Source organism: Megalobrama amblycephala, linkage group LG14 (genome assembly GCF_018812025.1).
Source record: "Megalobrama amblycephala isolate DHTTF-2021 linkage group LG14, ASM1881202v1, whole genome shotgun sequence".
Lineage (NCBI taxonomy): Eukaryota > Metazoa > Chordata > Actinopteri > Cypriniformes > Xenocyprididae > Megalobrama > Megalobrama amblycephala.
Window position 1 is genome coordinate 23,768,930 of NC_063057.1, and position 72,089 is coordinate 23,841,018.

The 72,089-nt window shown below is 39.3% G+C and overlaps 2 protein-coding genes across 2 annotated transcripts; one reads left to right on the top strand and one right to left on the bottom strand.

Moving 5' to 3' along the window:
• Positions 1-10,979: 10,979 nt before the first annotated feature.
• Positions 10,980-30,007, top strand: LOC125245097 (tripartite motif-containing protein 16-like). The gene is made up of 6 exons (XM_048155548.1): positions 10,980-11,793; positions 12,929-13,024; positions 13,111-13,344; positions 21,152-21,311; positions 26,488-26,535; positions 28,558-30,007. The coding sequence occupies exons 1-6, from the start codon at positions 11,215-11,217 to the stop codon at positions 29,100-29,102; spliced, it is 1,662 nt and encodes a 553-aa protein (XP_048011505.1). The 5' UTR covers positions 10,980-11,214; the 3' UTR covers positions 29,103-30,007.
• A 9,447-nt stretch (positions 30,008-39,454) lies between these two features.
• Positions 39,455-51,790, bottom strand: LOC125244587 (tripartite motif-containing protein 16-like). Its single transcript, XM_048154686.1, has 6 exons — positions 51,141-51,790; positions 48,933-49,028; positions 48,613-48,846; positions 43,820-43,979; positions 43,081-43,128; positions 39,455-42,259 (listed from the first exon to the last, which is right to left on the bottom strand). Exons 1-6 carry the CDS (start codon positions 51,699-51,701, stop codon positions 41,727-41,729), a joined length of 1,632 nt encoding a protein of 543 aa, XP_048010643.1. The 5' UTR covers positions 51,702-51,790; the 3' UTR covers positions 39,455-41,726.
• Between the last annotated feature and the right edge of the window lie 20,299 nt (positions 51,791-72,089).

Below are 72,089 nucleotides of genomic sequence, written 5' to 3' on the forward strand. Positions count from 1 at the left end.
CGACTGAAATGTTCCAGGAATTGATGTGCGCCAGGCAATCAGACCAAGAATCACCACAGCAGTTTCTCTACCGCATGATTGGGGTCAAGCAGAAAATCCTTTTCCAGTCCCGACAGGCCAGTGCAGACATTTCATATGATCCCCAGACCATCCAGGAGGTGTTCCTCCATACTATCTATCAGGGTTTGGGATCAAAACATGCTGACCTCCGACAGAGACTGAGGCCTCTAATCTCAAACAGTCAAGTCATAGATGAGGAAATCCTTTGCCAGGTCATGAAAATAATAAGTGATGAGAACGAGCACCAACGCAGGTTGGGCCAACTCCTCCGACAAAAGGTAACACAAGCACACAGCGCCAAGGTTGAGACGGGAGATCGTAATAACAATAACAAGTCACGAGATACACCATCAGACAATGAAAATCTCCAGACAATACAACAGCTCACTTCTCAGGTAGAGACCCTGACACACATGGTGGCTTCTTTGATTGAGCAGCGGACAGAAAATACTTGGGTGTCTTACTCTCCTTCTCAGACAACCTCTAGTAGACCTGTCCAACCACAACAGGGACAAACGGCAGTACATGTGAGAGGAAGACAGCTCGTTGCCCGAAATGTACCGAACAGAATGCACAGGAGTGTAACCATTGCTTCGTGTGTGGAGAGGCGGGACACAGAGCAATCGGATGTCTGCAACGAGTCAGGGGGCAGGGAAACGGGGCTCGGTCTTTGTGGATGGACGTCCAGAGACCGGTGAGCAGCTTCAGTCCCAAAAAGTAACAAATAACAAACAAATAACAAAACACCCCAAGCAAAACAAACAGCAAAATCCACATGTATTGACCAGCCAGAGTAACATCGCCTGCAAGGCTCCCCTAATTGGGAAGAAAAGTCTGCTGAAATGTTTGATTGGCGGGTACCCAACTACAGTCCTGTTTGATTCAGGCTCACAGGTGAGCATAATTGACCAACAATGGACTGACACTCACATTCCTAATCATATCTTGAGACCTCTTTCTGAGCTTTTAGAGGAAGAACTTGGCGTCTATGCAGTCACTGGCCATGGTGTCCCCTACAGTGGGTGGGTTGAGCTCACTGTTAATCTTGCAGGGAATGAAGACCCGAATCTCACCATACAGGCTCCTTTCCTAGTCAGCCCGCTGCCACTGCCCCAGCCCCTTCTTGGAGCCAATGTACTCCAGGAGATCATCAGAAGGAAAGAGTCCTCGGGGGATGCAGTTGCCACGATTGTCAGTCTTCTCCGCAGTGCCTTTGGAATAGAGGAGGAACAGGTGGAGGCCATTGTGAATATCATCCAGTTGCCTCCTAGGACATACTGTGATCCAGTCACCATAAGAGTGGGCCAAGACCATACCATCATTCCCCCTTGCAGGACAACCCATGTATGGTGTAGGGTACCCCCAAACTTTGATGTCTCGAACCCCATTGTTTTATACGAACCGATGGAGGAAAGTGTTGTCTTAGGGCAGTTGAGTGTAGGTGAAGGCCTCTTGGAAATCAATAACACCCGACGGCCTTATGTTAAGGTGCCCATCTCCAATCACTCAAAGCATGAGGTCACCCTGCCGAGGAGAACCTCTCTGGGAACCATCCAACATGTTATCAAGGTCATTGAGACTGATGCACCAGAGTCACATCAGGCTGATCCCACACCAAGAAAGATGACATCAGTCAAGGTTAAAGCCTTCGCTTCTCCCAGCACCTCCCCACCAGAGTCCTGGCTTCCCCCTGTTGATATCAGTCCCCTCAACCCTGAACAACAACAGGATGTAAGGGAAGTGCTCTACGAGGAATGTGGGGCATTCGCCCGTGACAGCGACAACATAGGATGCATCCCCTCCATACAGATGGAAATCAGGACTAAGGATGACATCCCAGTTCAGAGGGCCTACGCATCCATCCCAAAACCACTCTACAGGGAAGTTAAGGAGTACATCCAGGAGCTGTTGGTTAAAGGGTGGATTGTGAAGTCCCAGTCGCCCTATTCAGCTCCTGTTATCTGTGTAAGAAAGAAAGATGGGTCCTTGCGCCTGTGTGTCGATTATCGGCTCCTCAACAACAAAACCGTGCCAGACCGCCATCCCCTCCCCAGGATTCAGGACCTCAATGACTCCCTGGGAGGATATGCCTGGTTTTCGATCCTCGATCAGGGGAAAGCCTACCATCAAGGTTTTACTGCCGAAGGATCGAGGTACCTGACCGCATTCATAACCCCATGGGGGCTCTACAAGTGGGTCAGGATACCCTTTGGGCTATCAAATGCCCCAGCGGCCTTACAAAGGAGCATGGAAAGTATGCTTGACACGCTGAGAGACGAATGCTGCATCCCTTACCTCGATGACGTGTTGTGCTTCTCCAGGTCCTTTGACGAGCATGTGCAGGTGCTACGCAGAGTCCTCCAAGCCTTGCAACACCACGGGGTAAAGCTGAAGCCGGAGAAATGTGGGCTCTTCCGCAAGGAGGTCCGATATGTCGGCCGGTTGGTGTCAGCGGAAGGAGTAAAAATGAACCCCAAAGACCTTGAAGCAGTGCGGGCATTGAAAGACAAGACGCCACAGACAGTTGGGGATGTCAGGCAGTTGCTTGGGTTCCTAAGCTATTATCGAACATACATGCAGGATTTCTCACGTATAGCCAAACCCTTATACGACCTTCCCCCTCCGGCCAAACCGCCATGAGGAAAAACAAAATGCATTCAGCAATCCTCCCGTACTCCGGTAGAATGGTACATACAACACCAACAGATCCTTGAACAGCTTGTGGACCGGCTGACCAAACCCCCAGTGCTGGCGTATCCCGATTTCAACCGCCCCTTCACACTCCACACAGATGCCTCCCAAAAAGGTCCTGGTGCAGTTCTTTATCAGAACCAGGATGGGAAGATGAGAGTGATTGGGTACGGGTCACGCACTCTAACACCAGCAGAACAAAATTATCACCTACACAGCGGAAAGCTGGAATTTCTCGCGTTGAAGTGGGCGATATGTGAGAAGTTTCGTGACTACTTATTCTACACCCCACATTTCACAGTCTTCACAGACAATAATCCCCTCACATATATTCTGAGTACTGCCAAACTTAACGCAGTGGGTCACCGGTGAGTGGGGCAACTGGCCGATTTCAACTTTGACATCAAATACCAGCCAGGCAAGACCAACATTGATGCCGACACCTTATCACGCTGCCCCCTGGACATTGACATCTTCATGGCTGGGTGTTCGGAAGAGATATCGGAGGAGGCAGTATGTGCTGTATGGGAAGGAAGCCGGAGAGCACAACAATGATATGTGGCCTGGGTGGCAGCCCTCAACTTAACATCCCACCACCAACCTCAAGTTGAGCCTCTGCCAGAAGTCAGTCATGATGAGCTTGTGAGGGAACAAAGAAAAGACCCCGCTATTGGGAAAGTGATGGCGCTGAAGGAAAGCGACACACCCCTAACAGAGGATGAAAAAGAGAGAATGGACATATATGCAAGAAGGCTGTCAAGAGAGTGAAGCAGATTGCACATAGAGAATGACCTTCTCTACAGGAAGAGTGCAGGTCGAAAACAAATGGTCCTGCCCGCCACCTATAAACAAACAGTACTCACCCAGCTGCATAACAACATGTGCCATGTTGGTGTTGAAAAAGTTCTGAGCATAGCGAGGGAGCGATTCTACTGGCCTTTCATGAAAAGAGAGATAGAGGAGTATGTGACCAGGAAGTGCTCTTGCATTAAACAAAAGAAGCCAGCCACACATGAAAGAGCACCAATGGGAAGTATTACATCAAATTCGCCCCTTGAGTTGGTGTGCATCGATTTCCTTCACCAGGAAGCCTGCAGAGGGGAATATGAGTATATATTGGTAGTGGTTGATCACTTCACCAGATTTGCGCAAGCCTACCCCACCAGAAACAAGGCTGGTAAGACGGCTGCTGACAGGCTGTTCAATGATTTCATTCCAAGATTTGGATACCCGGCCAAACTACACCATGACCAGGGTAGAGAGTTTGAGAATGAACTCTTCAGAACTCTCAGGCAATTAGCTGGTGTTGCCCACTCGAGAACCTCCCCATATCACCACCAGGGCAATCCTGCGGAAAGATTCAACCGCACGCTATTGCAGATGCTCCGCACCTTGGGAGAGAAAGAGAAATAGAGTTGGAAAGACCACCTACCCCATGTATTCCAGGCATATAATTGTACACGACACGAGGCCACAGGTTTCTCACCATACTATTTGTTGTACGGCCGTCATCCTCGCCTACCAGTGGACATCCTCTTCGGCCTCCTAACAGATGAGGAAGCTGAAACGAAGGGGCAAAAGGGATATGCTGAGAAATGGGCAGGAAAAATGGTGGAGGCATACAGAATAGCAGACGCAAACAGCCGACAGTCCAGCTCCAAAGGGAAGACATACTACGATAAACGGAGCAGAGGTGTGGTTCTTCAGCCTGGAGACAGAGTCCTTGTACGCAATCTCAGTGAATGAGGGGGCCCTGGAAAGCTTAGACCGTACTGGGAGCAGCTTATCTACATTTTGAGAGAACAGGTTGGAGATAATACTGTCTACAAAGTAAGCCCGGAGGCGGGAGGCCGACCAGTTCGCACTTTACACAGGAACCTCCTTTTGCAAGTCAACGACCTACCTGTAGAGCCTCTTCAGAACCCGACTTCCAACACAGCTGAGTCGCAAAAGAGAAAGAAGAGAGCTTCAGAGATCCTGCACCCATGCACGAGACACAGGACCCAGATATAAGCGACTCTGAGGAAGAGGAAGGCGTACCTCATTACTGGTTGCGAATACCGATGGAGAAACAAAGAGCTGGAAGTTACTCACCTGTGCCGCATGTTACTCCTGACTTCCAAAACAGATCTGAACAGAATGAGACCCACCTGGGTGAAACGATTCAGGCAGAACCTGAACAGGACAGGGAGAGTGTTAGAGACGAGGAACAGGGGGCATCCAGTGAGGACGAACATGGCATGGAGCAGCTGCAACCTGCAACCGTTCAAGAGGAACTGCATGCTGTCCATCAAAAGAACAATGTCCCCACACCACAACCTGAACCTCAGATCACACTGAGACAGTCCACGAGAGAAAGACGACCAAGTTATGTGTTTACTTACCCGTCCCTGGGTCAACCCGCTTATCACCCACGGCCCACTGTGAGTGCAGTTGGAATCCAGCCATTACAGTATACTTACCAGTGTCCCGGTACACCATACCTACAGTGTCCCGGTACACCACCACTTCCAACCCCCGCCCATTGCCCCATGCCCTTACCTACCTGTTGTGTACCCAGCTTACTGTGGATGAGACGCCATGAAAGACAATTACATACATTCTATACTCACCAGATGAGATCTGGCACACACACTTTACAGGACATATAGTATACACTAATTGAGAGTTGGAATGTGTTATGAAAAAAAAAATGTGAATGTTCAGAGTGAAATTGTTCAGAGTCTCTTGTGTCAGGAGCCACTTTTATTTGTTGGGGAGTGTGTGATACACCTTTATGTGATAACACAATGTGTTTTAGTGTTTATATGTGAAATGCAGCGTTTATTAAAATTGCAACTTTCATGGTGTAGGACAATATTAATGTAGGGGGGAACCAAAGAAAGTGGAACCAAAGTGCGGGCATCGTTGCACTGCGGTGCCTAGGTGACGGACGTTTTCATCTTCTCTCATACAGAGATTTGTATATGAAGATGGCGGTTCGCTCTTTCACTCACTGAGTATATGATTCTGTTTTCCAGGTTCATACTCTGTAAAAACAATGACAAGAACTGTTTCCTCTTGAAGTGTATGTGATATAGTGAAACTGTGATGAGATGGTTATTGAATTTTTGATGTGAGTTAAAGAGCCGCGTCTATAATGGCGGGAAAAAGGTTTTGTAACAATGGCGTTAGCGGCTGTATAGCCAATGTGTATTGTGGCTGAATGTGTAAATCGGTGTACTGATGTCCTCTCTCCCTGGTAATGCTTTATTTCGTGTTTTAAGGGCATCCTGACAGGTTATAAATTATAGTAAATGTTAAATGAAGAGTGGTATGTTGTTTAAAACTTAAAAGGGAGTTATTACTAAAGTTATACAGAAGCAGTTAGGTGTCTGGTCTGAGTTTAACAATGTGTTATAAGTTGAACAGTTTTCCCTATGAGCATGATTCATGTTAAATATTCATTTACGACCAAAGAAGGGTTATACTCATTACATAAGTATTATGGTGGATTTCTGGAGTTAAAAAGAAAAAAACAAATAATTATATATATAAATATATATAGCTATATAGCTTAAAACGTAATTTATCAGTATTAGATTACTGCACTTTAAAGAAAGAATTATGTTGATTGCAAAGACATGATTATTTTGTGAATGTGAGTGTGAAAGATGTCACCCACTGATATGTGGAGAGTAAAGAAAAGAAAAACTGTATTGAGGTGTTTAACTTGAAATTAACAAACGGACTCTGAAAATGAAACATGTTTACACTAAGGGAATGTTCTTGTTTTATACCTTGACTTGAGAAATTTGTAATAAAGATACAGAGATTTGTATATGAATTCGCTCTTTCACTCGCTGAGTATATGATTCTGTTTTCCAGGGCTGTCATTTAGGAGAGCTGAGAGTAGTGAACCCCAGTCAAAATCATTTGTTACTCCAGTTGCACTATTTGAAACTCATAACATAAGCTGTGATTTTCCCAGTTTCCAAGATCATTCTCAAGGCCTAGCAGGTGTAAGCTGTATGCAACATGTCCATTAACCCTGTACTATTCAGTATTCATACTCAGACCACCTTGCTCCATATGTAGATGTATTGTTAACAAAAATAGATAAATAAAATAATAATAATATAGCCAGAAATATATACCCCTAGTATATATGCACAAACATAATATACATGTTAACTGCACAGAGAAAACAGAACCATAAAGGGGAGACCATAAATGTTTTTTAATAAATGGACCTTTATTGTTAAACAGAACTATAAAGGGGAGAAAAATAAAATAAAATTACGCAAAATTATGCAATACAAACCTTGAACAAGCGAACCATCTTATGGCAAGGTATAATTACATGGAAGAGAGTTACTGCCCAGTACCTGTCTACCAAAACGCATTTATCAGCCTACACTGGTTACATAACAGAAGTCTTACAAAGTAACCTTACCATCTCCCAATCTTCAGACTTTATCGCGAGTCAGAGTTGGTGAGATCTTTTCATGGTAGAAGCCCATCGCTTCTCCCAGAGAGTCAAAAGTAAAGTGCTGGTCCTGAAATGTCACCTGCAGTTGTGCCGGAAACAGCAGCCCATATTTGATAGCTGCATTGCAAAGCAGCTTCTTCACATCAGTAAAAGCCATCCTTCTTTTGACAACCTCTCGAGTGAAGTCCGGGAAAATGTAAACTTTGTTTCCGCGAAACAGAAGGGGTTTATCTCTGGTGAGCTGAAGAATCCGTTGTTTAATCTGGAAATGGTGTACTCGAACTATCATTGGCCTCGGACATGATGAAGCTGAAGCCGCCTCTATCCAGCAAGGGTGAGTTCTCCGATGCTGTAATACCAACCGTTTGATTCCGATGACTCGTAAATTCTGACAGCGACTTCAGCCTTCAAGATCATCCAACTTCGTCATTAGGGACTTGTTCTCTTGACAGTTGAGTGCAAATACTCTCCAGTGTCTGTATCCACATCTTGCAGTGAGGTTTCCACCGCTTGTATTCGAGAGGTAAATGATTCAACAGTAGTCCTCAGCCCGTCAATTGAAGTCCGCGTCCACTCTCTGAATTTCTCAATCAAGTCAATTACAGATGACAGTCAAGGACCGTCGCCATGTTGCATAGTGTTCGCAGAGCATTCGAGATCTCTCTCTACCAATTTGCGCGTGTGAGTACGCTGATTGGCTTGCCTTGACATGTTAGAGAGCACTATAAACTTATATTTACAACAAATATAGGTGCATAAAGCAGATTGTGCAGTTATTTATGAATTAACTGCAGGAGCAGATGAGGAACGTGTCTATTCACTATCCATGCTTCACAGCGCCCCCTACCTATTGAACATCTCTGTCAATACAGTATAAGGCATTTCTTAGAAACAAACAAAAATAAATAACATTGTAAGCAATGCATTATAACCAATACATTGGCTAAATATGTGTAGTAAAAAGACTTCTGCAATAAACAAGGAGGCAGGGTAATTGCATTTCATTGATATTATACAACAACATCAAAATACAGTGGGTACGGAAAGTAATCAGACCCCCTTAAATTTTTCACTCTTTGTTATATTACAGCCATTTGCTAAAATCATTTAAGTTCATTTTTTTCCTCATTAATGTACACACAGCACCCCATACTGACAGAAAAACACAGAATTGTTGACATTTTTGCAGATTTATTAAAAAAGAAAAACTGAAATATCAAATGGTCCTAAGTATTCAGACCCTTTGCTGTGACACTCATATATTTAACTCAGGTGCTGTCCATTTCTTCTGATCATCCTTGAGATGGTTCTACACCTTCATTTGAGTCCAGCTGTGTTTGATTATACTGATTGGACTTGATTAGGAAAGCCACACACCTGTCTATATAAGACCTTACAGCTCACAGTGCATGTCAGAGCAAATGAGAATCATGAGGTCAAAGGAACTGCCTGAAGAGCTCAGAGACAGAATTGTGGCAAGGCACAGATCTGGCCAAGGTTACAAAAAAATTTCTGCTGTACGTAAGGTTCCTAAGAGCACAGTGGCCTCCATAATCCTTAAATGGAAGACGTTTGGGATGACCAGAACCCTTCCTAGAGCTGGCCGTTCGGCCAAACTGAGCTATCGGGGAGAAGAGCCTTGGTGAGAGAGGTAAAGAAGAACCCAAAGAGCACTGTGGCTGAGCTCCAGAGATGCAGTCGGGAGATGGGAGAAAGTTGTAGTAAGTCAACCATCACTGCAGCCCTCCACCAGTCGGGGCTTTATGGCAGAGTGGCCCGACGGAAGCCTCTCCTCAGTGCAAGACACATGAAAGCCCGCATGGAGTTTGCCAAGATGGTGAGAAATAAGATTCTCTGGTCTGATGAGACCAAGATAGAACTTTTTGGCCTTAATTTTTAGCGGTATGTGTGGTGAAAACCAGGCACTGCTCATCACCTGTCCAATACAGTCCCAACAGTGAAGCATGGTGGTGGCAGCCTCATGCTGTGGGGGTGTTTTTCAGCTGCAGGGACAGGACGACTGGTTGCAATCGAGGGAAAGATGAATGCGGCCAAGTACAGGGATATCCTGGACGAAAACCTTCTCCAGAGTGCTCAGGACCTCAGACTGGGCCGAAGGTTTACCTTCCAACAAGACAATGACCCTAAGCACACAGCTAAAATAACGAAGGAGTGGCTTCACAACAACTCCGTGACTGTTCTTGAATGGCCCAGCCAGAGCCCTGACTTAAACCCAATTGAGCATTTCTGGAGAGATCTAAAAATGGCTGTCCACCAACGTTTACCATCCAACCTGACAGAACTGGAGAGGATCTGCAAGGAGGAATGGCAGAGGATCCCCAAATCCAGGTGTGAAAAACTTGTTGCATCTTTCCCAAAAAGACTCATGGCTGTATTAGATCAAAAGGGTGCTTCTACTAAATACTATTCTGTGTTTTTCCGTCAATTTGGGGTGCTGTGTGTACATTAATGAGGAAAAAAAATGAACTTAAATGATTTTAGCAAATGGCTGCAATATAACAAAAAGTGAAAAATTTCCAAAATGCAATAAATCCATGACACGTTTTTATTAAATTAAAATGCATTTAATCCACTAGATAAATATAAAAGTTATTTTTCATATTGAAACTGTTGAAAATACACAAAGTAAGTTTATCCACATATATGACAGCCTCTGAACTTGGTCAATACTAATCTAATATACAGACACTGGACTAAAAATACATTCAGTCATCGCTCCCAAAATGAATTCAACGAGTCATATTGATAATGCTATAAATGAATTATATCTCCGTTTGTCATTACCGATTAAAGAGTATCTGGCATCACCGCACTGTTAAAATAAGAACAACACATTTGCTGAGTACATTGAAATTGACTGCAACTACCCAGGCGTGTCGCTATACTGCAAACATTCAAATAGCAATCATGTTATGTTATTTTTCCTCCTCCGACTCGAGTGCCTCATCTTCTTAATCTCCTCGCGTAAATGATTACATTTCGACGACTTACGTTTCTTCCCCACCGCAGAAACCACCACAGGTTCATCAATGGCGTCAAAATGATTAATTTTTCTGTTTTTGTTGATCACAAATTACAAAGTAGATAAGGAAAACTAGGATGCCGGGTGTATTCAGAGTGCCGCCATTATTGTTTATCGTGTGTGGAATGGTGCTCTGTGATTGGTTGAGCGGATATATCGCATTCTGCAGAGAAAGGAGACTGGCGTTTGTCATGGTTTGGAAAAATAGGGAGAAAACATGACAGAATAACATGGCGGATATCGCATTTTGAGTAAAATTACAAATTGACTTTTCATTATCAACCAGATACAATACTGATTTTGGCTTTAACTAATTTTTGCGTTTTGGAACCAAAATAAGTGATCGATCACATTAGATCATCAAATATTACAACAGAAAACAGATTCCTACATTTATGGTGGTGGTGAGCAAAAATTTCAACCCCACAAGGGGTTTTGATGACACCACAAGACCACCGTTTAAACCAGGGAAATAACATTTCTTACAACACTGTGTACAAGTTTTAGAAATTAAGGTAATGAAGGAACTGGATAAACTTTTCTGCCCTGCAGTACAAGTGTAGTAATTAGGATGCAGTATTGCTGCAGATAGTAAAAGTCCTGATTCTCAATAACTTGTGTTCTTTGAGTTGATATCTAGTGGACGATTTATGATCTGTGACTTTACAGCAGGGTTTCTCTTTCTATTCCTGGAGAGACATAACAGAGTTTAGTTCCAGCTGTTACTGAACACACCTGGATCAAATAAGAAAGGTTTTTGCCTTTAAAAAAAATATCCAGGTATGTGGGAGTATGGCTGAACTTGGAACCTGCTTTACAGACTTGCAGATAAACCTGTTTTGCACACGTCACTCAAACACAGAACTAGGAATCACATGAGTTCAAGGAAAGAGAAACTGAAGTGTAGTTGAGCTGTTGCGTGCTTGTGTCTCTGTATTCATGCATTAAAATGGCAGAAGCCAGAATTTCAGTGTATCAGAATGAGTTCATGTGTCCAGTGTGTCTGGATCTCCTGAAGGATCCAGTGACCACTTCCTGCGGACACAGTTACTGTAAGAGCTGTATTACAGGCTTCTGGGATCAGGAGGATCAGAAGAGAGTCTACAGCTGCCCTCAGTGCAGACAGACCTTCTGTCCAAGACCTGCTTTAGCTAAAAACACCATGCTGGCTGAAGTGGTGGAGAAACTGAAGAAGACTAAACTTCCTGCTGACTGTTATGCTGGAGCTCGAGATGTGCAGTGTGACGTCTGTACTGAAAGAAAACACAAAGCCATCAAGTCATGTCTGGTGTGTCTGGAGTCTTACTGCCAAACTCATTTTGACCGTCATGAGGAATTTCACTCACATAAGCCACATAAAGTGACTGAAGCCACTGGACGACTGCTGGAGATGATCTGCCGTCAACATAATAAAGTCCTTGAGGTTTTCTGTCACACTGATCAGAAGTTGATATGTCTGCTGTGTACGATGGATGAACATAAAAACCATGACACTGTATCAGCTGCAGCACAGAGAACAGAGAAACAGGTATGAAGTATAATCTAGACACTGCTGAAATAATACTGACTATTATTATTGGCACCCATGTGATCAGGTAACATCATTCACACTGCAGATGTCAGCAGAAGTGAACAGTAGCTGCTGGACTTTCACTGCCTGAGTGTATTTGTGCTCCATTGATCTTAACAGAAAATATATGGTTAAAGGAACCATAAACATTGATCAACACATACTTTTGAAAAATAGGCATTGATAAAGTAACATAAAATAATGGAAAATATTCACACATTGTTTGACAAAATATATATTTGTTAAACGCAGTGAAAGACACACAAACACTTTCTGTTCAGTAAATCTGTCTCATTCCATACGAACTCAGTCTTTATAGCTTCACTTCAAGATGGGCTTCTGTTCTGTGTAGACATCAGTTTTTGATGGAAATGTGATGCCCCATAAAGATTTTACAATGAATGGCATTTATTAATTCACGAGTTCACACTTACAAATAATCAGATAGAAAAACGTATGCGTAGTAGTATGCGTATTTGGCGTGCTGTCCGAGGAGAGGGCTCCGAGCTCGGTATTTTGGCCCGAACCCAGATTACTCCCCCCCATTCTGGTTAGTATTCTGGAAAGTAACCAGTGCAGGTGTGAGGAGATGGGGTGGTGGAGGGATGCTGTCAAACTGTCGAGGAATATGGGTGAGACGACCGTGTCTTACATATATGCTTTCACTCGTGCTGATTGGGTAGATATGTTGATTACTGATTGCTGACAGCTGGCCGAGATGACGTGATGATTAGTCAGTTTATTTGAACATTGCTCCTCCCGAATCTTGTTAATAAAACATCATTAGAAATACTCAATGTAGTTATGAAGTAATCACATTTTTTATTAAGTCTGCAGGTATGTTATGCTACAGAAACACTGTCAGTATGAAGCTCTACATCTGTGTCAGATTAACTTTTATGATACTTATGCTTGCAGTGTGAAACTTATGCTTCTTTTAATTCATGTACAAAGGTGGAAACTGATCAATCATCCCTTCAGGAGTTTGAACCTACAGCCATTGGTTATCATTCTACTTTTACTAGATTCAGCTTTTCACACAATGATATAGTGAAAGTATTATTGACATCTCTGTTATTTGTTTGTGCTGCAGGAGCAGCTGAAGGAGACGCAGAAGTCGTTCCAGCAGAGGATCCAGCAGAGAGAGAAAGATCTTCAGCAGCTGAGAGAGGCTGTGGAGTCTCATAAGGTGAGTCTGGAGAAGAAGAGAAGTTTGAGAAGTCTCAGTCAGGACTCACTGAAGCCACTGTGTGATTGTGATGTGTGTCCAAACAGCTCTCTGCACAGACAGCAGTGGAGGACAGTGAGAGGATCTTCACTGAGCTCATCCGCTCCATTGAGAGAAGCCGCTCTGAGGCCACACAGCGGATCAGAGATCAGGAAAAGACTGCAGTGAGTCGAGCTGAAGGACAACTGGAGCGACTGGAGCAGGAGATCAATGATCTGAGGAGGAGAGACGCTGAGCTGGAGCAACTTTTACACACACAGGATCATATCCATTTTCTGCAGGTAACAGAGATCTAGAAGAATATCTTGGGTTACTCGACTGTAACTCTGTTACTTGATTTAAGTGCTATGGGAAGGCATGTTTTCCTGACCGGTTGTGAAGCATGTGTGGCAAACATGCCAAAAATGTGGCTTATATAACCTTTGACTGTGACGTCATGGGAATGCGCATGTGAGAGGCTATAAATAGTTGTGATGCAGGTGAGCATTCAGGCCACTTTGTCTGAAGAGACGTTCCGGCCACTCCACAGTGCGGCAATGAAGCTTGGCATCTTGTTCCGGCTTTTTCAGGGATCAGGGTTATAACCCGAGTCAAGTAACCTGAGACGTTCCCTATCAAAAGCTACTCTCAATGCTGCACTTGATTTAAGCGCTATGGGAATGAGAATACCAATGCCGCCACAATCGAAGTGTCAGGACCCTTCAAGGTTGTGTAGTGTGTGCGCACAGACATGAGAAAGGCCTCAGACATGAGCTTGGCATGTTGACTCATGGACATGTGAACCCGGAGTAACATGAACATCCAAGTCATAAAATATAATGCATCACATATTTGCTGCAAGGGGGCACCTCTTGTCAAGGACTTAGAGGATGCAGCCCCCCTGGTAGAATGAGCCCTAACACAGATGTGAAGCTTGCCTGTGTGCCTCGTAGGCTCGTAGGCTTGTGAAGGGAGCCCTGGCACTCAGAATGGTCACTACTACATCTGCTGGAAGCCTAGAATCTCTTAGCCGGTCCACCTCAGGGCCCAAACATGCAGGTTCCAAAGCTCTGGCCAGGGATGGGATATCATACCCTGCACCTGAGACAGAAGGTCTCTCCTGATTGGAATCGCCCAAGGTGAGCCACCAAGGAGGGATATCAGATCCGAGAACCAAACTCTGTTTGGCCAATGAGGCACTATCAGCAAGAGGCAGGAACTTTGTTGGCAGACCTTGGCCAGCACTCCTGGGAACAGAGTGATTGGTATAAAGATGCATAAAGATGCATTCAGACCCAAGGGGCTGGATGAGTCAGCAAGAGGTAGAGGGGACATTGCGATCTTACTTGTGAAACGAAGAGGTGCACCTCTACTTCGTAAAATCTTTCCCAGATTTGACTATGTTTGAGGTGGAGAATCCAATCACCATGTGTCACAGCCTGTCTGGTCAGTAAATCTGCACACACATTTATGCATTCAAGACTATAATTTGCCCTGAGGGACAGGAACTTGTCCTGAGCCCAAAGCTGAACATGCTGTGCTGTTTTGTTCAAATGGCGCAAATGCAGTCCGCCCTGGAGATTTATTTAAGCAACTACCGCAGTGTAGGACATAGTAGCCCCTCAACTGCCAGAGGAAGTATTTCAGGGCCAGAAATACAGCCATGAATTGATGTGCCAATTGAGATGATTGCCTCTTCACATCCCTTGGGCTAGACGGCCACCTAAGACAACACCCCAGCTTGTCCGGAAAGCGTCTGTCATTTGCATCTTGCAATGACAGCACGCACCTAGAGTGGGACCCAAGGTGAGGAACCTGGGTCTGAGCCACATAGAAAGGGTGGAAAGCCCATGGAGTGTAACCCTTATTTGTCTTTGGGGACTAGCCCTTGGGTGAAATTCTGTGCAAAATACCCATAGGGATCACCGTTGATGCAGCTACCATGAGATCTAGAATTCTTTGAAAATAATAAAGTGTAACTTCCTGACCTAACCTGACATTTTTCAGGGTGTTTAAGATAGACTTGACATGCGTGGGAGACAGCTGCAAATGCTCTGGAGTCGCAATGGAGCCAGCACTGCATCCATACACATTGTATATATTGTATGTGGCATGTGACAAGGCTAGACCAAATAAAAGAGCTCGATATTGGTAAGCTTCACCCATGAAAGCTAACCTCAGGATCTTTCTGTGGCAGAATTTCTACATGAAAATATACGCCCTTGAGGACGATCTTTAAAACAAATCTTTGTGTTGGATTTGAGACATAATTTTGATTGTCAACATTTTGAACTTGAAAGTTCTGAGAGCAGTTAAGACCATGCAGGTCTAGAACCAGACGCAACACCTTATATTTTTTTAGGAACTAGAAAATACTGGCTGTAATGGCCTGAGTCTCTTTCTGGGAGGGGAACATTTTCTATGGCAATTCTTGTAATTCTTGTACCAGAAACACAGAGCGGCATGCAAACTGTATTCTGTAGCCCCTTACTGCGGTTTTCAAAATCCAATGTTTGGCAGTAGTTTACATGCTGCCAACTTCTCTGAAAGGGACACTAATTATTATGTATGGTCATGATGGATGTTATATTTAACATTTCGCTGGACACCGCTGCCCCGGAAACACCAGAGGTGGCAGGAATAAACCAGTAATGTCCTGTCTGAAAGGATCACATTTTGATAATTGTTTTATTTTTACACACCACATCCCTGGATGGGCACACCCCCTCGGTCCAGAAGCAAAAGCATCAAGACATCTTTTTTGCTAAGATCAGTGATCTGAGGTCCAGCTTCTTTTTGGATGTAGAGGCACGGCAAGCAAGTCCCCGGGTCCTGGGATGAGGAGTACGGCTCGCCACCATCCTTCCCCTCTGAACTTTTCTCCACGGTAGGACCGGACCTGGTTGGGGCTGGGTGGCTGGCAGCCCCAAACCTTGAACACGAGGGGGAGGAACTTATCAAATGCCTCATGCAACATGGGCACATCAAGGAGGAAAACCTTGTCCTTCTCTTTAACCCTCTGGAGTCTGAGGCTGATTTGGGGCCTGGAGAAGTTTTGACATGCCCTGACATTTGTGCTTTTTTCAGTTGTTCATAACCATATTAACCCTCTGGAGGCTGAGGCTGATTTGGGGCCTGGAGAAGTTTTGACATGCCCTGACATTTGTGCTTTTTTCAGTTGTTCATAAACATATAAATGACAAAAGTGTCATTACACTGTATTCAGCACAAACTAGGCTACAATAATATGTGAGGAACATGTATGTACATGTTTGTGTTTTTGAAGGAATAATGTTTATGCGTGGTTACTGAAAAAACAAAAAACTTAAGTCACTGAAATAAGGCCAAAAAAACTATAGTAAATCTGTGTTTACAATACTTTAGGGTATTGGAGGTTGTAAACTAGAGTTTTTGCTTCAAAATTATGTAAAAATTATGCTGCCTACTCCTTCATATAAAACAATATATTGATTTAGTTTTTGTAAGACACTTTTTGCCAAGAAACACAGTATGCATGGAGGCATGAATCACCACTGAAAAATGGGCCATTCTCACCTGAGAAAACAAAAGAATTGGATAGTAATGAGCTGAAATGACTTGCATATTAATGAGGCATTTCAGTCAGGTAGGCTGTGAAAAAAACCTTCTGTGATGTCTCAAGCTCATCATGATATATGAAACATACAGAAAAATATTATTACAATATAAAGTAATGGTTTTATATTATACTTTAAAATATAATGTATTTCTGTGATGCAAAGAGTCTGAATATAGGCTTTTAGTTTAAAAGCATGCACATTTGGAGAAATATTGGATTCTCATATGCTTATGTCAATTTTCTATACAGAGAAGTTATATTTATTTAATATTCATTGTCATTACTATGAGCGCTGGTGTTTTCAATTCATCCTTGAAGTCGGAGGGCGCTCTCTGTGCATTTTTAGTCCACAAATTCATCTAAAAGAAGAAGAGGCTATTCCATGAATGGAGTTTCCAATTCATATTGCAGCCGGAGGGCGCTAAAGAAACAAAAACTCATCTAAAATTCATCTATAGAAGAAAAGAAAACAGGAACTAACTGCATGTCTTCTAGAGCTCCCTAACCATGACTTTTACATCCAGATAAACACTTTTCAAGACAATAAATACACGATTGAGACGATGAACGCATGTATTGCCTCTGAATTTGCGTCTGAATAGCGCTGGCTCTGTGGGCGTGGCCGCATTAGCAGATAATGAGCTGAATCACGGACTTCTGACATGGCTCTCTTTTCATACAGATTACATAAACACAGAAGGTTTGTTTTCGATTTGACTTACATGATTTAAAACCTGACATCTTAACGTTTTTTTAGACATAAGTTTAATTTTTCTGTGATTAGTATTCACTAAGTTACAGTTCATTTTCTGAGAACTATCAGATTGGACTTCGTTCAGAGGGAGAGGAGAAATCACGCATCATGTTAGTTTTCTTTATTTTACAAAAAGCACAACATTTTGTTTTTACTCTGAGTGTATACAAATAAAAGAAGATATTCTATAGTTTCAATTGATATATTACTTATGTCTCTATGACAAAAAATGACGGAGTATTTTAAGTCTGTTTTGCTGCAATGTGAAAAAAAACCTGCAAAACGCGCCGGCGCGTTTTCAGACCTCAGAGTGTTAATGGAAAAAGTGTATTTGTGAAGGAATAACGTTTATGCGTGGTTATTGAAAAAACAAAAAACTTAAGTTACTGAAATGAGGCCAAAAAAATAATATTATATATGTGATCACAAGACTTCCAGGTATTGGAGGTTGTAGACTAGAGTTTTTGCTTCAGAATGATGTAAAAATTATCCTTCCTACTCCTTCATATAAAACAATAGAGAGATTTAAATTTTCTAAAACATCTTTGGTCAAGAAACAGTATGCGTGGAGGCGTGAATCATAATGAATAATGGATCATTTACACCTGAGAAGACAAAAGAATCGCATAAAGAGCTCTAATGAGCTCTTTCAGTCAGGTAGGCTGTGAAAAAACCCTCTGTGATCATGTCTCAAAGCTCATCATGGTGTAAATCAAATATACAGAAAAAACAGCAACACTGTGAAATATTATTACAATTTAAAATAATGGTATTCTATTATATACTTTAAAATATAATGTATTTCTGTGATGCAAAGTGTCTGAAAAATTATGTTACCTCTATGGCATTTCATATAGGCTTTTATCTTAAAAGCATGCACATTTGGAGAAATATTGATGGATTCTCATATGTTTATGTCAATTTTCTATACAGAGGAGTAATATTTATTCAGGATTTATTGTCATTACTATTAGCGCTGGATACTGTGTTTTCAATTCATAGCCTACTTGCAGCCAGTGTTCCCTCTAATTTTTTTTCTCGCTGAGCAAATCTTTTCTCTGTTGAGCGCACATTTTGGCCACCTGAGCAAAAACATACTTTATATCAGACCTGTACAATGAACGTAAACCCACACAAAAAAAATGGTTTTATCATACAACTGTAACATTTAACTTTAATGTGCCGTTTCTATTTTATTTGACCCTTGATGTAACTTAGTGATATATTAAATAATATGTTTGAAAACAAGCAGTTCAGTCACTAAATTAAGCACATTTTAGGTTACTTGAGATTTTTCACATTGCTGTATTAACTATACCAGTCTTTACCAAGAAATTCTATTAAAAAATCATTTCTGTCCTCCTGCAGGACAGTTCAATTCTTTATAATAATATAATATGAGCAGTTACAATGATGGTTTGGGACAACCATAATGTGTTTTTGTACAGTCAATTATTAGCATCAGACAGTGTTAAACCATCAAAATTACGTTTATTGCTTATGAAATTCCGAGATTTTATATACCAGGAGGTTCAGATTTTTCGTGGCAAGGATCCCTAAACAATCCCCTTGTGAGATCAATTTATTATTAGGCTTACATTATATTATAATAAAATATAATTATATAATATAATATTTAAGTATTTAAACTGATATACAGTATTATATCCGTTTAAATGCTTCCATTTGTTTTAATATATTATATAGTGAAAACAAACTGAAGCATTTAATCTGATAGCTAAATATTTTAAAGAAAAGTGAACATGTTAACTCTTTTATAGTTATCTAAACATCCCTGAAACCCACACCACCACCACACACAATAACCTATTTAAACGGAGGTATATAACTGATGTATTTTGAGTTTGCAAGCTACACCTGTGGTGGGTGTGTAATTGTAAATGTCTCAGAGTTTTGTTACATTCTGTGCCCATCATCCGTTATTTCCACCACTTTTCATTAAAACATGGCGTTTTATTTCACATTTCTTCTCGTTTCGCGTTGCCTCTCGTGTTGATGTATTTAGTCCGCAAACATGACAGTATTCTTACCGCGACTGATTTGGCTCTCCGTGGTCACCATAGCACCCATGGAATGACCGATGACATGGGCTGTTTGCTTGGTCGCATGAAGAGACAGATCTGTGACTCGATGCAGCTCAGAGAACACATCCTTTTGCTCAGTTCTTTTAGCAGGTCAGCCTGGTACGCCTGCAACACCGCCAAGGTGTACAGGGCAGCATCAGCCTGACCCTCCACCTGAAACGATTTCCCGACCAGCATGGAGGTCGCCCTGCACAGAGGGAGCGTGGGCTTCTTTAGTGATCAAAGCATTCCTAAACTCAGCCCAGTTTGAAGAAGCACCGGAACGCACTCCAAAAGCGGACTGAAGGATGTCATGATCTGGTGAGAGAACAAGAGAAAGGGAAGGACCCATCACTTGTCCTTTAGCTAGATCAACACGTGAGCCCCACGATCTCATAAAGGACACGCTGACTCGCTTTTCTTAGAGTGGAGCACTTTGATGGGAAACAAATAACAGTGCTAACATTGCTGTGAACAGGGCAACACCCATCACAGAGATACTTACAAATGCAGTTCAGCTCCCGAGAATCTCTTAGGAAACAGTTTTCAGAGCTGCCAAACTCCACTAATGCCACCAACAGTTCAAAACTTCCATAACATTTAAACCTTTTTTAACAAAAAATTTTCATTCTGATTTCTTACATCATTGTAAAATTGATGGTACCAGTTTTGAGTAATGTTCACTAAAGTTGCTTCAGGTGAACTTCAAACATGATGAAATGCATTTGCATTTTCTTAATTGTTTGACCGTTACCTTGAGGATCACACCCATGAGTATCTCCATCTAGATCGCATAGTGCACTACACAGATGACTCCCTGTGTGACTTATATCAAAGAATAAATGAAGGTGTGCCTGCCCTCAAGGGACATTCTGAGAGTATGTGGAGTCGGTAGTTGTCGGTCCAGTTGTGGTTCCCCCTTCACAGTGGGTGAGGAAGAGGAGGATCACAAACACTGTGGTCCTGGAGCTAGCACTCACTGACCTACATATTCTGGAATGGAATCCTACACATGCTCCCACCCTTAAAGTCCCTCATTCTCTGCCAGTCCCTCCAGGCCTAATGGACTCCCTGGTACCGAATAGTTCTCTGCCCCTCCTTCCTCTGCTGGTTCTGCCCGGTCTCCTGGCTCCTTCGTCTCCACTGGTCCTGCCCAGCCTCCTGGGTTAGGTGTTTGGATTCCACGACTCCAGAGGTTGAGCCAGCGAATCCATAAACAAAAGAGTTTGGTTTCTATTCCTGTGTTTAATACCTGTCATTTGCTGCAATTAAATTCTCATCTAATACCCTAGGTATTAAATGTTGTTGCCGTTTTTGCAAAAATTCACATTGTGCTGCGTCATTATGTTACCGTGTTAATGGGGCGTTGAGACCCTCATCAGTGCCCCCTCCAGATAGAAACAGCCCTGAATGTCAACACCATTGATGTGCTTAATCTGTAACATTTATGTTATTGACAGATGCTTTTTCATCCAAATGATTTTCTAGAAAGTTCACATATAATGTAAATGGCAAATACTAGAATTTGTAGTTCTAATGTCATTTAATGAAAATGATAAGTGCTGGATTGAGGTGAGTTGTTAAAGATCAACAAGAGCTGCACAAATCTGACAGCAGTGCAGTTTATTGGCTGAAGTGTGGAGGTGATGAGCTTTGATTTCTGTTTTCTTTAGAGTTTCCAGTCCCTCTCAGCTCCTCCTGAATCTACAGACGTAAATGATAATCCCTTCAGTTCTCTCTCCTCTTTTGATGACGTGAGAGAATCTGTCAGTCAGCTGAGAGACAAACTGGAGGATTTCTTCAAAGAGGAGCTCAGGAAGATCTCAGACAGAGGTAAAGTCCTGTAAAAACTTTATAAAACTTTGCGTAGATTTCATGCATATGCAAATCCTGGAATATGAGTACACACAAAAGTTTTCAGATGTGTAAAATACGTATGCCCTAATCTGCACAAATTCCCTTTAGAAATTCCAGTCAGTGGAAGATTGTTCGTACGTGCATCTCCACCCCATCTCCTCCCCAAAATAACCATACATGGAGCTTACAATGCCTAGTTTTACTATCCATGTGTAACACCTCCCATGCGGACGGGCCTGGGTTCGCATCTTGCTTGGAGTGGGCAGGTGCGAACTGGATGGGCTACACATAACCTCATCTGCATAAAATTTCCATATGCATATCCCCATCCATGTGATAATTCTGTGTTTAACTGTAAGACACTTGTATAAATATGAGATACAGATTGTAAATGTTGTTAGTGCTGTCACATTACATTGCTAAAAATCGTTGTCTTTTTTAGAATAAAAATAACCATAGCTGTTAAACAAAAAACGTTTTGACAAAGTTGTATAAAATACCTTTCAGCAGAGATGGGAGCAAGTCACATGTGTTCAAGTCAAGTTGCAGTGGACACAAACCAAGCAAGTCAAGTCAAGTCCTGCTAAAGGCCTTAGTTTTTCTTGATTTTTTGTGTTTTTTCTTGATTTTTTTGGTACTACCATTGATAACTTGGCTAAATGGTTGTGCTTTGTCCGGGTTAATTGTGGTGGTAACTGTGGTTATTGCTAAGTAGCTTACAGACAAAGTTAATACATTTAATTATCTTTTATCTATATTTCACATACATTGCTGGTGAGCAGGAGGAGAACAATGGCTTTTGTATTTGAACTGTGCGGCTTGGACTTGGCATCCATCAGAAATAGACCAGGCACCTATCTTTAGTGAAGTCAAGTCAAGTCAAGTCACCTTTATTTATATAGCACTTTTTACAATGCAGATTGTGTCAAAGCAGCTTTACATTGATAGCTGGTACATAATTTGGCTGCACAGCAGCTCTTAAATAATAGTGTCAATGCAGGCAGATCAGAAGCACTGTTGAATAAATGTCAAGAATACTATTGAATATCAAATGTCAAGTGTCCCCAACTAAGCAAGCCAAAGGCGACAGCGGCAAGGAACCCAAACTCCATCAGGTGACATCAGGTGGCAAACAAGTGGCAAATAGGTGTTAAAATGGAGAAAAAAAAAAAACCTTGGGAGAAACCAGGCTTAGTCGGGGGGCCAGTTCTCCTCTGGCGAACAGTGCTTTGTTACAATCAGGTTGCTATCATAAATCTGATAGGATCGCAACAATCAAAGTATTTATTTCAGTTCCATCCAGTTGAGGATCATATTCATCATGCCGGTGTGGACGGTCTGTTGAGGAACTGTGCTACTAGTGCTGTGCTACTAGTGCAGTGCTGAGAGCCACTTCTAGGCCACTTCTGAAACGCGCTGCAGTGTGGCTGGTATAAATACAAGCATTGACTAGAGTGGCCACAATCAGCTCAGGTGCCCGTGTTGGAGCCGTAATGCGCCACAGACCTGTGAAGTGTAAACAACACTGCACGGTTCAAGTGACCCAATTCCGATTTTTTCCTCCCATGTGGCACAGATCGGATATGAGTCACGACCCTGTAAGCAGGAAAAAAGCACATGGATTCCGATTTTCACAGATCCGTTTCAGGCCTCATCCATATGTGGTTATAAATCGGATATGAATCGGATATGTGCGTTTGCGCCTGCAGTGTAAGCGGACATATCGGATATTCCCCTGTAAATGCGACTCCTGCGTCATTGAAAAGTGAGTTTTTTTTGTTTTTTTTTTACATTTCCTTGTACAGACATACTTATAACAAACAAAACATCCCTAGTTCACTGGCAGAGTATTAATTTAATTTTTTTGTGTTAAATAAAAGGCGATCTGACGTTGAAATGTGTTGCTCTTGAAAAAGGGCTAGTTGCCGCTGTTGTCAGTGACAACGGCTCGTGCACCGACGCGCGCTTCAGTCCCGTTGTAGAGACTAACTATTCGTTCCACACAAACTTGTACCTGCCCTTGATATACAATAAGTGATGAACGCATTGGTTTGAATGACTAAAAAACCTAGTACAGGACGGCGGATTCGAATCCAGAAGCTGTAACATTCAAAATATCTACCCGTACCCCAGTCTTATTCCACTCGCACACTTCAGCGGAGTTGCGTATGTTATACTGTTGTGAAGAATTTGTAGCCTATTATTTTTATGTAAAAAATAATGTACACTAAATTATGTAAACTATTGCATTAAAATGGTTTTATATAAATTCATGTCAATAAATTAAGCTCAATGTACCATTAAAATTGATTTGTGATGTCATATAGGGGAGAGTGGGGTAAAGTGGGACATTTTTTACATTTTTCCCCTCTAAGCGAGCTAAAATGATATATCAGTAAAATTTACACCTTTCCATTAATTCAGGATGTTTCCTAGCCATGGAAATGATCAGAATGTATTCAGGATGAAGATCCGTGAAAATATGATTGTTTTAAAAAAGTCATCTTGTGTCTCACTTTACCCCAGTTTAGGGGTAAACTGAGACAGACCACAAAAATCAAGGGGTAAAGTGAACCAGCTGGGGGTAAACTGATCCACTTACTTTTCCACTGTGAAACTACCATAACAACACTTGTTGTAACCGTTTGAATCCTGACAGCTAGTTTGACAACCACACATTCCAGAACTAACGTTGGACTAGTAACAAAATCATGGGGATTGGTCAATTAAGCACTTTCCAAATACAACATAATATAATTCAAAATATTTTAATTAACATAAATGACAGATAGAACCAGTAATTAGAACACAGTCTGGGTGTCAGAACACAGGACCCTTAGGGTGCGTTCACACTTGTCATGTTTGGTTCAATTAAAACAAACCCTGGTGCGATTGCTCAGTTAGTGCGGTTCATTTGAACATATGTGAACGATGCCTAAAAAGAAACCCTAAAAAGGATAGAATCCTCACGCATGTTGGTTTTTCTTGTCATAGTCGCAAGTTTGCCCATCACAGACATCAGATGCGTGTCTCGTTTGTGTGTGTAACGGATGGATTCCTGCCGCTATTTTGACTACTTTACACATTTTATGAGCTCTTCATGAGTTCCCAGCTGGTCAAAATACCATCACATGCAGGCTACACACACACAACAAGCGCATTTACCTCAGCACACAGCATTGTTTTGGATGTTTGTTAAAGGTACAATCTGTAATATTTTTTTCCGCTAGAGGTCACTAGAAGCCTATTCAAAACAAAGGCGTAGTTTGATGACTCCAAGTTTTAGAGCGGAAACTTGGGACATGTGGTCTCCATCTCAACGGACGGTGCAAAAGAATAGGGATTGAAGAACTCATGTTCATGGATGCGATTATTAACGTTACTGTAGTATGAAGCAGAGCAGGAGCAAGTGTTGTGGAGCTGAACGAGGAGCTGGAGCGATTGATCAACACACGCCCCACGAGCAGCGGGACTTTTATTATGTCACAGTCGCCGGCGCCGCTTCCACTTTTCCGGTCATGAGTATGAGGTTTACGGGAGCTGTCCTTGTCGACAGAACCAGCGGCAGATGGTAAACAGTAATTATGATCCATAAATAAGTAACACAATCCACCATAAAACATGCAAGAAGTAAATAAGGAACTGCTTAAAGCAAGCTAGTGGTTTGCTGGACTCTTCCGCATTTGTCCACGACACTGTTGTCATGTGGTTTCTACGTCAGTAAAGGTGGTAACAAAGGGTAACTGATGTCATTGACAGGCGACTGCACTGCCCCGTGTCACTGTTTAGAATGGGAATTTTCTCATGATTTACAAGTAGTTGAATACATTAGAGATATTGTTAGTAATCAGCTGGACAAAATATATAACACTAGCCTAGTGGTTTTTGGATATTTTACTGCGAATATCTTACAGATTGTACCTTTAAGTTCCAATTCAAAATTGGCAATACGTCATAAAATCTGACCAATCACGTGGTGAATGTATTGAACGTAATGAACTCAAGGTTCGGTATCTTTTGGTTTGGTGATAAAATTGCCAATCTGAACGCTAATTGGACCAGGACTACATTTTTTTTTTCTTCTTTGGTCCGTACCAAATATAACCAAACGAACCGAACTACAAGTGTGAACGGACCCTTAGAGCCAGCTAGTGTCTGGAGGTCAGAGCAAAGGACAATCAGAACCAGCTAGAACAGCCTGGGACTCAGAACACAGGACTAGACCACCTGTATTAGAACATCAGCCTACTGTTATACTCTTTAACTAGGCTTACTACATTCCAGCCCTGAAGGTTACAGGGAAAAGATGAGGAGTTGATCTCTCCATCTCTCCAGGCCTTTTAGGTTGAGGCAGCTTCTTTACCACATCACTTTTAGGAACATGTGCCACATCATTCTCCTCGAGGGGTGTTTTGCCCCAGAGGTTGTCTTCCTGGTGTTTTGCCTTGGCATGATGGCTTTTCTACAATGTTATGACATTAAAAATAAAACATATGTAATGTAATATTACATTAAAATATGTTTAAGACTAAATTTAACTTGTGCCTCATGTCTCACTTTACCCCAAAGCATTTGTCTCACTTTACCCCACCACTACATTTTAGAAAAAAACAATCTCTCTTAGCAATTCAGGCTAATCTTCAGCTAGCATCATCACATGGTTTTATATGTTGATAGTTCATCAACATGTATGATATAAGTTTTTCTACCTGAATCAGTTTGCTTTGGCACAACAGTTGATTAAGTTGACCGCAAGAAAATTTACTTTTATATGCAAAAAATATATTTTTGTGAAAAAAACATGCTTAGCACAGCACCATGAGGTCCTCTCCTTCATGGCCAAGGGGAAATGTGAGGGGCTTGAAAACATAATTGTCACATAACCACAAATGTGTTCCTTTGTCGAGATACAGGGGGTGTCTCACATTACCCGATGTCTCACATTACCCCACTCTCCCCTATGCTATTTTTGGTACGTTTCGGCAAGTGCAGTGTAAAAAGGAGACATCGGATACAGGTGCACGTCGTCCAAAAAAATTGGATATGGTCAAAAGATCGGATCTGTGCATTAAGACTTGCAGTGTAAATGCGGCCTTAGGGATCATTTTCATGACATGATGATCACACTCTTCTTGTCTGTTGATTTCCACAGGCACTTTCACTAACTTTGTTCCCAGGACCAGGAACGACTTCCTACAATGTAAGTCACTAAGAAAACAAACAGATAAACTCACTGAGTGTGTTCATGTTCTTCCTGTAGAAGGTGAAAGAAAACTCGATAGAACAGTTTTATAGTTTATCATGTGAATGATGATTTGCAGACACTGGTTATATATTGAACAGCTACACTGACAAATATATATATATATATATATATATAATTGATTCAAACTGAAAAATTTGAGATAATATTTCACACAAAGTATTTTTAACTTGAATCACCATAAATCAGTTTCAGTTTGTTCGAACTTTTAAATTTCCTTGCCAAAGTAAATAATTTTTACAAAAAAATATTTTGTAAAAAATAAGTAAGCAATTCTTTAGATTAAACAGACAAAATATTTATGAGATGTCATCATTTGATACTATTCTGTACATTCAAAAAATAGTTAATTGAACTTAAATTAAGGACAACTTTTCCACAGAATTAGTTTATTTCTGTACAACAAGACTAAAACAAGTTCATTTAAATAAATAATGTTTTGTTGAACCAACTAAATAGTTTTATGTTCCTGTGTTATAAAATAACTAGCAAAAGCTTGCTAGCATGCTAAAGATAATTATGTTTATTATTATTATAATTCGTAACATACAGGATGAGCAAGTAAGAAGAGACTGGTCTCAGGGTATGTTTACATAACGATGATGTACTAAAAATGGAAAAGTTTTTCTTTATGTATTTATGTGTACAGACAACAACATTGTCAAAACAATCCCAATTCACATGGATTCACGAAAACCATTAAAAACTCTGTATTCTGCTGCCAGGCCAGTAGATGGCGATGTAATTTGTAAAGAAACACTATGCACCTATTGACTGAAAATGTAACATGCAAATTTTTACACAAATTTGTTTAAATGGAGACAATAACAGTACCTTTTTTTAAAAGCTTGTACTTTCAGGCCTCAAAAATGCTGTTTGTTTTAAAAATGAACAGCCCAAATGCAAAAAAAGTTTTCTGTTTCTAGTTGAAACGGGTGTAAACGGGGTCTCAATATTGCCATGAGTGCAGTTATTGCTCATTCAGTGAAGCGACACACATGATGTTTGTCATGTCTCCTCACACAGCCTGAACACTCTTCTGAAAAAAAAAAAAAAAAACTAACATAACAGAAACTCTTTACATGTCAAACATACAGTAACTGAACATTAAACACTAACAGGCCTTTCCCTCAAAAACACATAAAATAACACTTAATTTCAACATTTACTCTCCTGATCCAGACCTGTGCAAAGCATGCTGGGAACTAAAAATCCACTGCCCAGTTTCAGTTAATACAACACTATTCATTCAGGTAGTTCCAACAAAAATTGATTAAGTAAACTTCAGTTCCCTTTCGAAAGGGAACTCGCACTGCGTCCAAGATGCTTATGCTCCCTTCAGACCAGCCTCTGGTAGAGCTATAAGTTTGTCCACATTTGGGACTCTATGTAGAATATCCAGCCTCCAGAGTGCTCTGTTTTAAGCGCTCTGTGGATCCGAGGTCCAGCAGAGTATTCCCCTTGATCTGAGGGTTAGGAAGCATTTTGCTGAGTCCTGACTGTAACCTTGGTTCCCTGAAGAACAGGGAACAAGACACTGCGTTTCGTTGCCATGCCTCTGGGCTGCCTGCATCAGTCCCTTCAGATAATAAGTGGATGACATTCTCTGGGCGCTCCTTTTATACTTTCTGGTCGCACAAGTATGAAGTCATAGGATTGTCGTTATTGAACAATTGCTACAGATATCAGTCATGCGAGGGCGTTTCCCCATAAGTCTTGAACGGAGTGTCTCGTTCCCTGTTCCCAGGGAACCAGGGTTACAGTTGTAACCGAAACATTTTACATACAATATTTAAGTGGATTTTATACAGTAAAATTAAATAAAGACAAAGTATTCAATAATTTTGTGTTTTTAATTAATTTTAATTAAATAAATTAAATAAGCAGTAAAATCAATTTTTACAGTGAAGATCAAACAGATTGATAATTCCTGATTGTGATGCGTTTTATCTCCATCAGATTCTCATCAGCTCACTCTGGATCCGAACACATTGAATAAACGCCTCCGTCTCTCTGAGAATAACACAGTGTTTACATTCACTGAAACAGAGCAGGCGTATCCTGATCATCCAGACAGATTTGATGTGTTTCAGGTGTTGTGTAGAGAGTGTGTGTGTGGACGCTGTTACTGGGAGATTGAGTGGAGTGGGATTGATGATGTGCGTATAGCAGTGTCATATAAGAGCATCAGCAGGAAGGGAAAGGGTAATGAGTGTTTGTTTGGATATAATGATCAGTCCTGGAGTTTGTACTGCTCTAAATTCAGTTGCTCATTCAGACACAATAACATAAAGACTGATCTCCCTGTAGAGTTTATCAGCAGTAGAATAGGAGTGTATGTGGATCACAGTGCAGGAACTCTGTCCTTCTACAGTGTCAACATAGACACAATGATCCTCATCCACACAGTCCAGACCACATTCACTCAACCGCTCTATCCTGGGTTTAGGGTTGGTTCGAGACCATATAGTCTTTATTATGACTCATCAGTGAAACTGTGTTGATGAATCAGAATAGACTGTAGAGACATTCTAACCATAATACTTTGAGCTGCATGATAAATCAGTGACTTATCCACCTTATTCCTATGCCTCATGACGCTTTGCGCTAATTATGGGTGTAACTTCCGTTAAGCTGCAAACAGTGAAAGGCTCGCTCTATGAAACACAATAATGTTTTTTTTTTTACAACTGGTACAATGAGATGACATTTTTCTACTCACCCTTCAACCATCGAACATTAAAAGGACATTTAAAAGTGTAAAAGCATCAGTACTTTCAACAGACGATAAATATTCCCCAGCAATAACGGACGGGTTAAATATCACTGTAGTAATACATATCTGTATAATGTAACATATATTGCCTTAATTAAAAATGTTCATTAACTTCAGCATTGCGTGATATTATTTCAAATTGATTTCTGTCATTTTGACAGATAATAAATTGTATTTACAAGTGAAAACAAACCTGGAAGAGACGTGAGGCTTTGAGGAGAAAAACGAGAGATTATTCGTTCATTCCAGTGAATTATTAATGGGATATATCGTAAATTAAATTGAGAGAACAGACCACAAATGTGCAGTATATGTTGTCCTTTTTCATACTATTATAGCGAAATGCAAAGGGAAAAAAGAAAATAAGGAAAAGAATGCAGCTCTTGCCATAGATATTCTCGTAATAACGTGTCACGTTCAAATACCAAGCTTTACATTATTCTCATGATGTCTGAAAATAAAACATGAAGGAACAATGACAGCTCATTCAGTCAAACTGACAGATAAGCTGTATTTGTATCGCAACCTTACGCTATAAAAAAAATCCCAGTAAAATTTACGGTAAAAAGCCAGCAGCTGTGGTTGCCAGAACTTTACCGTAAAAAAATACAGTAGCAACGTAAAAAAAATCTGTTAAATTTACGGTAAAATAACGTATTTCATAAATTGATATAATGTTAATTTACCAACCTAATAAAGTACTAATATCTGTTTTGTACCTTTATAATACACTGACAGTCACCAAACACAGTGGTGATGAGAGTCACATGATGAATCAAAGTTCATCACAAGCAGATTTTCCACAAGCTGGGAAGGACAACACTAACATATAGAAGGTGCACACAGTGTCATTCGCACACACTAAACACCATCATGGTAACATGCATGAAATTTTAAAAATGCAATAAACATTCATTTAACAACATTAGATGTAACATAAAACCCTAATGTACATAGCTGATTAGAAAAAAATGAGAAAAACTAAGAAGAAACAGAGTTATTTCAACAAAAATATATCAAATGTGAAGTGTCACGCAGGGAATTGTGGAAATGTCAATTTACGGTTGTTCACTGTAAATTTTACAATGAATTGTTATTTTTCACTTCCAAAAACGGTGAATTTAACGGTATTTTAGCGTAAAATTACATTAAATGTACCGTTAGATCTATTACAGTTATTCACCGTATATAGTACGGAAACTTTCTGTAAACCAATTGACAGTTTTTCACCGCAGCATTTTTACAGTCTTTTACTGTTAAAATCACGGTCATTTTTTACAGTGTATGATTTGAAATGATTAGTTTCAGTCTTTTTGAATGGAAGTTCCCAAACCGGAAGTGCCACCCATAATTCAAATCACAGTAGGCTCGTCAGAAATAAGGTGGATAGGAGATGTGTGGTTACTTTTCGGTTTATGTGGTGTAATATGCCATTGGTGGCCTTCTGCAGTTTCATTCATTTTGCTTGGGAACCATGATTTTTGCACCAACATAATCACCCTGGACTGTATGTTTTTTTTTTCCCCTCATAATTGATTTTACACCTTCACCGCCGGTACACCATAACACTCTTATTTTTTCTTTATTACATTAATACTACAGCTGAACTTCTGTCACTGAAATAACATGTTCAGGTTCTTCTGGTTGAGCCCTAGAGCCGTATTGATTGAGTAGACGATGAGATCCCAATAAACTCTATAATAATAGTCAGAGAAAGTTTAAGGATGAGTGAGAGGTGAAGAGGTCTCTTGCTCTTCACCTTGTGAAGAAACCCAGAAAAGACAGGCAAGGAAACTAACTAAAGAGGAAATATGAGACAGAAGAAGCAAACATGCAAACATGTCTGGATGAGCCCAGCAAATACAAGACTTTCAAAACTGAATTTAACACATAAAGATTATCTCAAAAGACAAATGGAGAGTGAATTTGCAGAGTTTAAAGAAGACATTGAGTTAGAACCAACAAGGAAAGAAATACAGGAACAGAATGTCAAAGTTGAGGGAATATAGACAGATTGAAGAGAATGAATCAATCACACAGTTTATTGATCAATTCTTATAAATGAAGGATCTGAGGATCAAAAACCTGTGTGTGTAACTTCAACCATACATCTGTGTTGTGCTTTATTTTCTTTGATTTTATATTCAGTTCAATCATTTATAATACTTAGTGATGTATGTAGTTGTCATTTGATTTACACGTGTATTCATGTATTCATGTTATTATTATTCATGTAATTTAGTTTGTGATTATACATGCCTCTGTGTCGTCTTTAGTTTAACTGATGTTATATTAATGCAAAAAATATAAGTTTTGTTTTTCACAGTTAGGGTGATGATTTGTTCATCATCCTTTAACTAACCATAAATTATTAAAAACTCACATCAAGAATAAATACATCAATGAGTGTACATTATTGCAGGGGTTTTCAACCTGTGGGGCGAACACCTGTTAGTTCAGAAGCATACACTTGAGTGAAACAGCTGTAAATGTGGGATTTTATTAGCAAATCTTTAGTCATCCACTAGAGGGGGCAATTTGACTATTCTCCCAGATAATCGTTGGCTATGGTTACAGCAGGTTTGGCGCAAACGAATTTGAGCAAAAACAACTAAAAACAAAATTGACTGGTACTTTGTAAAAATCAAGAATAGCAGAGATGATAAAAACTAATAAACTGAATGAAAAACAAGCTCAGCCGTCACTCTAAAGTCACGTTGGGTGGGGGTGCATGAGTGAAATTAGATAAACATACGGGGCCGCGTGTCCTAATAGGTTGAAAACCCCCACATTATTGGATGTTATATACAAAAATATTGTATTGTATTTATTTTTATGTGTGTGTTTGTTATGTGTTATGTTTGTGTGTTTAGCACCTTACTATAGGGTTTGGGTTAGGATTAGAGTTTGATTTAGGGTTAATTGCATATAATTATGCATAATCTATAGTTATATACAACATGTAACATGTAACAATGACACTGTAAAATAAAGAGTTAATGGAATACCTTCTTTCTCATTTAATTCTTACAAAATATTAGACTACGGCTGTTTCTTGTGACTTTTCCCTCTGTAAACTTAGGTATCGGCAACAGCCAGGGCCGGTCATTTTTGACCGGGAACACCACAAGTGTGACTATGTGCCATATTTTTTTACAAAACTAATGTTTCACCAGGAATTTTGATTTGAAACTTTTGAGTAGACTAGTGTGATCAACAATACCAATTTTCTTCAGATTTTATTTAATATTTCCAAAATTATTCAAAAATGTAAAAAAAATTACTCAAAAAATGAAATGCCTACTCTCAGATAAATGAGGCCCATGATTAATCAGATGCAAACAGAAATATAAAACCAGTCCTAATTGAAAGAGAACATGTTGACAAAAAGATTGAATCCAAGATTGGGTGAAAATATGGTATAATGAGTGATTTATAAGCTTTTTTTATGGGCCGGTCATTTTTGACCGGGAACACCACAGGTGTTATAGGGTTTTGAACACCACATGAGGGTTAACAATATTTTATTGTTATTTAATATTTTGTTATCCCTCTGATGCACATCTTTACAAATATAATTTAGGAATGATATCAATAGTAATTATATGGATGTGATCTCAAAAGAAACAAATATTTTCATAATTTGTTTATCAAGATATTGAAATTCTTTACCAACACATAGGTTATGTCTGAAAAAACTGTAAACTTAAAACAGAACATCAAGTTAATATGGTCCTTTGTGTTAAGTATTTCAAAGTATTCTAAAGTATTTAGATTAAGTTACTAAACTTGAGTAATGTAACGAAATACGTTACTGATTACTTTTTAAAGCATGTATTTTGTAATCTGTAGTGAAATACATTCTAAAAGTAACCTTCCCAACCCTGGCAACAGCTATGTAAAAACCTTGATAGCAGCTGTTTTACTTTGCGTAACTTGACACCTTTACCTTATTTTATTATTCTCAGGTAAAGTAAAGCAAATCTGGCCTATATTATAAGCAGAAGACAGCAGTTCTTTACGGTCTGTTTTGGCTCATAAATCAATGCCCCAGGAGGGATACATTGTTATAAAAATAGAATTCAATTTATTTATTACATTTCTCTAGCAGTATTCTACAAATACTCAATACAAGTATTAAGTAAAGTACAAATATCAAAAAGTTTTTTTCAATTAAAGCAATATCAGCAATGGTTCTGGTGCCAGAGAAGCTCTTCAGGTGGTTATCTGATGTCACAGATATTTAAAGATAAATTAGAGACCTCTCCATATGAGGTGATCCAGACTGGAAAGGCCCCTCTTTAAAAGGCCTGTTTTATGTCTTCTCCTTCATTTGGCGAGTTCCTCTCCCCTTGTTGACTTTCATCCACTGCAACATACTTCCTCTAATACATATTTTCTACTTTGAGCATAAATAAGTCATCTGTAGAGATACGTGTAGAGCGGTCTCATCCTTTTCTCTTTGACCTTGAATTTAACTTTTTCTTCTGCACACACATAACTCTGCAACACTCTCCAGGCAAACACTCACAGCACTACTGGGTGAATGCTATAAGACATCAAATGAATGTTATATTCATTGTATTATAAATACAATACCTACAGTAAACCATATCAGTTACATCATTGCCCCAATAAGGCTTTACCAGGAAACAAACAAAATAATAAATCATTATACATAATTAGCTAAATACGTCAAACAATGAGGCAGGGTAATTGCATTCTTATGCATATTACACAACAACTGTTATAGTTATTTTGCAACAAATGAAACACTTTGAGATTTATACATGGATTTAATAAATAGAACAGTAATTACATAGAAATGTATCAGTTGTTTTCTTGATAGTTTATGTAATGTTTAATTTACCCTGAAAATGTCAACATTAAGTGTAATTGGAACATGAATTTACATTAGATTAAAAGAAATAGTTTAGGCTTTTCCTCATTTCAGAGCACTGCTGTTCATACATTCATGTTCTGCAAGAAGTCATCATAGAGCTGAGAGACAAAAACTTGACTGTCTAAACAGAGCCGTTTTACCTTCAGTGCTTTTATCTGACCTGTACTTTTTGTGTCTTTCAGAAGTGCAGTGATTGAATATGGTATGTGGGACCAGGTCAGGGAGGATCATGGGAAGGAGTTTTATTTAACACTTTCTATTAAGATGCTATATTTTGTTGACGGCACTGGTTGTGTCTAATCCTGCTCTTGGAGCGCCACCTTCCTGCAGTTTAAGACTAACCCTAAATAAACAAACCTGAACAATCGAATATAGTGATACTCGAGACACTGATGTGAAGACTGGAATACTTTACTGACCCTGTAGGTTAAGCAAAATTAACTAAACTTTATTCAAGTTTTTTCAGCAGAATTAAAATGCCATATTTTCAGTGGCTAAGTTCTCTTAAAGGATTAGTCCACTTTTAAATACACTTTTCCTGATAAATTTTCTCACCCCCATGTCATCCAAGATGTTCATGTCTTTCTTTCGTCAGTCGAAAAGAAATGAAGGTTTTTGAGGAAAACATTCCAGGATTATTCTCCTTACAGTGGATTTCAATGGCTACCAACAGATTGAAGGTCAAAATTACAGTTTCAGTGCAGCTTCAAGGGCTTTAAACGATACCAGATGAGTAATAAGGGTCTTATCTAGTGAAACGATCGATCATTTTCGAAAAAAAATACAACCGTTTATGCTTTATAAACAAAATATCGCCTTGAACGTACTTTCCGCTTACGCATTGTTCATAACGCTTACGCTGAATGTCCTACGCCTTCCCTATTCTACTTACGGAAAGAACGCGGCGCCAGTTTCGTTTTTTTCCGTAAGTAATAGAGACACAAAAAGTACATGTTAATCCTTTAACATGCATACATTTTTTACAATCTGGAATCAGGAAATCATTATAATGCAGCCAAAGATAAATGATGAGAAACATGAATGAATGATTGGTTCTCCTTCACAAATATAAGTTTCCAGGGAGGTTTGTTAGAGCAGGTGAGTGGGAAATGTACAGAAAAGTGGCCCCCCAGGAACAGGATTGGACATCTAAGTCTTTGAAACTATGTAATTAGGCAAGGCAAGTCTTTCTCTCTGAATGACTGTCTGTCTTTGCTGTAAAACTTTCAAACTTTAAGCATTTAATCATTCAGAAATTGCAGACTAGTCTTTGTCCAACACAACATCATAGTTTGCATCATCAAACTTTACTGTCTTATTTTTCTTTTCATTTATAAAACAGAATCATGTTATTGAAAGGATATGTCTATAAGTCAACAACATATGCTACTATATGCTAAAAGGGCTACTAATTGTAAATGAAAACCAAACAAACAAAAAACAGTCTTTGAAAGAATCCCTAGATGTAAAAGGCATATTTCAGTTCTCATTTTTGTTTCAGGTTGATACAAAATTGAGATTTTTGCAGCTTGGACCAACTGACAGAGGGCATTATGAGGTTTAATAGGGGTAAAACAGCTTTTTTCGCTCAAAGGTCCTCAAGTTGACCAGTGGTGAACTTTACAGCACCACCTAGAGCTAGTACTCTGAACATACTCAAACTATTAATTATTCTGGAATGAAGTTGCACTTTTAGTACATTACAGAAATGTGTTTTTTTAACAGATCCATACACATCTCTGAAATCTAAATAGACGTGTGGCATCTAGTCGTGTAGTGGTGCCCAGCCTTCTGGATAAAGGGCAATGATGAATCTTATGTCTTTACCAACACCCAGTCAAATGACATCTTGCACTCAGAGGGCAATTCATTTTTGTTTGTGCAAAGAATATATTTAATTAATTTATTTGTTTTTAGAAAATCATTCAAGAAAAAAGTCTGAAACTTGACAGAAAAATATCAAGGGCTAATATTTAAACCTAAACAGTCACTCAAAATGCACTAGTCAATGAGGATCCATCTTTGTTATTCCTGCTCACATGTGGAGGACAAAAACACTATGCGGAAATGAAAAAAGGGTGATTCAAAACTTTAGCAGTGCATTTGTAATTCTGAGAAACAAATGCAGGAAGACATTTTCAGCAACAAAGGATGCCGTGTTTATAAAAAACACATTTTTAGCCTTTGAGTTGATTTTTTTTTAGATTGTTTTATTTATTTTTTTAACTTAGATTTTTTTTTTTTTTTCAGGAAAAGCCACAATAGGTATTATTGGCAAAGACTCCATTGTTGCTGTACTGTTTACTGGAATGTGCCTTTGTTGTTGTTTTAGGATCATCTAGTTGGAGGCCAGAAACTCCAGAAATATATTTCTGCAATAGGGGAAATATAAATAGGGGAAAAATAAAACCATAAATGTGGCTTAAAAGATTGATGCATTTTTTGTTTTACTCTTGAGTCAACATAACATGTAATGTGGCGTGGCCAAACCGTTGCCTATGACTGTATTTGCACACTTTTAATGAAAATGACTTTTTTTTTTTAAATAATTATGTTATATAGTTCACAAGTAATATGAGTGTAATTTTTAGTGGGGTAAATGAGATAGTATGTGTCTGTAAATATGTTTATATATTTTGAATTTGTCATAAGGAAGCCATTGATAAAAATACAGGATACAATATCATGGCCACACTCGTTCATCATAGACTAGCATTTAAAAACTGGAACTTGCTCCATATACTGAATATTTGAAAGGTTTTTTTATCTTGAGAAACTCATCCAGGAGACAGCACAATCTACAGCTCAGACGGTATTCAGAGCTTCAGAATAAAGACGGGTAAGCAAGTACAATCCTCAACTTTATCTGATAGCATTCAGGTTCAATTCAGCTTAGCTGAAATCTAATATGTTGATCTTTAAAGCTGGGAAAAGAGTCCATTACAACACCCAGAACAAACAAAGAGTACCAAAAAAATTCTTCACTCTAACAGAACAGATTTGTAAAAACAATTCTCAGCAATCATCTGAAAAGGTCTCATAGCAGGACTGGATATAAATGATATGATGTTCATTGACTGTGTCGATGTTCAGTGCTGTAGAATGAATACATTTATTTGTATTGATTCAACTACATTTGTGTTGTTCAAATACAGTCCGATAATGATTGCATTTTCCCGTAGAAAGACAGGTTCAATTAATTCTGTATGAATATGACAAATAGGGCAGTACTGTTGCGGTTCGGTTCACATGACTGGAGATGCTGCTTTCAATCTCACGGGTGGAGTAAAACAACATAAAAATAAGGGATTCGATGAAGCCAGAAGAATAACTGAAAGTGAGTCACAAACCTGCAAACAATGTCTGCACTAACCTTATGTAATGCTTCTTTCATAGAAAATTAGCTCTTATAGTACATATTGAGTCTTATTAATGTTTATCACAATCACTAACATTAGCACTGGTGAAATTCCTAAAGTTTCTCTCTCAAGACCCTGAAGAAAAATGTCTTGGAGTGATATCTTTTACCCTGTAAATCCTGAAAGAAGGGAGAGGCTTATCCACAAAAATCTAGATTGAGATTCTAGATTGATAAAAATAACTTCCGTTCCACCAACCAACTCAGAGACTCTTAAGATGCACTTAGGTTTGTCCTTCAGTCCGATTACTGTGGACGAGAAAGCCACTGTGAAGGAGAACTGTGAGATAATCATTAAACGCATTCATGAGATCCAGGCAGAAGTGGAGAAGATTGTCCCATAGCTGAAGCAGAAGCTGGAGGCGGCGCTGTATGAGAAACTGAAGAACACGTCTCTGTCTGTCCATGACTATCATAAAGTCTCAGAAGTTCTTCACAAACTGTGTTTCTGCTTGTGTAGTTGCTATGCTAATTGCAATTGGAACAATTCTGTCAGACATAACATCGGTGTTAGCTGGTACTGGAAAGGGGTTTGCAGGCGCTTTTCTAGTTGGGTTGTTATTCTTGGGGATATGTATGATTATTGAAGCCATTCTAGGAAGTATTGAGTGTGATCAACTTGAAAAGGCCCTGGAATAATAAAAGAAATAATGATCACAGAAATTATACATTCTGTTTCTTCAGTTCTCTCTCCAAGAATTAACAAAATATGAAACTCAGAATGTCTTTAATCACAACATGCGGCAAAAAATGAAAATGCAGTTAGTGAACCCTAACCCCAACCATAACCCACCATCATACAGGCTGCTCACAAACAACTAATGCTCTTAAAATGATGGATGCTCAGTGTACTTTAAAAAGTCTGCTTCCAACTCTGTCTGCAGTTTCAGCCCTTTATGAATCCAAAATCGCAACAGCAAAAGGCATTATTGCATTGCTTAACCCAATGAGAAACAACCTTCTCACAGCAAAACAATGGAGTTTCTCTGCGCTTTACCACTGGGGCTGATGTTTTTGATGTTGAGTTTACAGACCTCAGGGGTTTACTAAGGTGTCCAGTGACACATACATCTGATCCACTGTTGCAACCTGCTCTTACAGTACCTACGCTGAATTTCAAAGAGTGTTTGAGAGTGTCTTAGCTGCCAGCTACTTGAAAAGGGATCTGTTGTAAAGCTTGTTAGGTAAATTATGTGCATGTTAAATGCTAAACTACATTCTGAAAATGTTCTCCATGTGTGGCAACGGTAAAATAATCATGGTTCTTTTCATACACTGTGTTCATTTGTGTTTTCTGGGACAAACTTAAAGACATCATCGGTCTTATAAGACATTTGGTCCTGAAAACTGTACATTGTAATACTTTTATTTTGTTGGCCTTACAAGTGTTACCTAAATATGAGTCCCAGAAGTTCCTGTTACAGTCCCACTAGTGTTTTTAATATAGTCTGTTTAATACCAGTTGTGTTCTTTTAAACTTTATTAAATATGCATGTCAAGTTCTTAATTTTAATCAATAAATTCAGTTGTTATAATAAGGCACTATTGGTGTTACCAGTAAAATAAAATCAACAAAAGTAGCAGTGGCCTCTGATGATGTAAGAAGGTCTGCGTTCATGTCAGGCTAACCTTTATAGAGGTTAAATTTATGTAGCCCATAAATGCTACATCTTACCGTAAAAGGTTGTCATAAATGTGTAGCTTTCATAACACTGAATATTCTATTAATTCCTACTTTTCTAATATGTGGCCTAAATGGGCATTTTGTAAGCAATTATATAGCTATATAGTCGTGTTGTAAGTTAATAAATTGAGACATTTTTATAGAATTGTAAGTTTATTTGAGTAGGAGCCTGTGATTTAAATTCTAAGGTTGCCATATTTAACACTTGGGCATGATATTGTAAACTGTAGATTTTAAATCACGTTTGTTTTAAAGTCTTTACTTATAGATGTATAATGCACACGTAATCAAATAAAAGACAGCTTAAAGGATAGCCTACTTTAGAATTTATTTAACATAAACATTGTGACAACACTGTGAGCACTGAACCCTTCTCTCGTTTTGTGCTTGCAGGAAATGAGAATGTGTACCAAGAGCTACTGACATAAGGTCATATAATACAAGATTAAATAGAATTGCAAGTAGGTTCAAATACATTTTAAAACTGTTTAAATAAAATGCCCCTGGAACTCAATTTATAGGGGGAAATTCCACCTCTTCATAGAAAAGTTTGTGTCAAAAACATTGTTTTTGGAAGTTACATGAATAATGCAGTTGGCTCAAAAATCACGACAGGTGCTGTATGAACGGGCATGATGCATCTGTGTTCGGATCTCCTGAAAATGTTCATATGTCAGCAGAAATTATCCCTTTTTTATACATTTTCAGTACAAACACATCAAATTTATTTCATGAAAATACATCTTCTTTTAAAACACAGTCAACTACAACTAATAAATGTTGCATTGTTTGTCAAAAACATTATATTCATGGATGGGACCGCATGGTCTCCATCATTAGCATGAAATGCACACGATACACAGTTAACTTGAAACAAACTTTTACACTTCTGTTAAACATAAGTTATTAAAGACTTTAAACAATGTCATTTACATTCTGTGTAACTCTAACATGTCAACAACATACTCTTATTGCATTATTGTGTTTCGTACCTGATGAGGGGAGATATTAATAAAAGAGAGGACACGAAGCTCCCCCTCCCCACGCCGGTGAACACTTTCACAAGGGAAAAGCAATCAAATAATCAATCGACCAAGTGATCTATAAGCTAGTCAAAATCAATCATCATAGACAAGATATAAAATAATATACATTATAAAATATGAGATTAAAAGACATGTTAAATTTAATATTTTTTTTTATCCTTTTTAATTTATTTTTTCTCTTTCATAACCACCACAAAGGCCTCACCGACACATAGCCAGTGGCACAGGTCCTCAACAAACCGTCCCATACTGGCCTGATGAATATGATCTTCAACTAGATGGAACTGGATTAAATACTTTGACTGTTGCAATCCCAATCGGACTTATGACCTGTAACACTGCCTGAATCATAATCACGCACTGTTCGCTGTTGGCCAGAGGAGGACTTGTTTTTTTTTCTCCATTTTAACACCTGTGTGCCACCTGATGTCACCTGCTGGAGTTTGGGTTCCTTGCCGCTATCGCCTTTGGCTTGCTTAGTTGGGGACACTTGATATTCAACAATTCTTGATATCCAGCTATTTTGAGTTTCATACATTTGCGAGTCTGGGCCCAGTTAAATTTAATAATTGACAGAAAAGATGTGAAGTAATGTAAAAGTGTGAAACATACACAAACGATATATAAGTGAGTCCTGTAAAGTTATATACTGTTATTTATACATTGGTTTGAAGATTAATTTTCACCAATTTAGTGAAAATTCAAGTAAAACGGAAACAAATGATTATTTGAAAAATGTATTCTATATTTATTTATTCTTCTAAGTTGACATTCTGTGAGTTTACTGTTTTGTTTAATTTCATAAAGAAAATCAGTAAATCAGTAAACAAACCCAGGGCACTCTAGATACAGGGATGAAATAACACCAAATAGGACAGTACAGTTTGACACAGAGAGCAGTAGCTGACATTACTGTGTTGCCGGCTTCCCTTTGTAGTTTCCACGTTACACCGTCAAACGCCACGAGGTGATGCAGCACCAGTCAGGAATGAACTAGTTGCACACATGCATCACACAAAGTTACGCTGAAGCCATTCCCCAAAGTGTCGACATACAGTACAACGCAGTGCGAGTTCCTTCGAAAGGGAACTAGTCTGTCCCAAAGGCCTTCCCATTTCTTTTGGCCTAATTACCAGCTCAGCAGCCTGGGCAGACTAGACAATAGACCTTATGTTCATTGTCTTGTGTTATTAAATATAACTGTTCATAGTCTTTCTGCGTAAGCTTCTTATCTTGGATTATCTACTCAAGCCAACTCAAAGTATTATGGTTAGAATCTCTCTACAGTCTATTCTGATTCATCAACACAGTTTCACTGATCCATAATAAAGCCTAAACCCAGGATAGAGTGGTTGAGTGAATGTGGTCTGGACTGTGTGGATGAGGATCATTGTGTCTCCAGAGACGCTGTAGAAGGACAGAGTTCCTGCACTGTGATCCACATACACTCCTATTCTACTGCTGATGGGCTTTACAGGGAGTTCAGTCTGTTTGTTATTGTGTATGAATGAGTAACTGGATGGACTGCAGATCAAACTCCAGGACTGATCATTATATCCAAACACACACTCATTACCCGATCCCTTCCTGCTGATGCTCTTATATGACACTGATATAGACACAGCACCAAACACACTCCTGCTCCACTCAATCTCCCAGTACCAGCGTCTACACACACTCTCTCTACACAACACCTGTGCATTAAACACATCAAATCTGTCTGGATGATCAGGATACGGCTGCTCTTTAAGAGTGTTAGTAATCACTCTGTTCCCCTCAGACATATGGAGGCGTTTATTCACTGTGTTCAGATCCAGAGTGAGCCGATGGGAATCTGATGGCGATAAAACACATCAGAATCAGGAATTATGAATCTGATCTTTTAAAGGGACAGCTCACCCAAAAATGAAAATGTGATGTTTATCTGCTTACCCCCAGCGCATCCAAGATGTAGGTGACTTTGCTTCTTCAGTAGAACACAAATGATGATTTTTAACTATGTCCAACTGCGTTCATCACTCGCTTAGTAAGGTCTGATCGCGCTCTGACAACGGCAGTGATGTCTAGCACTCATTGAAGTATATGCGCGAGACATCACTGACGCTGTCAGAGCGCGATCAGACCAAACGAATCGAGTGATGAATGCAGTTGGACATAGTGGTGTATTAGAGGTAAAAAATTATATAAATACTGTTCGGTTTCTCGCACAAACCGATCGTTTTGTGTCTTAGGACATCAATGTGTCGTCACGAGGCGCAGGGTTTCATTTGGATTTGTCTGTCATGTTTTATTTACTCTTATAGTCCAAGTTCCCGCTGACTTGCATTATACCACTGACAGACGGCAGCGGTTGTAGTTAAAAATCATAATTTGTGTTCTACTGAAGAAACAAAGACACCTACATCTTGGATGCCCTGGGGGTAAGCAGATAAACATCAAATTTTCATTTTGTGGGTGAACTATCCCTTTAATGTAGCCAAACTCTTCATGTTCAATATATCATCAGTGTCTCAGTACAGTTTACCAGATATCCTGTACAAATCATCATTTACATGATCAACTATAAAACTCTTCTGTCATGTTTTCTTTCTCCTTCTACAGGAAGAACATGAACACACTCAGTGAGTTTTACTGCTTGTTTTCTTAGTGACTTACATTGTAGGAAGTCGTTCCTGGTCCTGGGAACAATGTTGGTGAAAGTGACTGTGGAAATCAACAGACATGAAGAGTGTGATTATCACATCAAGAGAAAAATGATCCTCCATCCGTTCCTAAGACATTTCTAACATGATGATCTACATGATATGAGATGATGGAGGATCATTTCTTAGAGCAGATGAATCACCTGATGCATAAATGTTGTGTATACACATACTGGGCATAGAAATTTGTGCATGCAATTTTCCATGCACATATCAGGATTTATTAAAAAAATAGTGTAAATATGTGTGCACCATACGGACACTCTGGACTGTGTGTTAGCACTCTTTTATTGAAGTGAGCGAAGTAATGAAGTAAACAGAATGATTTTAAACTCTCCATTTCCACATTTATATTAAATATGTCACTCTCATTAATGATAGTTAAGCACTGAAATTACATGAAATCATTATCCAGAAGTTAGAACATTTTTTAAATTAATTTAAATGGAAATATTTGTAGTGGAAGCGCTGCTTTTAAACCCTTTTCCAGTGGCTTGCTGTGTTTTAATGTTTTAACTAAAGCAAGGTTTGCTTGATGCATGATAACTCCGCTTTGAATTGTGTTCTAAAAAGCAGAACTCATGTTCGTAGAAAATACTTTGGTGTGATTTATGATCAATGATGATCAAATGGCACACACCTTTAGGATGAAATGTACGCTAAGTTTTATATATGAGGCCCCTGGACTTTACCTCTGTCAGAGATCTTCTTTAGCTTCTCTTTGCAGAAATCATCCAGTTTCTCTCTCAGCTGAAGGACAAATTCTCTCACGCCATCAAAAGAGGAGAGAGAACTGAAGGGATCGTCATTTACGTCTGTAGATTCAGGAGGAGTTGAGAGAGACTGGAAACTCTATAGAAAACAGAAATCAAAGCTCATCACCTCCACACTTCAGCCAATAACCTGCACTACTGTCAGATTTGAGCAGCTCTTGTTGATCTTTAGTAACTACCCTAAATCCAGCACTTTCACAGCATTAGATTAATTTTTCCCCTATTCATTATATCATGTTAGAGCTACCAATTATAGCATTTTCCACTTACCCTACATGTGAAATTTCTAGGAAATAATTTGGATAATGAAGTTGTGTCCTAATGGTTGGAGTCGGACTTGTAACCCGAAGGTTGCAGGTTCAGGTCTCACCACTGGCAGGAAATGTAGGTGGGGGTAAGTGAATGAACAGTGATCTCTTCCACTCCATTACCCACAACTGAGGTGCCTTTGAACAAGGCACCTAACCCCCAATCACTCCCCGTGTGTTAAATACTCACTGCTGTGTGTGTATGCAATTGGATGGGTGAATGGGTGAAAAATTCCCCATGTTCTAAGCAGCTCAATATTAGCATAAGACATTATTTTTAAATGTTTTTAGAAAGACTGTGATCATAAATCCATATATTTAGTGTATATTGAAATTATACATTTAAAAAATAAATCAACAGAAACAGCAAAATATGTAAATGTTGGGTTGGTTACGACCACATCTAAAAATAAATAAATAAAAAATTGTCAAGAAAACATGAAAGTGTTCCATTTATATGTGGAAATAAAATCTAGAGGTCAGTAAAATACCAACAAATATCTCACATGAAATATTTTAAATAATAAGTCAAGTCAAGTGAAGTCACCTTCATTTATATATATTTTACAATACAGATTGCTTCAAAGCAGCTTTACAGTGATAATAGAAAATTAATGGAGCAAAGATTTTTTTAACTGTACAGCAGCTGAAGTAGAAAGTCATTGTCCAGCTAAAGTAAGTTTTGATTGATTCATTTACACAACAATGGCTTTTTTCATGGCCTGAAAAAGCAACCTTTGAAATAGGTTTCAAAGTGCAAATTTATAAACATTTATAAAATGTTAGTATATAACTTATTAGTTCATGAATGAATGTATAGTCATGTTTTGTAAATGATTAGTTCATCATTACCTTACAACTTATAAATGACTTATAATTGAACATTACTATAAAGTGTTACCCATTATTCTCATCAAATTCATCAAACACCATCTTAGCTGTATTTTATCATGTAAAGTGAAATGATAGAATTAAAGGGCAAGCTGTCACAGTGTGCATAAAAAGGAAAGGAGATAAGGATCAAATTGCAGCATATGACAAATGAACAGGGAAAAATGATACAGGGACAGAAACCAAACTTTTTTTTTTTTTTACGGATTTCCCCGGCTCCACCTCCGAACCCATGACACCACCTCAGTCTGTTGACCCATTGACTAAATCTCTGGTCCATGCTCTTTCAGCTCCTAGCCACCCGACAGCGGCAAAAACAGACACCAAAGTGGTGGGAGGACTTTCTGGCAAAAATGTCAATGGAGGGACCGGTAGACGAAGAGTCCACAGTGGCATTGGTGGTGGAGGACTTGACCATGGAGGAGCCATTGGAGTAAGAGCCCCCAGTGGAGCCAACGGAGGGAGGTGACAGTGTGGAGCCTCAGTATTGGGTCCAGGGGGAACCGGGGGAACCAGGGGACAGAGAGCTTGAGCTGGGAGAGGTGCAGATCTAGATGGAGCTGAAGTGCGAAGACCCAAGCCAACACCACTGATCTGGAGGGCCAAGGCAGAGCCACAGGCCTGCAGGACAGAGGTGGAACCCGGGGGTTGAAAGACCAAAGCAGATCCAGTAGGAGCAAGGACAAAGGAGGAACTGAAAAGAAGCAGGAGACCTGTGGAGCCAAAGGGATGGAAGGCAGAGGCCCAGCCAGAGGTCTAGAAGTCTGTGGTTAAACCAGGGTAATGCCTGACCAAGGCAGAGCTGGAGGGATGAGGGAGCTCGATGGCATCTGAGGGATGACAAACTACAGTGGAGCCGATAGAGTGTGGAGCTGATGGGTCAACATGCCAAGGTGAGGCCCGGGTGGAGCCGGGAAATCTGAACACCTAGGCCGAACTGAAGACTAGGAAGCTTGAGGCAGAGCCGGGAAGGTGGGTTGAGCTAACGGAATGGGAGTAGCTGAGGCACTGGATGGAACCTACAAGGACAACGGGTTGTGATTGGATGATGGCTGTTTTTCTGGCTCTCAAGAGTTTCCTCCCAGACCTCAGGGGCCACCATGTTCTTGTCGGTGGTCACCTACATAAATCACCAGGGGGGTTTACGTTCGCGTCCACTTTACAAAGTGGCGCACCAAATCCTCCTGTGGTCCCAGGGGAAATTGCTGTCGCTCAGAGCAGCATATATCCCCGGGGTCCAGTATATTGGAGCAGACATCCTGTCGAGGCAGAGACTGAGAGACGTCTCACTGTCCACTCTGGTTCTCCCTCACGCATCCAGCTCCTCTCGGACTGGATGCTATGGTACGCATTTCCCCCGATCGCTCTGCTCCTGGGAGTTTTAGAGAGAGTTCGCTGGGACCATGTCCAGCTCACCTTGATAGCCCCGTGGTGGCTGAGTAGAGTGTGGTTTTCGGACCCAGTATCTCTCCTAGGCGGCTCTCCGTGGGATATTCTAATCAGGAGGGATCACCTGTCCCAGGTGGGGGGCACAATATTTCACCCTCGCCCAGAACTTTGGAACCTGTGGGCTTGGCCTCTGAGGGGGCCCAGCTCATAGACCCTGGGAGGTTGTGGGTACCATCATTCACTCTAGAGCTCCCTCCACAAGGAAATTATATGCTTTGAAGTGGAAGTTTTTCACCTCTTGTTGCAGTGGTCATCAGTTAGAACCAGTTATTTGTCCTGTTGGTGCGGTCCTGGAATTTCTGCAGGAACGATTCACTGCAGAGTTATCTCCTTCTACCTTAAAGGTTTATGTGGCGGCCATTGCAGCTTACCACACACCTTTGGCTGGTATGTCTCTTGGGAGAGTTCCTCTTATAACTCGCTTCCTCCGTGGCACCCTGAGGCTGAGGCCTGCGGTATGCACGAGGGTTCCGGCTTGGGATTTCGCCGTAGTGCTCCAAGGCCTTTCCCTAGCTCCTTTTGTGCCAATTGAGGAGGTTCCAGTCTGGTTTTTGACTCTGAAGACATTTTTCCTCCTTGCTATTTCTTCACTAAAGAGAATAGGAGATTTGCAAGCTCTTTTGGTTGCCCCGTCGTGCTTGGAATTTGCACCTGGTAGGGTAAAAGCCTTCCTTCATCCCAGACTTGGTTACATTCCTAAAGTCCCCACTAATGTGGTTTATTGTAGGCCTATTGTACTGCAAGCCTTCTGTTCTCCTCCCTTCATGGATTCAGACCAGGAACGCCTTAATCTGCTTTGCCTGATTCAGGCGTTGGATGCTTATGTCCACAGAGCTGCCCTGTGGCGTAAGTCAGAACAATTGTTCATTTGTTTTGGGTCCCTTAGCAAAGGGGCCCCAGCATCTAAGCAGAGAATGAGTACGTGGATAGTTGAGACTATCTTAGTGACTTATGAGTTGGCCGGACTAACTTCCCCTTTGGCAGTTCAAGCCCACTCTACTAGGAGTATAGGAGTATGGCGGCCTCTAAAGCTCCTCTCTCCAGAGTATCTTTACAAGATGTTTGTGATGCGGCAGGCTGTCTTGTCACACCATTGGACTAATTTCACATCTGCTTCATGACGACATCATGCGTTGCGTTCCCACAGCGTCAATTTCACGACGCAACGCCTTCCCTCTTCAGGGTACTAAGTTTACAGTCATAACCGAGACGTTTTTCCATACATGTCTTCTCCATTTTGGCTTTATTTTTGTTAAATAAATAATGACACAATGTAATATGTCATGTGTTGTTATTCATTTGAGGTTGTATTCACCTCATTTTAGTACATGCTCACGACCGGAAGATTTTTGTTATGTCCTGATACTGTCATGATCCCAATGTTTGTTGGTCAGTTGTTGAATTGTGATGGTCTCTGTTTTCTCTTGTTCTCTGTTTTCTTTTATTCTTAGTTCTCCATGTTGCTCATTGTTGGTTTTCTTTTTTTTTTTTATTAAAACCCCTGCACTTAGATCCACGCCTCAGCCTGCTCTCTCCGGACGTTACAGATATGTAAAATCATAGAATTCAAAGAGTGTACTTTCTTTTTCACATGATTGTAAGGCACACAGGGAGTCATCTGGGTAGTGAATGTGATCTAGAGTGAGATACTCATCGGTGTGATCCTCATGAAAACAGTCAAACAATTATAAAAATGGAAATCCATTTTTTCAGGTTTCCCCTGAAGCAACTTTGGTGAACTTTACTCAGAATTGGTACCATCAAATTCATTGAATTCATCTTGATGTAAGAAACCAGATGGAAAAGTCTGGTTAAAAGGGAACTTTTGAACTATTCTTGGCACTGGTGTATTTAGGGAGCTTAATATGTCTCCCAGAGCTCAGAAAATGGTTTAATATGAGCTGAAATGCATTTATAAGTGTCATCTTTTTTAAAAACAAGATCAGATGAAAATCTACATTATAATTATATAACACAACACAGAATTCCTGACAACATGAAATGTTTCTCTGTGAGTCTCTTGCTCAAGTCCACTATGATCCTGTTCTTCTAGATCTCTGTTACCTGCAGGAAATGGATGTGATCCTGTGTGTGTGAAAGCTGCTCCAGCTCAGCATCTCTCCTCCTCAGATCATTGATCTCCTGCTCCAGTCGCTCCAGTTGTCCTTCAGCTCGACTCACTGCAGTCTTTTCCTGATCTCTGATCCGCTGTGTGGCCTCAGAACGGCTTCTCTCAATGGAGCGGATGAGCTCAGTGAAGATCCTCTCACTGTCCTCCACTGCTGTCTGTGCAGAGCGCTGTTAGGACACACATCACAATCACACAGTGGCTTCAGTGAGTCCTGACTGAGACTTCTCAAACTTCTCTTCTTCTCCAGACTCACCTTATGAGACTCCACAGCCTCTCTCAGCTGCTGAAGATCTTTCTCTCTCTGCTGGATCCTCTGCTGGAACAACCTCTGTGTCTCCTTCAGCTGGTTCTGCAACACAAACCAATAACAGCAAATGTCACATTATACTGCTGTCACTATATCATCATGTGAAAAGTTGAATCCAGTAACAGCAAACTGTAGGTAAACAATGGCTGTAGGTTCAATCTCCTGAAGGGATGAAAATGATAGATCAGTAACACCATTGTATATGGATTTACATGAAGAAGCATAAGGCCTTTTTCACACTGCAAGAATAAGTATTATAAAAGCAAAACTGACAAATATGTTAAGCTTCTGACAGTGTTTCTGCTGCATAACAGAGCTGTCACTCTATAGGATTAAAAAACTGATTACTGATCACTACATTGAGTGTTTCTATTAATAAAGGCCATCAATTATAAAATGTTGATTGAAAATCAGTCATATTGATTTACATAAAGACACGTAACACATTTCCATGAAAAATGGAACAGAAGCCAAAGCTTAAAGAGAAGCTATAAACGACTGACTTCATATGGACCGAGTCAGATTTATTTACTTCAATTCACATTTGTTTAGCGCTTTTTATAATGCATATCTGTAACCAATGGGATGGGACAGCGGAGTTGCAGATCCACAAACAGGCTTTATTCATAAGAGCGAAGTCGTACAGGCAGTAGGTCAAACACCAGCAAACAGAAGCAAGAAGGCAAGGGAAGAGAGTAATCCAAACACAGGCTACAGTCAAGGCAGGCAGCAAACGATAATCAAACAAAGAAACAGTCTAGGGTCAGAAACACAAGGCAAGGCAAGGCAAGGCAAGGCAAGGCAAGGCAAGGCAAGGCAAGGCAAGGCAAGGCAAGGCAAGGCAAGGCAAGGCAAGGCAAGGCAAGGCAAGGCAAGGCGGTCGAAAACAAGGCTAAACAATAATCAGCAGAGTGTGTGTGTGTGAGTGCAGCTTATAAAGGTTCACTGATGGGAAACAGGTGTGAGTGCATAATTGGTTCCTAGGTGGGGAATTGTGGGAAATGGAGTCCATATGACCAAGTTGATGAACATGGATCCAAGGCACATGTGACAATATCGTTACACAATACAAATCAGATTTACTGAACAGAAAGTGTTTGTGTATCTGTCACTGCATATAACTTACGTAATTCCTGACAGAGATATATTCTTTAAACAATGGCTGAATATTTTCCATTATTTTATGTTGCTTCATCAGAGCCTGTTTTACAAAATTTTATGTTGATAAATATGTTTATGGTGCATTTCACCATATTTAAGTTTAAGGTTGAGCATAAATACGCTCAGCAGTGAAAGTCCACTTACAGCTACTGCTCACTTCTACTGACATCTGCAGGGTGAATGATGTTACCTGATCACATGGGTGATCCCATGTAAATAGTGTTAACTAGTGGGATTTTTATATATTTTATATTAGTATTTTAATATGCCCTGAATGCATGTGTTGTTCAATTAGATACATTCATGGGTATATCATGGGTATACCATTGTGTGTCAGGGGGGAATCAGCATTTTTGGAGGGTTTCACCTGGCAAAATTTGCATTCCGGGGCTAAATATCATGTTATTTAGGGTTGCTTCAACCACTGGCTATGTGTAAAAGTAGCCCAATATCACGGTAAAACTTGGCAACACTGGTCTGAGTGGCGTTGGTGTCGCATCCATCTTTTCACACTGAGGACAACTGAGGGACTCAAACGCAACTATTAAAAAAGGTTCAAACATTCACTGATGCTCCAGAAGGAAACATGATGCATTAAGAGCCGGGGTGAAAACTTTTAAACATGATGAAGAGGTCAAAATTTTTCTACTTCTTCTTATTTTTTTTCATTTAGTACTGCCCTTCGGAAGCAACAGAAGTTACTTGTTTCCCGGAAGACAAATTAAGTACAAATTAATTTTTGTCTATTTTTTTTTTTTTTTAAGATTATTGCTTGATCGTCGAAATAAAGCTTTTGTATTTTTGTTATCCACGTCTCAGGCCCTCCTTTTGAAACCACGTTCCTATGTGTTCTTTGTAGGTGGTTAAATCATGATCTTAATATTAATATTTCCCTGGTTAACAGGGTGGCGTAGTCAGTTATATTTAGTGTGTTTCTCTTTATGATCATCTCCTGCTACATCAACATTATTTCATCAGTGTCTAGTTTCATACCTGATTCTCTGTCCTCTGTGCTGCAGCTGATACAGTGTCGTGGTTTTTATGTTCATCCATACACAGCACACATATACACTTCTGATCAGTGCAGCAGAAAATCTCAAGGAGTTTCTCATGTGTTTGGCAGATCATCTCCTGCAGTCGTCCAGTGGCTTCAGTCACTTTATGTGGCTTACGTGAGTGAAATTCCTCATGACGGCCAAAATGAGTTTGACAGTAAGACTCCAGACACATCAGACAGGACTTGACAGCTTTGTGTTTTCTTCCAGTACAGACGTCACACTGCACATCTCCATCTCCAGCGTAACAGTCAGCAGGACGTTTAGTCTTCTTCAGTTTCTCCACCACGTCAGCCAGCATGGTGTTTTTAGCTAAAGCAGGTCTTGGACTGAAGGTCTGTCTGCACTGAGGGCAGCTGTAGACTCTCATCTGATCCCAGTAGTCTGTAATACAGCTCTTACAGTAACTGTGTCCACAGGAAGTGGTCACTGGGTCCTTCAGGAGATCCAGACACACTGGACACATGAACTCATCCTGAGAAAATCTGGCTTCTGCCATTTTACTGCATGAACACAGAGACACTAACACACAACAGCTCAACTACACCTCAGTTTCAGTTTCTCTGAACTGAAGAGTTTCCTGTTTCCTTTTTCCTGGTTCTGTGTTTGAGTGACATGTGAAAAACATGTGTCTGCAAATCTGTAAAGCCAAATCTGGTGCAGTGGGTTTCCGTCTGCGTTGTGTTCAGCAGATCAGCATATTATAATGATTTCTGAAGGATCATGTGACACTGAAGACTGGAGTAACGATGCTGAAAATTCAGCTTTGCCATCACAGGAATAAATTACTTTGTGAAATATATTCAAATAGAAAACAGTTATTTTAAATTGTAATAATATTTCACAATATTACTGTTTTTTACTGTATTTTTAATTAAATAAATGTAGCCTTGGTGAGCAGACGAAACTTCTTTTAAAAACATTAAAAATCTTAGTGGTTCCAAACTTTTGGACTGTACTGTATGTCACCAACCGTCAAGCATTAGACATACATTTAAGTGAAAATGAATGGCAAGTAATATGCAGCTTGTTGTGTGTTTTGAAACCAACGAAAATTGCAGGGATTCACACAACATCCCAGATAGCACACATACGTCTGCAAGATGTCTGTTAAAGATCACTTCATCTGGAAAGCATCTGCTGTTTACAAACATCTGATAGATGTCTTCTAAAAGATGTCAATTTTACATACATTCTAAATCATAAACATCTTAAAGACATCTTCTAAACGTCTATTTGACATCTGACAGGAAATGTCCTACAGATGAAAAAACACTCTAGAAATACGTCTTCCAAATGTAAAGACACACATCAAATAGACGTCTCCGAGATGTACGTGTGCTATCAGGGGTCACATCACGCACCTGCAGGGCTTCTGTGAACAGAGAAAACAGAATAAAACTATACATAACATATATAAAATAAAAGAGAATATTTAGGCCTATAGGCTACGCAAAATATATTTCACTTAAATAATTCGGTCAACAGATTAACATTTTAGAAATAATTAAGAGTTTTGGTTCATTGTGGCACACTCCAAAGAAGGAAACCGAGACATTCTGTTTGTCTTCGTTATTTGAGTCTTTTGTAAATTTATGAATGTCTTAATAGTTTCGTCTATTAGAAGGAAAAAGAAAAAAAAATCAGTTGTCGCACCAGCGCCTCATGCGCGCACACAAATTCTTGCATTGCTTACATGATACCGCAGCCTGTTAAATATAAAATAATTTTAATATAATCAATATAATTAATATAATTAAACATTTTACCACCCGTGACCACCACCTCACTGTGCTGTTAATTGTGCAGACTGTTTATGTCGATAATGAGAATTTTGCCAAGATATTTTCAGAGATGATAGACAAGATGTTATAGAATAATAATTGAATGAAAACCCAATTTTGACAAAAAATTGACATTCAACCTGTTTTCTGACCTTTCTGAAAATGTTCCATCGTGACACCCAACGGGTGTCATGCCTGTTACTGATCACAATCATGATCAGTAACAGACATGACAATTTGGGAAATAGGGTCTTCATTCTGAACATCCGGTACAAGTGATGTCTCATTATTTGATGCAACGCACAAGGACACCAAAGGATTAGACATTCTTTCAGAAATGTCTTGACACTCCATCCCTTCAACCTTGCCCCACCTCATGATCACAAATCTCATACTCACTACTGTCATTCTCATCATCTTCCATTTCACCATTACTCATCCCTGCAATTTCATCTAAATCAGCAATCCATTGAGAAGTTCGGTCTGCAGTATCACTCTTCTGTCAGTCAGTATATGATGAATCACACTTTGAAAATTCACAATCTGAATTACTAGGCAAGGACTGTTGACAAGGACAAATGTATAGTACAAAGCACAAAGCAGTTGACTTTTTTTTGGCACAGATGGAACCCCATATAACCCAACAGTCTACCAAAACTCTGCTAATACTCTAAATAGAGTTAGTGGACATGCTGTGGCAAACTTATAGTTAGTAGAATGTCTAAAGTGGACCATCAAAATAAAAAGTGTAACCCTAAAAGGCATTTACTATACATTCAGTTACCTGTTAATTATTGGCAGTGGCTATTAATTATTGATAGATGTTATTTACACTTAGTGCAAAGACCATACTTTTTTTGTTGCTATTTACACTAAGTGTTAATAGAAAGTGGGTGCTATTTACACTAGGTGCTTATATCAAGTTTTAAAAGATTCAGCAAGATGCTATTTCATATATTAGAGGGTTTGTTTACATAAATTATGTAAATTTTGTAAAATGCTATTTGTGAGAAGGGTAATATGAGATATTGCATATCACCTACCAAAGAAAAAATAAAAGATGCTAGTCAGTGAAATACAGAGATGTGGGATTACTATACATGTACAAATGTTATGTTGTGTTATGTTATTTGCATTAAATATATATAAAACATTACATCATTTAATACATTTTGATAGGAATAAACACAAGACACATTTTAAAATATACATCAATTTATTATTATTTTGCCATCCAAGAAAAGTTTGTATTTTATTTTTTGAGCACAGCCAGGGTGAAGCTGGGCATCATCTTCTACGGCAAGGACTTTACATTCTGGGAATAAAAAAAAAAACTTATAGTAGTCTCTGCATATTTAGCTGGAATAGGGGGCACCTAAATGTACATACCTTGGATTATGTTGCTTGCCTTCTTGCAAAAGTTTGTCTTTAATGTGTTGTCTGAGTGTGCCAGTGTCTTTCTGCTGGGAGACATTGGGCTTTCCATTCTGCAGCAGGGACTCGGCATTCTGGGGGAAACAACAACAACAACAACAACAACACTACTTAGAATGGCTTGTTTGTAGTCATCTCTACATATTAATCTGGGATAGGATGGCACAGAAAAGGTTACACCTTGGATTAAATTCTTAAGATTAATTCTAAACACAGTCAACATTTTAAAGAAAAGGACAAAATAGAACAAATAGAACCAATAGTTGAAACAAACTGCAATCTTTCATCATTTTAATCATATAAATTGGCAGGCTGTCATCAAATAGTTGGCAACTAACCATCAAAAGAAAAACGCCACAGCTTGACGAATCTGTTTGGACTGCAACATCGATGGAACTCAGAGTCCAACCATCTAGAGTTTCAATTCCCAAAGAGGCTCGTGTCTTCATGAAATTACTGTTGGAAAGAGAATAGTCATCTTACACCAGGTGAAATAAAGTAACCAAAAACTAAAGGCATTACAGTAAAAGACCAGCAATAAAGATTCACACAACATGACTGAGTAAGACTGAATTATTCAAAGGTTAAATAAATGATTCATATGTCCACCCTTACAAAAAATAAATATACATCAGGTTAATTTTATTAAGAACAGTTAAGTAAAGTTCAAATATATTTTAAGTATTCTTTTTGTAGCAAGTATAATATACATGTACTAGTAGTATACTTGTAAGTGTACTATTTCAATACTACTTGGGACTAAATTACCCACTTTTTGTGTATAAAAGTATACTTTTAAGTATACTTTAAGTGTAACAATACCAAACTTTAAGTACACAACTAGTTTACATATATGTTTTTTTTTTTTCTGTTAAGAACATAAAGTATATTTCTGAGACGTACATAAGAGCCTGAAACAAGATTTTTTTTCTTCTAATGATCCACAGACTCAATACTTGACATACAAAACACAACAATGGTGAGACTCAACAAATAATAACAATAATAAAAAGATAAATTCTGAACATTACAAAATAAACAAACAACACAAACTGGTAAAAATGAACCAAAAATAAATTCAGCAGCACAGATAAAACCAACAAGAATCAAGAAACCCCACAGCGTGATGTATTCATGCCGCACTGCATGCTGGGGTACCTTCATACGCACTGTAGAATTACAGTATGATATTCCAAGAGTGCAGTTAAACACAAGAGAAATCCTGCTGTGCAATTACTGTGAAAGTCATGCAAATATTAACCTGGAATATACTGTAATTTAACACTATAATTTTGAACAGTGTATGAATTAAAGATTACCAGGGTACTGAAGACAGGTCAGGCGTTTTAATATAAGCATCTGACAACAAATGAAGCAAAGAAATGAGTCTTAGCCCTGACTGTAGACATGTGAAAGAGGGGTAATAAACCTGGTCCATGAGGTGCATGGGAAAACCTGTGCACTACACAACCTCCATACATTACAAAATATTGAGTAAAGCATACAGTACATACCACCAATACGTCAGGAATTCATCGTGCTTTGATGTGCTTTTGAGTGAATCAAGTACACAGACTTTGCGCTCTGGTATGTTAAATGCAATTAAGAACCAGTGATCGAACCTGCATACTGGCAGAAAAGCCCAATGAAAGTCCTGAAACTGCACCTGTCAAAAAACAGAAAGATGTAGAAAAAAACAGAAAAAAAACAATTTATATATATATATATATAAATACTTAAGACTAATTATCTGCCTTGCTATATTTCCAGCGTGTATAGTCTTCCTTCCTCCAGAATTGCTCAAGGAAGCATTCAAAGACATGAACTTTAGTCTCCGACTTCAAGGCCAGGAGGTGAAGATAAGCATGAACAACCTGAACAAGATGACGAAAAGACAACGGTTATTGAAAAACAATCTGTGCATTGCTTGCTCCATTAGTACAATAAACCAAAGAAGACAAGGTATTCTTTACTGTTAAATATATTAAAAACTGAAACACATTTACATACTGAAGTAAATAAATGTAAAACTTTACATTGTCATTGAGGCATCGACCAGGATTCAAAGTTTCTAAGTCTTCTGAGGACAGTGTTATCCCTCCTACTGACAGGGTTTCAGTGGCAGAGACAGCTGGTTGTTCTGTGTTTTCATCTGGCAAACTCACACTGCATTCAACTGATGCCATAAAAAAAGGTCACACTTTAGATTAGGGTCCAATTCTCACTATTAACTACGACTTTTGCCTCAATAAACTCCTAATTACTGCTTATTAGCAGTGGTGTAAAGTATTTGAGTAAATGTAGTTACTGTACTTATTGAATATCAAAGATATTAGCAACTTTTATTCTCTACTTGACTACATTTTTGAACAAGCTGTTTATTTCTGCTATAAAGAAGCAATATCGCCATCTACAGGGCATTGAAGGTACAGTACTATATCTTGTGCGTTTTGCCTTTACTCACCCAAACTTGTCAACAAAGTTACTTTACATGAATGCGAGTGCATTTGCAGGTAGTTGCTGAATTGCAGGTGTTTGATATAAGAGATGAGATCATGACTGCACTGGTGATGACGCAGAAACCAGCACATCCAGTGCAAGAAGGCTTACTTTTTTATCGTATTTATCCACTATACTGACGAAACCTTTATGAAGGATATTCGTTCACTTATGGCCTTTTTGTGCAATTGAGCTTAACTGAGACTTGAGAATCTGTAGACGTTTAAGAGGCTGTTGTGTCGACCTTGATTTATTGCAATATTTTTATTAGAGCAAGACAATACAAGACATACAAAGTACAAAGAAAAGAAACATATAAGTACAAAACAAAAACAATTTAGTTTGATTTTGATTTTAGAAAATAAACATGATTTCTCATCTTATAAATCAAGTTTATTATTGTCACTGGCATGTCTCTTAGTTATCGAGGACTAGTGCATCTTTAGGTCTATATTCAGCATGAGTAAAAGAAGAGAAATCATGTTTATTTTCTAAAATCAAAATAAAACTCAACACAATATTGCAATAAATCAAGGTCGACACAACAGCCTCTTAAATGTCTACAAACTCTCAAGCCTACAAAAAGGCCATAAGTGAACCAATATCTTTCAAAAAGGTCTTGTCAGTATAGAGGAGTAACACAGTTTTGGTGAGTAACACACAAGATTTAGTACCATCAATGTTAAATCATCCATAAAAACCATTTTTGTGTGGAAAATCCTTTTATTAACAAGTTAACAATTTACTTGTTCAAAAGTAAATTGTAGAAAAGTAGAGAATCGAAAAAGTAGAGAATAAAAAGTAGAGAATAAAAGTTGCTAATATCTTTGATACTCAGTAAAACTACAAAGTAGCCAAAAAGATACTTAAGTACAGTAACTTATTACATTTACTCAAATACTTTACACCACTGCCACTAGGTCTAATATTCTTTCAAAGTTACGGTTGGCCTTACTTATCATCCCGTAACTAAGTCGTGAGATGTCTTGTTCGTTGAAGAGAGGTTGCACCTCCATTGGAGGACCTGGGTCGCTCTCATCCGAGCTTGACTCGTCAAAATCAGCCTCGTAATCTTGTTCTGGGGGAATATAATATTTAATATTTTTATTATTTTTTAAATAAGTCTGTGTCAGGTAAAAATTATAATAAGCCAGGCGATGTTTAGTATCTTACCGTTATCTTCTGACATCCTTAAACGTGAAGCGCTGGGTAGATCACATGCACCGGGTACCTCCCTAAGTCGCTTATGCCCGCGTCTGGGCGTGGACAGGATAGGTTCGTTAACATCTCCGCCGGCTTGCGAATGTGATACAATAGGATCACAGAACGTCTCGTGAACGGGGTCTTCTGGGGGAGATACACAGGAGCTGGAACTCTCAGTGACGCTGTTTGGCGAGTGCTCTGATTCCACGACAGGAGATTCACCTGGCTGATTTTCCTGAGATTGTCCTGATGCAACATCTCCATCTACTGATGTATTTTAAGAATATGGTTATGAACTGTAGAAAATCTTTCAACATAATAACAAAAACCTAATTGTACTTAGACATAGCCTACTCACCATGAACAATATTCTGGACACTCTCTCCAAACAGCAGTGCCTCATCAACTGAAGAGCACACACATTATTCAGTATAGAGTCGTTATCAACCATAAAATAATTTTAATAGAGAAAGAGAGAATACTTACAAAACTTGACCAAGGTGAGTTCTAACCCTATGTCAAAATACAGATCCGATTCATTTGCATCTGGTGATGTTAAAAACAGTGAAAAATCATGATAATCGAAGCATGATGTATAACCCAATTATGAAATAAAGTGTTACTTATCAACATGATTTGCAGTCATCGTACGAGCTGATGATAAATGTTGTGCGAAAGATCCTGTCAAGATTTTTGTTGTAAATGTCGTTCTGACATTTTTAAACTGTAACCTGGCTGAGGGCATTTCTGCTATGCCATAAAGTGTGGGGGTATCCTAGATTGTCACCTGCTGATATCACAAAGGCCTAACCCCTTTTAATCTTAAAGTATGCCTTATTCTTTGTAGAGGGGTCTGGGGAAAACAAAACTGCAGAGCTTATTGAGCTTAACACATTCTCTGTGAGATGTTTCTAATAATGCTATAATATGGTTAGATAACACGTTACATTTATGTATTATATAATGAGAGCATCAAATTACTTAAATTGTTTAAAGGATCACAACACCTTTTCCCACTCAAACTTGCTTTGCCTATTTACACATTAGAGCTAATATTCATGCATTACTAACTCCGTATCATGATCAAACGTCTCCTTTCTTAACACTGCATGATACAATCACTATCTGATGCAGTTTAGACGCTCAACTGTGCGCACATGTACATGTGTGTGTGTTGAACGAGAATTTAAAGTCTTTGGTCTGAAAAAGAGCAAAGAGCGTTTAAATGAAATGTCGTTTCTCTTGTAACAATGTTCTTTGTTAACCCTTTGACGTGTACGATCACACCGGTGTGATTAGAAAGTTCAGCGCATCACGTGATCAACTGCCAAATTCAAATGTGCATGCGCGCTTTGGCTGGCGCTAAACCAGAGACGAACGCCCGCAGCACTTTTCATATATCACAAATATGCAGCGTTTTCAACTGCAATAATGTTTATTTTAGGTTTCAGACATTTAAATATACATAAGTACAAACAAAACAATACATTTAGAGTTTGTAAAATACACACTGATGTCTATGGAAGCGGCAATAACAATCCTTTCCATAACAATTAGACGACACATTTTATTCATATCAGATACAAATTGTTTGTAACTTTAACTTCTATTCTTCTCCCAGTTCACCGGCTCACTTACTTTCATGTACTTCGGGAGAAGTGGATGAATTCGCATGTTGTAAATCCAATAGATCAGATTCTCTATACTGCTGCGTAAAAAGAAGCAATGACGCGTCACCATAAAAACAAAGTGATACATTCTAAATAATGGTTGCCTTGAAAAGGGTTGGTGAAAGGGTTAACAGTATGGCACAACTGTCACAATAATAGTCTCAGATCCATTTACACCTATATGTAGAACCCTGTACACCCTAAGATAAGGTAATATGCTATGATGCTGTCTTTTTTTTATGTGTGTGTGTGCATATACACTATATTGCCAAAAGTTTTGGGACGCCTGTCTTTATGTACACATGAACTTTAATGACATCCCATTCTTAATCCGTAGGTTTTAATATGGAGTTGGCCCACCCTTTGCAGCTATAACAGCTTCAACTCTTCTGGGAAGGCTTTCCACAAGGTTTAGAAGTGTGTTTATAGGAATTTTTGATCATTCTTCTAGAAGCGCATTTGTGAGGTCAGGCAGTGATGTTGGCGAGAAGGCCTGGCTCACAGTCTCCACTCTAATTCATCCCAAAGGTGCTCTGTCGGGTTGTGCAGGCCAGTTAAGTTCCTCCACACCAAACTCGCTCATCCATGTCTTTATGGACCTTGCTTTGTGCACTGGTGCGCAGTCATGTTGGAACAGGAAGGGGCCATCCCCAAACTGTTCCCACAAAGTTGGGAGCATGAAATTGTCCAAAATGTCTTCGTATGCTGAAGCATTAAGAGTTCCTTTCACTGGAACTAAGGGTTCAAGCCCAACCCCAGAAAAACAACCCCACACCATAATCCCCCTCCACCAAACTTTACACTTTGCAGTCAGGCACAATGCAGTCAGGCAAGTACCGTTCTCCTGGCAATCGCCAAACCAAGACTCGTCCATCGGATTGCCAGACAAAGAAGTGTGATTGGTCACTCCAGAGAACATGTCTCCACTGCTCTAGAGTCCAGTGGCGGCGTGCTTTACTCCACTGCATCCAACGCTTTGCATTGCTCTTGGTGATGTAAGGCTTGGATGCAGCTGCTCGGACATGGAAACCCGTTCCTTGAAGCTCTCTACACACTGTTCTTGAGCTAATCTGAAGGCCACATGAAGTTTGGAGGTCTGTAGCTATTGACTCTGCAGAAAGTTGGTGACTTCTGCGCACTGTGTGCCTCAGCATGCTCTGACCCGCTCTGTGATTTTACATTGCTGTTGTTCCCAATTGCTTCCACTTTGTTATGATACCGCTAACAGTTGACGGTGGAATATTTAGTAGGGAAGAAATTTCACAAATGGACTTGTGGCACAGGTGGCAACCTATTACGGTACCACACTTGAATTCACTGAGCTCCTGAGAGCGACCCATTCTTTCACAAATGTTTGTAGAAGCATGATACAATCTGCATGCCTAGGTGCTTGATTTTATACACCTGTGGCATATTTAAGATGTTTCAGTTGTATCTTCAATGTCATCATTATGCTCTATAAACAATAGAGTAGAGCCATCATAAGGAGATTTAGGTCATTTTCCTTACAAAAAAACAAGCTAGGTCTATTTCACTGTCAGTGTCACACAATCATGTTCCTTCACAGAAGAAGCCAAATTACTTGTGTAATCATTGTCAGGTGTGATCGTGGTTAAATTGATGGGGATGCAAGAGTCTTAGGACACAGCTGTTGGTATAAATTCAAAGCCTCTAGAAGTAATCTTGAAGCACATGTTGCTCTTTGAACTTGGCTAAGGTGAAGAAGGAGCTAACGAGTGAGCAATGGGTTCGAATAAAGATTTTTGATGCTTTGATGCTTTTTGATGCTGGCTGGAGTTACATGAGATGCAGTCCAAGCACTGTAAAGTACACTTTAGACCGCCATGATGCCACCAATTCACTCCAGAACCAAAAGGGGAGAGGTAGAAAAAAGAAACTTTTAGACAGACAAGTGAAGCATCTCAAAATTCTCAGTCTTAAGGACCGAAGAAAGACCTCACGAGAACTGCGTGACGAGATCAACACCACAAAGACTAATGGTGCAACAGAGATGCCTTGTCAAAGTTCACCTTCCCTCCACCCTTGCACAAACTCACCAGAAACCCCTGCAATAAAACAATTCCGGAATATCAATAGTAGAACAATTATTGTCGTGCTGCGTTCCGTGTATCCCGCGCAAAAAATCAACAGATAGCGCTTGTGTGTGTGGGTGTGTGTGTGTGGGTGGGTGTGTGTGTGTGTGTGTGGTAGAGTACTGATGTTTGAAAGTGTTAGGCTTGAAAAGATGTACGAGTAAATAACTGTACTGAACTAGAAATGTTAAAGCAATTTCATGATTTTTATAAAAACGTACTTTGTTTAATTACTATTTTTAAACCAACATGTCCTCCAACCAATACGCCTATATAGGTCATTTGTCACTTCCCTGAAATACGACCCATAGGAGCGTTTACTAAAGTTGCGCCCCTATCGACAACAGGACACATTCATTTTAATGCATTGTTCCCTTTTATCTGCGTCATATTTCGGGTTTCACGTAGCTCAATTGGCAGAGCATTGCAATATAACAATATGCAATCATGTGATCATGCGGTCATGGGTTTGATCCCAGGGAACGCATGTGCTCATAAAGTGTAGGTTTAGGGTTGGGGTGGGTGTAGTCATTAATAAAAAAATGAGTTTTGCTAAATGGAAATAGGACAAATGGTGTAAAAAGTCCACACATTGCATTTAAATGAACACACATTTTGATTGGTAACAACAGTCATACGTCATTTCATGAAGACAGACGTAACACAATACTCTTATTATTTTTACGCCAGCTAGAGGGCGCATGACTTTAAAACGTAAATATACAGAGGGTACAGAAAGTATTCAGACCCCCTTAAATTTTTCACTCTTTGTTATATTGCAGCCATTTGCTAAAATCATTTAAGTTCATTTTTTTCCTCATTAATGTACACACAGCACCTCATATTGACAGAAAAAAAAACAGAATTGTTGACATTTTTGCAGATTTATTAAAAAAGAAAAACTGAAATATCACATGGTCCTAAGTATTCAGACCCTTTGCTGTGACACTCATATATCAGGTGCTGTCCATTTCTTCTGATCATCCTTGAGATGGTTCTACACCTTCATTTGAGTCCATCTGTGTTTGATTATACTGATTGGACTTGATTAGGAAAGCCACACACCTGTCTATATAAGACCTTACAGCTCACAGTGCATGTCAGAGCAAATGAGAATCATGAGGTCAAAGGAACTGCCTGACGAGCTCAGAGACAGAATTGTGGCAAGGCACAGATCTGGCCAAGGTTACAAAAAAAATTCTGCTGCACTTAAGGTTCCTAAGAGCACAGTGGCTTCCATAATCCTTAAATGGAAGACGTTTGGGACGACCAGAACCCTTCCTAGAGCTGGCTGTCCGGCCAAAACTGAGCTATCGGGGGAGAAGAGCCTTGGTGAGAGAGGTAAAGAAGAACCCAAAGATCACTGTGGCTGAGCTCCAGAGATGCAGTCCGGAGATGGGAGAAAGTTGTAGAAAGTCAACCATCACTGCAGCCCTCCACCAGTCGGGGCTTTATGGCAGAGTGGCCCGACAGAAGCCTCTCCTCAGTGCAAGACACATGAAAGCCCGCATGGAGTTTGCCAAGATGGTGAGAAATAAAATTCTCTGGTCTGATGAGACCAAGATAGAACTTTTTGGCCTTAATTCTAAGCGGTATGTGTGGAGAAAACCAGGCACTGCTCATCACCTGTCCAATACAGTCCCAACAGTGAAGCATGGTGGTGGCAGCATCATGCTGTGGGGATGTTTTTCAGCTGCAGGGACAGGACGACTGGTTGCAATCGAGTGAAAGATGAATGCGGCCAAGTACAGGGATATCCTGGACGAAAACCTTCTCCAGAGTGCTCAGGACCTCAGACTGGGCCAAAGGTTTACCTTCCAACAAGACAATGACCCTAAGCACACAGCTAAAATAACGAAGGAGTGGCTTCACAACAACTCCGTGACTGTTTTTGAATGGGCCAGCCAGAGCCCTGACTTAAACCCAATTGAGCATCTCTGGAGAGACCTAAAAATGGCTGTCCACCAACGTTTACCATCCAACCTGACAGAACTGGAGAGGATCTGCAAGGAGGAATGGCAGAGGATCCCCAAATCCAGGTGTGAAAAACTTGTTGCATCTTTCTCAAAAAGACTCATGGCTGTATTAGATCAAAAGGGTGCTTCTACTAAATACTGAGCAAAGGGTCTGAATACTTAGGACCATGTGATATTTCAGTTTTTCTTTTTTAATAAATCTGCAAAAATGTCAACAATTCTGTGTTTTTTTCTGTCAATATGGGGTGCTGTGTGTACATTAATGAGGAAAAAAAAGTGAACCTAAATGATTTTAGCAAAAGGCTGCAATATAACAAAGAGTGAAAAATTGAAGGGGGTCTGAAAACTTTACGTACCCACTGTAGGTTGTAATAAAGGTAACCTATAGGGTCGTTTTTTTGGAGGACAGTCTGTTTTAAACCCATACCTCCAGGTCTGGTTCCAGAATCAAATCACTGAGGGTGCTTCTGAAATTAGTGAGGGTGCACTAGTAAAGTGTAGATGTAATGTGTAAGCAATGGCTCCACCATAACAAGAATAGCAATGTGCAGTGAGACATTTAAGAATTTTTATAAGTCATTAAAATGACTTTTACAAATAATTGCAATAGAATTTTAAAAAATATATAGATACGAAAATTCTAATATTTTTCTAGTCTGCACTTAGATTGCTTAATGGGTATTTGTAAGATAAATCTTATCAGCCTGACTTTTCTTTCTCTGTTTCTCCCTATTTTCTTTCTCTTGGTCTTTAAGGCTGAAAGGGTGAGAGGGGAGAAGAGCTGTTCGTATTTCATTACACATCTGTTGTAATGTAAACTCTATGTATATGTGTGTGTGCAGCCTAGAAAGGGCCTCTCTTTCTTTGTCTAGGAGAAAGGGCCACAAGGCTGCTCCGGGATGAATGGTGCCTTCAGCCGGAAACTGACCATTTACAGACTTATTACTCTATGTCTCACATTCTATAATGATGTAATGTATATTCTCATTGGACAATTGCTACACCACCCCTGAATCATGTATAAAAGCCAAGTACAGAAGTAAAAGTTGGAGAAGTTTTGTGAGCAGAGATTGGCTCCATGTTCATGACTCTTTCCTTGGGCCCATGAATTCTTGAGTGAAAGGAGGGACTGAGAATATTGTTGTGTTGGCACAATAGATTTATTGCCTGTGAGTGGCACTACAAATTCGCACTACGTTCGCCAAATCTGTTTTGCCAATATGATATTATTACAGTATCAACTGCTCTTGTTTGCGTTTAGGATTTGATTTCTGACGTGGGGAATTCATCTGATCTAGCAAACTACAGCAAGGATTGCTTTAAATAGTGTTCTAAATAACAGAACTCAGCAGATGGCTTAATAACATAATAATGACAGATCAAACAGTCCATTGGCCGGTGACACAGTACTTTACGACCTCTGCTATTGGTGTTGTGTCCAGACAGACAGTAGCCTAATGATGACTCTTTCTGTGATCTTCACAATATTATGAAAATATATCATTATATTTTAAGGACAGAATTTGAAGGAAATGCTAAGATTTGCACGTTTTATGTTTTAAAATGTCTGTCAGTGTCAGACAGTTGTACTTGCACTGCACCATAAAAATATCTAAACATCCTAAAATATATGTTTACTTTATAGTCCAGGGGTTCCCAACCACGTTCCTGGAGCCCTCCAACACTGCGTCTGTGTCCGAAAACTGGAAAATGCTGGCTTCTGAGGACACATTTCAAGGTAGGAAGGCATCAAGGCATGTCCAAATCCAGTGTTAGCTTTACTTCCTGTTTACTGAGATACCTTAATCTGATCGATTTTTGAAGGCAGCATAGATGTATCCTTAGCTGCCTTTGATATCCCACAATCCTATGCTTTCCATCTGTGACAGCTGAGCTAGAAAAATAAAGATGGCGTCCGAAAGTTACGTTTGCTGCTCAGTTTGTGTATAACTGTACGATTTTGACCAATATATTTCAATTTTGTTGTCATTTCTTGCGAGAAATTACTACTGTAGTAATTAAATATTTGTTTAGTTCCCACCAAAGCTCACGCTATTTTGCGGTAGATCATTAAAGTCTGTCTGAAATCATTTTCGTGAGGTGCCTTCATGCACAAATGCTGCCATACAAGTCATTCTCTTATAAGGCAGTGAGGCAGCAAGACAGCTCCCTAGGTTTTCAGATGCAGCCTGCATGTTTTCCATGTCTCCTTGATCAAACACACCTGATTCAGATCATCAACTCATTAGTCGAGGCCCCAAGACCTGAAATGGGTGTGTCAGACAAAGGAGAAATACAAAATATACAGTGGTTGGGAACCATTGTTTTAGGCAAAACTACATAAATCTGGTTTGTTTAAAACAATCATAAATAAATATAAATATTTATTATAAATATTTTGCCAACTGGAATGCAATTCTTCTCTGAAACGTATTTTATACAATACGTATCTCTGTATCTCATATTTCCCTACTAGTGTCTTAACATTAAACACCAATGTATCACACGGATGGGAATATGCATATGGATGAAGATATGCATGGTAAAACTGTGTTGTAAGCTCCATGTATGGTTATTTCGGGGAGGAGGCGGGGTGGAGACGCACGTACGCACTTATCTTCCACTGACTGGGCAGATTCAGGCACACGTGTTTTTATAAATCTGAAAACTTTACCTCTGTCAGAGATCTTCTTGAGCTCCTCTTTGCAGAAATCCTCTAGTTTGTCTCTCAGCTGACAGACAGATTCTCTCACGCCATCAAAAGAGGAGAGAGAACTGAAGGGATTGTCATTTAGGTCTGTAGATGCAGGAGGAGCTGAGAGAGACTGGAAACTCTACAGAAAACAGAAATCAAAGCTCATCACCTCCACACTTCAGCCAATAACCTGCACTACTGTCAGATTTGTGTGGCTCTTGTTGATCTTTAGTAACTCTCCTCAATCCTGCACTTTCACAGCATCAGCTTCATTCTTCTCATATTCATTATATCATGTTAGAGTTACAAATTCTTGCGTAAGCCATTTACACTATATAAGAACTTTCGGTAACACTTTCGGTAGAATAATGGTCCATCATTAAAGGTCCCATTCTTCGTGATCCCATGTTTCAAACTTTAGTTAGTGTGTAATGTTGTTGTTAGAGTATAAATAAAATCTATAAAATTTTAAAGCTCAAAGTTCAATGCCAAGCGAGATATTTTATTTAACAGAAGTCGCCTACATCGAACGGCCAGTTTGGACTACATCCCTCTACTTCCTTCTTTAATGATGTCACTAAAACAGTTTTTTGACTAACCTCCGCCCACAGGAATACACAAGAGTTGCGTTTGTAGAGTGTGTTTGTCGCCATGTCGTCGAAACGCTGTTATTTTCATCCCGCAGTCCAATCACCGGGTCTGATTCCGTCTCAAATTGATAGGGTAAAATTAAAGACATGTTTACAATAACACTGAGCGCGTGCATCTCCACGTTATGGTAAGAGGCGTGACCTTTCCGGGCACGGTGCGCTCAGAGCTGTCGAATCACAACACAGGAACCGCTGGCACAATCAGAACTCGTTACGTATTTCTGAAGGAGGGACTTCATAGAACAAGGAAGTCATCAGCCCGTTTTTATGACAGTGGAAACAGCGGTATACAGATAAGTAAATTATGTGAAAAATACTGTGTTTTTTTTACACGCGAAACATGAACACATGTTATATTGCACACTATAAACACAATCAAAGCTTCAAAAAAACACGAAAAACGGGACCTTTAATAAGAACTATGCAGGAAGTAATGCAGGACTAATGAGTAGTACTACATTAGCATTTCAGCTACTACTGTTAACTAATATAGAAACAAACTTAACTAATCAGTAAGTAATATCAAATTTAGGACTAAGATAGTTCCTTATTAGCTAATCAATAATTACCTAATGAGATTACCATCATTAATAACTAACGGACAAATTGTAAAGAACATTATCGTGTGTCTGAGACGTAATCAGTCATCATTTTTACTCTGAATATAGTCATAAAATGCATCATTAATTACTCAAGTGTTACCTAGTCACTATGCAGGAACTACTAGTGATCAGGACCATTATTTTAAAGTGAAAAACATCTTTTTCACTTTAAAATAATGGTCCAGATCACTGGTAGTTCTTGATGAATGTCTAGGTACTTGAGTAATCAGTGATGCATTTTATGACCATGTTGAGAGTAAAAAAGGACAATCTTTAAGAACTACTAGTGATCTGGACCATTATTTTAAAGTGAAAAGATGTTTTTCACTTTAAAATAATGGTCCTGATCACTAGTAGTTCCTGCATAGTGACTAGGTAACACTTGAGTAATTAATTATGCATTTCATGACCACGTTGAGAGTAAAAAAAAGACAATTGCTCACATCTCAGACACTTATGTTGTTATTAACACTCTGAGGTCTGAGGTATCGCTGGCGATACCACCGCGGTTTTTTTCTTACCAGTGTGAAAGAGACTCAAAATACTCCGTCAATGTTGCACATACAATTAAGAGTTATACACCATTTTAATTTGTGGAATATCTTTTATTGGTGTACACTCAGAGTAAAAACAAAATGTTGTGCTTTTTGCAAAATAAAGAAAACTAACATGATGTGTGATCTCTCGTCTCCCTCTGAACGAAGTCCAATCTGATAGTTCTCAGAAAATGAACTGTAACTTAGTGAATACTAATCACAAAAAAATTGGACTTATGTCTAAAAAAACGTTGAAATGTCAGGTTTTAAATCGTGTAAGTCAAATCGAAAACAAATATTCTCTGTTTATGTAATCTGTATGAAAAGAGAGCCATGTCAGAAGTCCTTGATTCAGCTTATTATCCGCTAATGCGGCCACGCCCACGGAGCCAGCACTATTCAGACGCAAATTCAGTCAATACATGCATACATCGTCTCAATCGTGTATTTATTGTCTTGAAAAGTGTTTTGAATAGCCATAGTTAGCGATCTCTGCTAGTTCGGTTAGTTCCTGGATTGCCTGTTCTTCTTTAGCAGGCATTTGTGGACTAAAGGTGTAAGTATGAATTGAAAACACAGTATCCAGCACTCATAGTAATGACAACAAATCCTGAATAAATATTACTCCTCTGTATAGAAAATTGACAAACATATGAGAATCCATCAATATTTCTCCAAATGTGCATGCTTTTAAGCTAAAAGCCTATATGAAATGCCATTGAGGTAACATAATTGTTCAGACACTTTGCATCACACAAATACATTATATTTTAAAGAATATAATAGAATACCATTATTTTAAATTGTAATAATATTTCAGTATTGCTGTTTTTTCTGCATGTTTGATATACACCACATGATCACAGAGGGTTTTTTCACAGCTTACCTGACTGAAAGAGCTCATTATTATGCAAGTCATTTCAGGTAATTATTATGCAATTCTTTTGTCTTCTCAGGTGAGAATCACCCATTATTCATGATGATTCATGCCTCCACGCATACTGTGTTTCTTGACCAAAGATGTTTTAGAAAATGTAAATCTCTCTATTGTTTTATATGAAAGAGTAGTCAGCATAATTGTTACATAATTTTGAAGCAAAAACTCTAGTCTACAACATCCAATACGCAGAAGTCTTGTGAACACAGATTTAATATTATTTTTTTGGCCTTATTTCAGTGACTTAAGTTTTTTGTTTTTTCAATAACCACGCATAAACATTATTCCTTCAAAAACACAAACATGTACATACATGTTCCTCACATATTATGGTAGCCTAGTTTGTGCTGAATACAGTGTAATGACACTTTTGTCATTTATATGTTTATGAACAACTGAAAAAAGCACAAATGTCAGGGCATGTCAAAACTTCTCCAGGCCCCAAATCAGCCTCAGACTCCAGGGGGTTAATAATTAGTTAGTAATCCTTTAATAATTAGTAATTATTTAATAATAATGAGTAATTCTTTAATAATAATGAGTAATTCTTTATAATTTGTCATAGTTACCTACCTATGTAGTACTACTCATTAGTCCTGCATTACTTCCTGCATAGTTACTTATTAATGATGGACCATTATTCTAAAGTGTTACCGAACTTTCTAGCTGGAGGGGGAACCAATGAGCGGCTCAACGCTCCTGTTACCCATGGTAACAATGACAAAGCAAAAATTCACCTCATTCTAAGAACATTTAAGCAGCTGAATATTAGCATAAGATATTTTTTTAAATGTTATTAGAAAGACTGTGATAATAAATTCAAATATTTAGTGTATATTGAAATTATATATTTAAAAAATGAATGACAGCAACAACAAAATAACAAATGTTGCGTCAGGTACGAACAAAAAACAAACAAACAAACAAGCATTTGTTCAGAAACCATGAAAGTGTTCCATTCAGATGTAGAAATACTATATCATAAGAAATATTTTAAATAATTATATTATCCGGTGTCACGGAGACGAACCCCGTGATCCCCTCCGCTGGCCAGCAGAGGGCTCCATCTCCAGAATACTGACATTCATGCATCCACTCACTCACTTACACTGACACGCACTACATTTCCCATCAGCCCCATACCTTGGACTCTGATCATCCGCCAGCTGCAGCTGGTTAGGACTACCATTTAAGCTGCTAGTTCACACAGACTGACGCGAAGTCTTGATCATTGCTCCGGCTGTCATTACTAAGCGTTATTTCCCAGTTTGCCTTCCTGTTGCCATTCTTGTCTGTTTACCGTTTACTGTTTCTCCGCTGCCTGCCTATTGACCCCCGCCTGTTTACCTGGACTGTGATACTTGCCTGTTGCCCTGACTTCCTGCCTGTCCCTGACCACGGTATTGTCTGTTCTCCGTTGCTCTTGTTTGCTGTTTCTGACCATCGCCTGTACGACCCTGTATACTGCAATAAAGCTTGCAAATGGATCCTATGTCGCGTGATGACTCACAACATCCGGTAACACTTTACAGTACTGTTCAGTTATACATTCATCAATGATTAATAAGTGGTATGCTAATGATTTACAAATGTGTTTAAAAAAAATGAGTAAATCATGAGATAATCTCCTGACTGTAAGTAATTTATAAATGTTTATCCACTTGAAATCAATTAAATTACTCTTCTTAAAAATACAGCTTTAGCAGACCTGCATTTTTGTGCTTTTGAACAGACCAGCTTACAACTTAAAGATACATCAATAAATTATATACTGATCATTTATTAATGGTTTGTTCAGCATTTGTTTATAACTAACCATTGTTTATTGAGATAATAATAAACCAATTTTGACAAATATTTCAGTGATTTATAATAGATTAATAATATATCATCAACTAATAACTTATTAATCATTTACAAATTATCTGTTTGATTATTTCATGATTTACTATTTTTTAAAATAACTTACATTTATCTATTAATAATTTATGAACGTATAGTCATGTTTTGAAAATGATTAGTTCATCATTAACTAATAACTTATAAATGACTTGTAATTGAACATTATTATAAAGTGTTACCCATTATCCTAATCAAATGTATCAATCTCCATTTTAGTTGTATTATATCACATAAATTGAAATTATAGAATTAAAGGGCAAGCTGTCACAGTGTGGTCAAAAAAGGAGAGGAGATGAGGATCTAATTGCAGCACATGACACAGGAACTAACCACAGGAACATAAACCAGACTAGTTTTTGTTTACAGATTCCCTGCCTCCACCTCTGACCTCTAAGTCAATGACTCCACCTCAGCCTGTCGACCAGTCGGCTCCATCTTGACTCCACACTCCTTCGGCTCCTAGCCACCCGAAGGCGCCATAAACAAAAAAGACACCAAAGTGGTGGGAGGTCCCTTGGGCAAAAAGGTCCATGGAGGGGCAGGTGGAGGAAGAGTCCACAGTGGCACTGGAGGTGGAGGAGGTGACCATGGAGGAGCCGTTGGAGGAAGAGGAACTCTCGCTTAAATGCAAAGCACAGCTCGTAAGACAGGAGCATCGCTGGCCAACACAGAGGTGAATTGGATGCCCCTGAAGACAGGGGATGCCGGGCAAACTGAATCGCATAGCCGAGTCTGATGGTCCGAATAAGCCAGTGAGATGAGCTGCGAAGCGATGCCAGGGTCCCAGAGACTGTACAAGCGGGACCAGAGGGAACACAGACATAACCACAGTGGGGCGCAGGGACCCGACATAGCATCCTGTGGGGTCTGAGTGTGCGGTGCAACACTTACCTGGCTCCACAGTTG

What these genes read in the sequence shown, in the direction of transcription:
- LOC125244587 (XM_048154686.1), bottom strand. Translation starts at nt 51,701, where the DNA reads ATGGCAGAAGCCAGATTTTCTCAGGATGAGTTCATGTGTCCAGTGTGT. An exon ending in CACAGAGGACAGAGAATCAG is followed by an intron (nt 49,029 to 51,140) that starts GTATGAAACTAG and finishes TTTGTGTTGCAG; the next exon opens with AACCAGCTGAAGGAGACACA. An exon ending in AGGCTGTGGAGTCTCATAAG is followed by an intron (nt 48,847 to 48,932) that starts GTGAGTCTGGAG and finishes GTGTCCTAACAG; the next exon opens with CGCTCTGCACAGACAGCAGT.
- LOC125245097 (XM_048155548.1), top strand. Translation starts at nt 11,215, where the DNA reads ATGGCAGAAGCCAGAATTTCAGTGTATCAGAATGAGTTCATGTGTCCA. An exon ending in AGGCTGTGGAGTCTCATAAG is followed by an intron (nt 13,025 to 13,110) that starts GTGAGTCTGGAG and finishes GTGTCCAAACAG; the next exon opens with CTCTCTGCACAGACAGCAGT. An exon ending in CAGGAAGATCTCAGACAGAG is followed by an intron (nt 21,312 to 26,487) that starts GTAAAGTCCTGT and finishes TGATTTCCACAG; the next exon opens with GCACTTTCACTAACTTTGTT.